Below are 68,863 nucleotides of genomic sequence, written 5' to 3'. Positions count from 1 at the left end.
ATAGGAATAATTTGCAATACTGAGCACTACTTGATCCCAACTTGCTTCTACGGTATAGGTGCACTAGTTGGTGGTTGGCTGTCTTGTGCTATGTGCCGCTGCGTGATGCCTTCGTGGGAGTTTTCGGTGATCTACAGAAGATTAAAGTGATGCTCTTGGCTTCGAAGTGAAGAGCAGTGTCTGGCATATTGACAACTACCCGCAATGAAGCAATCTTTAGCATGGATAGGACATAGACTCGAAATGACAGGGCCTTGTGGGCGAATTACTTACGATGTTAACTGTCAATTTTAACTATCTAACTCACACCTTAGTGTGCCATCTTGGCAACAAGCCCACCCTCCATTGCTTGAACAAGCGATCCTTGACCGGTAGCAACATATTGCTGTCGTCTAAGATTTCAGCGATCTCGTTGAGCGCTTTGGCGGGCATATTTAACTCCTGAGCGTCGCATGTTATGCTCTCAAGTACCTGGTTGGCCTCGCCAAGGCTTACCCTTCGATAAAGGAGCTTGATGGCCGGTTTGCATTGACCAGTTCTGCTAGATGAGTAAAAGATTCCGCTGTTGAGCACCCAGATATGGAGCGCCTTTGGCTTTTCAGAATCCGGTCCATCCTGGTTTTTGGGGATGGTTTCGCGCATTGGCGTAATAAATGACTTGGACGAGCCAGAACGAGCTATGGTCGAAATAATTGTAGCTGCAAGACATTCTGAAATATTAGGGAAAACACCTGAGACGGATTTCAAAGAGACCTGCCACTTGAGCAAGGTGACTGCAGCTGTCCGGAAGTTAAAAAACCCCAGATGCTCTCGACAGGAGGAGCAAAACACATTCAAGTTGTGCAGCTGATTTTGGTGCTCTTCTAAAGGGAGAGAGGACCGTTCCTTGTTTCCTTGGTCAAAATTAGAGATGGAAAACTAGATAACAGGTCAGTTACTGACTGACCGCGATAAAAATAAAAGAATTCATACATGTGCCTCTAACAATCCCGGAGCATTTTGCACTCTAAAATGGTCCGCTGAAAGGTAGAGGGCCAGCAAGCCATGAGGAAATGCCCCGTCCCGAAGGGAGGTTCATAACCTCGATACCTTGATTGAACTGGCGTCCGTTGATCTTGGGCATTTGTATCGGTAACCAAGTCATGAAGGGTCTTTGACCGGCCAGGCTACCTTCTTAATGCCCGAATTGATTCACCGTAATTGTTACCGAGCAGGCGGATGAATCCTTCTGAGAAAATGGGCGAGCAAACTTACAACTAAATTTTGGCAGTCGGTCTCGGAAAAAAGGAAGGTTGTCAGGTCAATTAACCCTATTCCTTCCTGCGCTGAGATGGCTGATGAGGCACCGTAACCCCTTGAAGCAAGAGTCCTCTCATCAGCCTTCCCATCCTTCCCCTTGTGGTGCTCATGATTGTATGGCTTGTGGCAATGCCAAAACTCCATCATCTCTGCCCAATTCTCGCTGGGAAGATCCTTCCATGTTCTAATGATATCGTGAGGAACAACTATGGAGCTGCATTGCCTGCAGGTCACCTCGGAGAGACTCGTGAGATCCAGTGATGACCATGGGAGAGCCTCAGTCTCTCTCGATGTAGGGAGAGATGAAAGATCTGGGGGAATCCTCCACGTAAGCGTTGAGGAGCCTTGCTGTCGCTCCTGAATGGGTAGCACTACGCCGCCGAACGAGGCCTTTGCCGGAAGGATTAGCTGATGAGCGCTGCTGCCATGCCTCAGCTCGACTGTCTTGCAGTCAGCTGATATAGCAATCCTAGTTGATGGATTGCTGGCGGAAGACAATGAGGCAGCAAGAGAGATCTGCCTGATGTTGGGATGTAGTTCTGCGTAAAGAAAACAGTCGCCGGGAGCCATTGTTCCATCCGTCAACATGAACCGTTGAGGGACGAAAACAGAAATTAACTCTTTTTAGTTATGAGTCTTTATCCTTCTCGTTATCTCGCTCTTGACCAAACAATATGGCAACAAGGGCACTCTAGTCATCGGATGTATGAATTACAAAAGAAAGGCAGAAGTTCAGTGAGGAGCAAGATCGCGACTCGCCTGAGGTTTCGAGGTCGCGTCCATGCTTACATAACCATGGTGCAAGCAAGTAGGACCCACTCAGAGTTTGCTGGGCCAAGATCTTGCGTGGGTCTCCCTGCAAGGCCGCGGCCATGTCTGCTCTCGCCAAAATTTCGACAGGTCGATGATCTGAAGCTCCACGTCTCGCGCGCGCCTCCTTTCTTGAAACATCCAACCGTCATCAACCACAGCAACGCACCGGAGGTAGTCGGCCTTCATCATCGATCACGAAGCCAAGCATTTCTCTATTCTCAATTGCGACAGATTCATAGTTCGGTTGTTGTCAGCTCCCTTAGCTGACACCCGACACGACCTCCGCGTGTTATCACCCGCCATCTCTTTGCCCCAAACTCTTCCCGAATGGGATGAGCACAGCGCCGAGCGGGCAGCAGCATAATGTCGGACGCGGAATTTGAGCAGATTCGGAAGCTCCAGGCGGAGCGCAATGCCGCTGCCGCTGCGAAGAAGGGGTCGCGCACGTTTGATCCCTCCACCCAGCGAGCCGACACAACGAAGGCCAAGTTGACCGAGGCTTGGGACACGGACATCTACGACCGCGAGACTGAAGACAAGTATGCTGGCTATCACAGGACTCTGCCCGCCGCAAACGGTGATGAAGATGAAGACATGCTTGATGCCGACAATACGCGACGCCTAGTCGGTCAATACACAGCCACTCGCGCGCAAATTGACGAATTCGCCCACGGCGCTGGAGTTGAAGAAGATGATCGACTCGCTGGACGTGGTGAGCGCAGCACGCGCATCGTGGACCGCGAGACCGACTATCAAAAGCGTCGCTTCAACCGCACCCTGGAGCCAACACGTGCTGATCCTTTTGCTAATTCGCAGGGCGGGGCTCAAGAAGGCGCTACCTATCGAGAGATCATGGAACGTCGTGAACTTGAGCGCGAAGAGGAACGTGTTCGTCAGGCTATCGCCCAGAAGATGAAAGAAGGTCAGACGGAAGAGCATAAGCCGCTCCTGAAAGATTCTACCGAGGCAGAGAAGGACAAGGAGACGGAGAAGGAGAAAGACGAGAACGACAAAAACAAGTCAGAGACATCCGCCGATTCTGCCACTACTGGCCGCAAGCGGAAGAGCAGGTGGGATGTCAGTTCAACCGACACCACTGATCAAACTGCCGCGCCGGCCGAGCCCAAGAAGAAGTCCCGCTGGGATCAAGCTCCTGCTGTCCCTGTGCCCGGCGCAGAGCAACCGAAAAAGAAGTCAAGATGGGATCAGGCACCAGCTGCTACCCCTATCGGAAATGTTGGTCTTGCAACTCCGATGCATCCATCCCAGGGCGCAGCATTTGACCTGTCAGCAAGGAACAGGTATCTGACCGACGAGGAACTTGATGCAATGCTTCCTGGTCCTGAGGAAGGTTACAAAATCGTTGAGCCTCCTCCTGGCTATGTGCCTGTCAGGCCAGCCCATAAGCTTGTCACCGCCCCTCCGGTGGCGACGGGCTTTACAATGCAGGACCCTTCCAGCAGCCGCCTGTCCCAGCCGATGCCTAAAGAGATTCCAGGTGTCGGTGATCTAGCGTTTTTCAAGCCTGAAGACATGGCCTACTTTGGTAAGTTGGCTGACGGAGCCAACGAAGATGAGTTGAGCGTGGAGGAGCTCAAGGAGAGAAAGATTATGCGCCTGCTCCTGAAGGTCAAGAATGGCACTCCTCCTATGAGAAAGACTGCCCTCAGACAGCTTACAGACAATGCCCGTAACTTTGGGGCTGGTCCTCTCTTCAACCAGATCCTCCCGCTTCTCATGGAGAAAAGTTTGGAGGATCAGGAGCGCCATCTGCTTGTGAAGGTCATTGACCGTATCCTTTACAAGCTCGACGATATGGTTCGGCCATATGTTCACAAGATCCTGGTCGTTATTGAGCCTTTGCTCATTGACCAGGACTACTACGCCCGCATGGAAGGTCGCGAGATCATTTCTAACCTCGCCAAGGCTGCCGGGTTGGCAACCATGATCAGTGTCATGCGGCCCGATATCGACCACGTAGACGAGTACGTGAGAAACACCACCGCGAGAGCGTTCGCCGTTGTTGCTTCTGCCCTTGGTATTCCTGCCCTCCTCCCATTTCTGAGGGCTGTCTGCCGGAGCAAGAAGTCCTGGCAAGCCCGCCACACCGGAGTTAAAATTGTGCAACAGATCCCCATTCTGATGGGTTGCGCCGTTCTACCGCATCTTAAGCAACTGGTCGAGTGCATCGCGCCCAATCTGAACGATGAACAGGTCAAGGTACGGACAGTGACCGCTTTGGCCATTGCCGCCTTGGCCGAAGCGTCGAATCCCTATGGTATTGAGAGCTTTGATGAAATCCTCAACCCATTGTGGACTGGCGCCCGGAAGCAGCGAGGCAAAGGCCTGGCTGCCTTCCTGAAAGCTGTCGGCTACATCATTCCTCTGATGGACGAAGACTATGCCAACTACTATACCAGTCAGATTATGGAGATTCTCCTCAGAGAAATGTCTTCTCCGGACGAGGAGATGAAAAGGTTGTGCTTAAGGTGATCTCCCAGTGCGCCCAGACAGACGGCGTTACTGCCGGTTATCTGAAGGAGCATGTCTTGGACGGCTTTTTCAAGAACTTCTGGGTGCGCCGTATGGCCCTCGACAAGCGTAACTACCGTCAGGTTGTCGAGACGACTGTGGACATTGGCCAGAAGGTTGGTGTCAGCGAAATCCTTGAGCGCATCGTTGGTAATTTGAAAGACGAGAGCGAGGCATATCGCAAGATGACTGTTGAGACAGTTGAGAAGTTGGTCGCTTCTCTTGGTGCCGCTGATATCGGCGAGCGGCTCGAAGAGCGTCTGATTGATGGTATCCTGCATGCCTTCCAAGAGCAGACGGTCGAGGATATCGTGATGCTAAATGGCTTTGGCTCCGTTGTTAACGCTCTTGGCACTCGCTGCAAGCCATATCTCCCTCAGATCGTCAGCACTATCCTCTGGCGTTTGAATAACAAGTCGCCTACTGTGCGTCAGCAAGCCGCCGATCTCGTCTCCCGCATTGCCATGGTCATGAAGCAGTGCGGTGAAGACGCCCTGATGGGCAAGCTAGGCGTTGTCCTTTACGAGTACCTGGGTGAGGAGTATCCAGAGGTTCTGGGTTCTATCCTCGGTGCTTTGCGGTCAATCGTCACCGTGGTTGGCATCAACCAGATGCAACCACCAATCAAAGACCTGCTCCCCCGCCTGACTCCCATCCTTCGCAACCGCCACGAGAAGGTTCAGGAAAATACTATCGATCTCGTCGGCCGTATTGCCGACCGTGGGCCAGAGAGCGTCAATGCACGCGAGTGGATGCGTATCTGCTTCGAGTTGCTTGACATGCTCAAGGCCCACAAGAAGGGTATTCGCCGCGCTGCCAACAACACCTTCGGCTTCATTGCCAAGGCTATTGGTCCACAGGATGTCCTCGCAACGCTCCTTAACAATCTGCGTGTTCAGGAACGCCAGTCGCGTGTCAACACCGCCGTCGCTATCGGCATCGTTGCTGAGACCTGTGCTCCCTTCACCGTCCTCCCTGCTCTCATGAACGAGTATCGCGTACCCGAGCTGAATGTCCAAAACGGTGTGCTCAAGTCTCTCTCCTTCCTCTTTGAATACATAGGTGAGATGGCCAAGGATTACGTCTATGCTGTCACCCCGCTGCTCGAAGACGCGCTTATCGACCGCGACCAAGTTCATCGTCAGACCGCCGCGTCGGTCGTCAAGCATATTGCCCTGGGTGTCGTTGGCTTGGGCTGCGAGGACGCCATGATCCATCTCCTTAACTTGCTCTACCCGAACTTGTTTGAGACCAGCCCGCACGTCATCGACCGTATCATTGAGGCTATTGAGGCTATCCGCATGGCGGTCGGCCCTGGCTTGGTACTCAACTACGTCTGGGCTGGCCTTTTTCACCCAGCTAGGAAGGTCCGCACGCCTTACTGGAGGCTGTATAATGATGCCTATGTGCAGTGTGCAGATGCAATGGTGCCATACTACCCTAATTTGGAGGAGGACAAGATCGATAGAACAGAGTTGGCGATCGTGCTATAAGGCATGGCAGATTTCGTTTCATTCGTTGGAGAAAGCTAATGGAGCGATACTTTGGTCGTGGTGTTGGCGTTCGCTCCACCCTTGACCCCTTTTTTGACTTGGCCTTCTCTGGTCCGCAGTCTTCCCGCGACGATTATTTCTAATTTGTTCGTCGTCCAGCTCCTCATCTGCTTCTTCAATGGAGTTGGACCGGCAAGGATGTTTTCAAATGCGAATTGAAGGAAGTATGGCAACCTTCCAATCGGGGAGATTGAGATTTGTGGGTATGCGAAAGGAAGGAAACTAGGAGTAGACCACGGCTGGGATGGCAAGGTAAATGTGAATATTTCTAAGAAAAAAGGGATCTATTCGGTTGCTGTACATGTTAATAGTGAGGAAATTGTGATGCTATGATGCTATCGATGATGTTAAACTTTAGTATGCTGTCGCGCCAGCCTATTCGTGATATTGCTGAAGTCAAGACGGGTGGTTGGAGACGAAGCGAAATCCAGTCTCATATTTGAAAATGACAGCTCACTGGCAAAGCTCCTCCTCACCTTTACAATGCCCATCAGTTTGTTGTTCTCTCAAACATGTGAAGCATCATTTTATAACCCCCTTGGCATAGCGTATCTAGATACGCTTGCCTGGAGTGGAGTTCAGCTAACTCGAAAACCAAACAAGAAAGACCATCAGGCCATTCTTTAAGTCATCACAACATTAATGTCGAGATCGAAGCGGCTGGCATCAAAACCAGGCGTGGGTTGAGTGGTTGCTTAGCAGACACTTCACCGAGGATGACAATACTTAAGGTAGATAACTTCCCATCGAGAAACATGACACTCCACGCAAGCCAGCACGCAATCCGATGCTTGACAACGATAAGGTTTTGAAGTAGGCAGTCTATACTCTATTGTTCCAATGACTTCATAACCACATCATATCCCTCAGTCTGGAAACTTTCTGGAGCGGCATCTCAGATCCTTATTAAGTATTGTCCATACCACACTTGACGTCCCTTCATGAGGAAACCGAAGCAATGAAGCACATACTACCTTGAGCATACCTGGCAGCATGGATCAGCATTTCTTTCACCATATGTACCATTCACCACTGAATCCCACCCCCTTACTTTCTCTCAATGCATTCATCTATATATCGAGTACCGTGTACAGTGTAAGATTAAAAAAAGGCCGGAAAATGTCCACCCAGATATGTAGGTGTCTGCACGTCTGCTTGTCTGTCCGAGAAACACCGCAACCTAAACCGCTTTTTGGCTGCACTGTAAATGCATGTCTGAGAGCCCTGTGTCTGTACTCTCCACGAGTTGGTCTATTGACGATACTACTCAAGCTATTTGGGACGGTGAGAAACTTTGAACTTTACCAGGGGGATTGTACGATTTCCAGAGACTTGCATCCCAGCATTGAGAACATGGTAGACAATTCAACGCGCAAGAGTAGTTGATACAGAAAATTATTTTTGGTTCCCGGCATCTGTGAACCAAGGATTAGGAAGTGGCTACACATTTACTAATCCTATATTGCTTTGGGACGGCTGCTGGTGCTTGGTCGCTATGTGATGAGCAAGTGCCCAGATGTTTACAGTTGGCCTGCCTTGCGCAATTTACCCGCTCTTTCGCAACTCAGCAACAGTGACAGTGAGCCAAACTGCTTGGGTTACAAAATGCATTCAAGTTGATAAGACGCCAACTAAGAAGGGCATAGATTAGAAGAGCGAGGAAGATAAGAAAAATACTCTCTCCCCTCCTGTCCTCTCCTTCCCCAACACACACACACGCACAGTGCGCTGTGCAAGCCGCGTGGTCATGTAACCATCACCAATGTCACACAGTTGGTGTCTTGCCCATATTTCCCCAGCTTATTCCCTGTTCCAAGCAGCAAGGAGCCATCGGAAAGGAGGGGGAGAAGACGAGGTGATGTGAAGGTGGGAACCAGGAGGGAGGGGGGCCAACGACTTGCAGGATTTTCAGCTTGATCGGAAATCAGTAGTCAGGGGACTGCGAAATCCGTAGCAGAGTCATAGCGATGTCGTAGGGTAGCTGGAGTAGGGCATGAAGGTAGAGTACGTACAATTTTTGACTTTTTCCGGGCGGAGAAAAGATCTTGACTTGCATGGTAAGCAGCCTATTTGCTCCGTTGGAGCAGCTCTAGACGCTATCAACCTTGAATGAGCGATAACCAAGCAGCACGGTGGCAAATATTGATGGTACATAGCGTGGTGATGGGGTGAAAGACTAACAGGGTTGAGTATCTGTTCGGCGAGCTCGGCTTGATGTGGAGGGAAGTATCGGAACACTCAATACTGCCCAACACTCATCGAGTGTTGTCATAGTCAGCTTTTTTGAGTCCTTGACAGTCTAGAATCGGAACTTAGGCAACCGGTAACGCATTCACAAGTGCCATGGCACGAGTTGGTGAATGCAATCTGCCCCGATCATAAACGTACAAACTTTGCCTTTGTCGCCCGTTGCAGCGTCATCGCCCTGCTTCTCCCTGCTGTTAGTTGGCGACCCGGCCCCGGCCCAACCGTCGCACCACCCCCGCTTTCCTCCACATCTACTCTTCGGGCTTGGCCTGGAAACTAGCGGGCCTATCGGCGACAGCTTTGCTGGAACTTGGGGTATGGTGCAAGGTACGGCCCTGTGCGGCGATGCCATACAGCTAAGAGTTGTCGGGGGCCCGTTGTATCCGCCTACGGGTGGCCTGGGATTAAAGACATTTTGGCCGGTGTTAGGCACGTTAGGTATACGTATGTCTTTGTTAATCATTCAGTGATGAATGCCGGTATCGATACATACACATTTCCAAAAAGTGCAATGAGCAGAACGGGATATCCTCAGCTTAATTCACCATAGTCTTGACGAGTGACGCCATCAAGTGGATGCGTTGCCAGGACACAACTACCATTGCTTGCTCACTTGCTCGTTGCCCACCATAGGCGCCATATCTCGGTCTAATAGTGCTTCTTTTCCATGTCACCGTCCTCGACTTTACAAATCCAGAGCAACAAAGTCCGTGACAGGGCCTGGAGTGGAGCGATATGGTTGGCGGGATGCAGTGTCTCTCGAGGGGTCACATAAGACCTGCCTTTCTTGTGCCGTGGCGCTATTCGGCAGCCGGCGACACCGCTACTATGCGGACTGAAATGCCCGTGGGGGCCGGTCAAGGCCATGGATCCCATGGGACATTGACGAGACAGCCTGAGGAGCAGCAGTGTGCCAGTGTGGCTGTCGTAGGTAGGAAAGCTACCCATACACAGTGTCCCATAGGCCGCTCAGCCGGGCAGTAACATGCCGCGGCATGTCTCGGAGAATCTCCTAGGCCGTAGGGCAGAAAGGTGCCCAAGTCTGGGGCCATATCGTTGCGCCTTGTATTGCCCTGATCGAGGTGGACGAACGCAGTGAGCCATACCACTCATGGGGAGCGGAAGTCACTCGGCACGCGTCGATCAGTGGCCACAAACGGTGCTTGGGGGATCAGTGGGTATTGGACAATGGCAGGGCAGACTCAATATGTTGGTATTGCGAACTACGCTGTACTCTGTAGGTAGGTAGTGTACTGTACCTGGACCTTTCAGTCTCACACAATAACTCACGGGGGGACCATGGCATTCCCAGGCTCCTTTCCTACCTTACCGGTATGTCAGCTGTACAGGGGAGATGTAGGGCCAGTTGACAAGTCCATCCTGGTGATCGGATACGCCATCCCCGACATGCTCCATCGCTGGTGGAGGAGAAAACTGCACCGATCTGTGTAGAGGCATAGTGGGGTCCCCGATCGCGATTTATGGAGTCTCCATCGGGTTTGGATCTAACGTTCAAGGATGCAGGACCTGGTTGAGGCTCTCAGGCTCGGGAATAATCCGTAGGGCCCGCCCGCCAAGCAGTCGAGGGGATACGCATTCCTCCTGGCCGAAGCGGATGGATGCTCAAGACTCAAGTCGGGCATGGGCCCGGTCCATAACAGCAATGAGACACATCAGACATGTCGCACTGACAGCCTCAAAATTCTTTTCTTTGCGCCGCGCCTATATCGATGCCGGTTACGGCTTCACAAAGGCCGAACGGATGGTCAGCACCCGTCGGTCCCGGACCGGCGCAACCTCCACAGTATCCAGGCTGATGGTCAGTAGGTAATCGACTGCCAGTGACGAAGAATGAGCAATGATAGCCTACGTCCAAATTGGCGACATGAAGGAGGACCTGTTGTGATGTGATGTATAGCAGGCTGGGTATGCAGCGCAAGGCCGATGCTGTTTCCTATCAGAATGTTGCCGTTTTGATGATTTTCGCATCGCTCCCGGCCCAGGGAACACACATTTCCATGCCTGGCACCGAGATGGGCGAAAAAGCAAGCTCATGTCTTTCGTCTCGGTCCGGCTTGTGGCTCGGACGATGTCTCGGCGCCAAAATCAGCAACTAAAACTTTTTTTGCACCCCCAGGACACAGGCAAGTAGAGTTAAAGATGGCTGTCGGAGGATTGGTGTGGCTGAGCCGAAGAGTGTTGTGGCGGAACTTCGGGTGGGAGAGTGGGAGAGCAGAAATCAAGAGCCAGCATGTTAGAGGACGAATCACGAACGGCTGTTGCAAGTGTGGGGTAGATGCCGAAAATGTCGATAGGCTAGCCATTTCTGTCAATGGCATGGTGGGACTCGGTGGGGACAACGCGGAAGACATCTCTTATGCTGCAGGAGAGATCTTGCCCAGACTCGCGCCGCGTCGATCAGGACGCGATGGCAACCCTCCCCCAGCCGCGCTAAAAGATAGCGTCACACCTGCTACAACCACCTGCCTGAAGCTACCACATCAGATTGCAGACATCATTGTGAAAACCGGCCAAAAATTGCAGTCCTTACGGACTGCAATTGTGTGTTCGACTGGATTGCATCAAGGATTATCGCGGCTAGTTTCCGTACAATCCGTCAAGCCGTCGGTAGAGCGATGGGTGATCGAGTACCGAGTGCACGCCTGATCAGCAACAACAAATGATCCAGACCAGATTCTCGGGACTGGTCTCAGCTGCCACCTGAGAGGCTCACTCACTGCCAAGGAGTCTGGACCGCCATCAGATCGATTGTGTCTCCTACATCTCTCTACCTATCTACACTACATCGATAATGGAAGCTGGATCAAGATGTCAGTATCAGCTGAACGATGGTGCAATGCATATCAAGCAGTCGAAAAGCTCCAGACCTTGGCCTAGTTGCCGCTGTTCTGCAAGCTTTACCAACCGCCGCATCTCCGATGATTTGGATGCACATAGCGCTGGGCATACATTACGACTAAGAGAATAGGCATAGTATTGAGCCAAACCACTATCTCGGTCCTGAAGGGCCGAATTCGAGCCGGTTGGATGCATCGTGGCGTTGTCATGGCGTCCGTTCAGGTCGATGTTTGGCAGTTACACTGGCCTTTGACATTGGCCCTACCGCTGGCAGGGCCCACTGAAACAACCGATCTTATCGAAAGCCAAGCTTTTTCCTGCAGCTCACAGGCCTGGTCGACGGGTCCGACCCACTCCGTGATATGCTGTGATCCCTTTCTGTTTACCGACGGTACCAACCAGCCTGCACTATATTTGTATGGTACGAATGACGGAACGTTCATCGATGCCATGCATAGACCTGTGGCTAGGTATCTCCTGTGCATACAGCTCTCCCTGCCTACAGGTTGCTTGGTGACTATGGCTTCGGGAACGTGGGGTACAGTCTGCTTGCGGAAAGAAACGGAGAGACCAAAGGAAGAAAATGATAACAACCGCGAGCAGTCAAGGCTCGTATCGATGCAAGGTCGGAGATGAACTCGGCGCTTCAGAGACCTAGACAAGCGTTTTTGAGAACAACTAAGTCAGCCTTGTTTCAACTACGGTTACCCAGTCGGCTAGCTTCTCAGAGTGCAGTTAAGGACTTGAGACCACTCTAAATGTGAGCTGATCGTCTGACAAGAAAGACTTCTAATCTGCTCCGAGGATTCGGGATGACCTCTAACGGTTTGTGGAGCGACGTTCAAGCAATAGATCATCTGATAAACTAATTCTTTTGTACGAACAAGACCAGGGCATCTCAGGCATGGCGTGGTAAAATTCAGGTATAACCAATTTGGTTGCAAAAAAAGTCTCCCACATGCTGGGCCGCCGAGTGCTAAACCTGCGCCAGAGGTCGCTTGTCGCGTTTGTTCCGTGCACTGCCGGCGGAGTTGGCCGAAAGTCTCCACGCTCAGGAGTTGTGTGGCGGTCAAAGCCGTGAATTGACCTTCTGCAAAGCAAGGATTGGCTTTAAATTCTCCTTAGGTAATTCCAAGTAATCCCGCGCTGACCTAGATGAAAACGTTGTGTCGTTTGCACTTGAGTTGTGTGCAAGTTACTTGCGCATCCAGAGTTGACTGCGCGACAAAGCAAGCCCCAATTGAAGCACAACTCCTGTGGGGAGTAGGATCGATTAACTTCTGATTTCTTTGTATGGACTGCGACCTCTGTCCCTGCATACGCAACGGTTGGATCGATGCCCCCACCGTGCACTATACTCAGATGATATTAGCAGCGTCCTCGGCCTGCAAGCCTACAAGGATGTAGGTCCGCGGAAGTGCTGTTTTTACAGCATATCCCCTTTTAGATTCGAAGCTGGGATATGGTAGCATACGTTAGTCATAGGGCAGAGAGCCCTCTGGGCCGTCACCATTTCCGGAATCATCCATCAAATGCCCAGATTCGTGTTGCTGCCAGTTCTTTTATGGCGTTTTCCCTCTTGTCCGTTTCGGGAAGCTTCGTGGATTTTGTAACAAACCCCTGCGAGAGGGCTGTCAAATCAAAACGCTGGGACGAGACCCACATAACCCCTGCCAATCTCCCATCCGGGGTCCGCTGCTGTTTGGATGAAGCTGCTTAAGGCATCACGATCAATGTGGGTCCCAAGAGATCTTATGAGTCCAAGCAAATCACCAACCCTTGCATGTCCCTGCGTGTTCTCTTTCGCGTCCCAGCCTATCCACATAGAGTATGTGGGCTTAGAGCTGCAGCCATTGATGGGCCACAAAAAGATAAGCCTTTCGATACAGATAATAAAGCTTATAAAAAATCACCGGAACTCCTGATGTATAGATCATTCGCAATACGCTACCTCCAAAAATAAGGTCATGCAAAGTGATTAAGGAAGTTTTAGAAGTTAATACATCGGAAGAGCAAAGCTTGTAATGAAGTAGTTGGCTTGTACATTGCTAGAGTCCCACTATTCTGCCTAGCTGTAGTCCTGGTCCTCGAGAGGGAGGGTGGAAGCTTGCCCCACTAACCAAGCTGAAAGTTACCTGCACAAAGGTATAACTCACCCAACATCAAAAGTTATATAGCCACAAATAGATGTGTTTGTGGCTTATTGTATACTGCTCTACATTGAATGAATTATTCTTATAGTTTACTGGGTTTTTATGGTGATTTTAATGTATGGTGTTGCGTGAGGTGGCTGCTTTATTCATTGTTGGGTCGCGAAAGAACTTACAACCATCGACGACTCTAGCCCGACTCGATCTTGATGCCAGTCTCCACCCTTACGCCACACTGAAGTGGACATGAAGCTCAAGCCAGCAACATCTGCCATGTGACAACGCTTCACACTCAGAAGACTGTCTCATGACCGACATTTGACGCAGAAAGGCTGTCAAGGAACGGGAGATAGGTAAGGATCTATGGATAAGCTGCCTATGCTTATTTCTGGGTCTTATGCTCCTCAAGGTGGTGCTTATGCTTTTAGCTTCACTTGCACATATACGTAACTTACATATACCGGCAGGTTAAAAACTATGGTTCCTGACTAACGTTTGGCTTGTCATATCGTTCAGCTGAGTCATGTGAAATCATCTTGTTTTAAGACAGGCGCCAAGACAAGTTCCGAAACAGCTTTGCAGTTCCGCAAGAGAGTGTTGAACCCGCCAACCTGCTTGCCCAAAGGACATGGACACCCTGGTTAGATTTGGCCTGGAAGAGGGCGGCCCCAACGATCGCTTTGCAGGAGACAGCGGGCTACGGTTCTCGGAACAAGCAACTGCCGTAAGTAACAAGGGGCTCTGCATGTACATTTGTAAATAGGTCCTGGTATGATCGGGGTACTTGGCGCAGAGAAAGGAGGTCGATTCCTCAACTTTTCCGAGGTATCACCTTGCGCTCTATTGTCCCCTTTTCTCCTCGGGGAGCTGTGCTTGAGTGAATGTCACTGCATCGCATCTGAGCCATACCGTGTTGGTGAAGTTCGCAGTTGTCGATACAAACAGAACGCAGAGAAGCAAAGCCCAATTCAGGACTAGCTGCAGGTTATCAAGAGGTTGCCGGTGATGTGACGGATGTCAAAAACTGGCCGGGAGCCAAGACTGAGTCCCCCACCAAACAGAGCCAAAGCCAAGGGACAGATCCACGCTCCATCTGCCATGATTGGACAATAGCTGCAGGGATGACAGAAGTTCAGGTTGCCGTACCCTTGGCCTTGTGAACTGTCACCAAGTCGCCCCGCCGTCGGTGACCGATTTTGACTGGCGTTGATGTCTCGATGATGCTGACTACCAGGCACACTGCAGAGGCTTGCGGTTGTTGTCCTCCATCTCCCGAAAAGTATGGATACAGCCTTGAAATACACGAGGCTTCGGTATTTCGAGCGGTGTCGTTTAAAATACTATGAGCTACTCAATACATATTGAATTTGAATCTCGATGACATCCCTTTGTCAAATTTAGTGATCGGACATTGGAAGAACTTTCTTTGCCTTGTCCACACTAAGGACGTTTTTTACGTATCTCAAAAAGACACTAAAATCGACATGAGTTATATTCAAGTACAAACGCGGCGGTGGTCAGGGCGCCCTTCATTTGGGAAGTAATGACAGCTGGCTTGCCCGATCCTGATGTACACTCTCTGGGAGTTGATCAAGAGGCAAATGCTGTGCGACAAGCTTGGCGAAGAATTATACAATATCATGGCGAGCAGTATCGCGTTCCTCCGACTGCCGTTAGATCATGAGACCGAGTTCTGCACCTTCTGTATTGTCTTTTATGTAAATGCAAGATGTCGTAATGCTCAGCAAAAGGTCACTCCCTCACTTTTTAATGAGGACTACGAGATAGACGCAGTACGATATTAGAGCCTTGAGCCTCTAGGGTGTTCAAGCAACAGATCGGGTGTAAGTGAGGGCGGGAACCATAGATTCCTCGTTTCTTCCGTTACAGGTACGTAAGGTCCTCTCGATCAAAACGGCGGGTGGCAGAAGACCCACTCTGCTGCACAGACCCGTTGGTACGCCCCGCTCAACAAAGTGCGGAATGATTCCTTGCCATTTGACTCCACCGGGATTAGCGGTTATGTATGGAGTAATTTACGGGTTACGGAGAGTAAACTTACAATACGAATTACGCATCCGTACACCATGCTATTCGGTGACCGGAAGTTAGGAAAACGTTATGACATTGTTCGCACTCGCCGAAGTACGCTGTTGATTTTGCAACGCTTTGCTCTCACTGACCAAGTTCGCGTAGACCTGGAGATTGCAATGTCAATTTCAATGTTCTCATGGATTTTTTGACCGATTAAAACCACATGAAAGCTAGCCATCGATGAAGCAGCGCCAACGGCAGGACGTGCAAGCCTCCTTTCTTGGCTCCTGTCGATTCCGGCTCTTCCTGCTGGATGCGATTCCGATGAAATTCGATGTGGATGTGTTTCTGTGCTCGCTGATTCCCTGCACGATGCAATTCAAAAGGGGGAGCTTATTTTGACATCCCACTTCCCCGACACGCCATCAACATACCCGACAGTGAGGAAAACGACGGGGCTTGTGACAGATGTCTTGTTGTACGCAGGACGATGAATCTGAAATCTTTAAACTGATGCTAGTTTCCCAGCAGATAAAAGAACAAAAACCAGCCCAGGCCAAGAAGTTGTGCGATAGTACCTACATGTACACAAGGTTGAGGTGGCAAACGGCAGGCGTTGGGGTTGACCTGAGAGACTCTATCCCATAGATCCCTGAACCGTTCGCTTGAATGTTGACAGACTCACGCCGGCGAAGCCATTCACAATCTTCAGACTAATTACCTGTCGCTTACGTTCTAGCAAGTTCAAGTTGCGGTCCAGTCAAGTTTACTGCTCTAACAACACAAAAGCTCTGAAATTCCAGGTCGTTTCCGCCATTTCGGAGACATCAACACACGGTAGAACTGTAGCAAGGTTAATTAGCCAATACCTGAGCAAGCGTGCACACTCTGCAGCCCCTACATCATACATAGTCTTTCCGTTATCCAAATAGTACTGTGATGTGTGTAAGTAGGCAGGGAGGTATGTAGTGTAGTGAACAGAGTATTCCGTATAGATCCACCGCAGCGATACGTACTTCTTCCGGATTGGAGCGGGACCGTGGCAACCTTGGCGGTCCCAGTTTCTCCTGCTCCCATCTTCCGCCCCTTCTGGGGCCCCATCAATCCCCGGCAGTGGCGGAGACAGCCTCATCCTTGCATCTTGGTTCCGACTACGTCCCGGGCACCCTGGACTGAATAACCAGACCTCCACTGCTCACGCTTGTACATGTGCAAGATGCAGACACAGCTCCTGTTCTGCTCGTTTTACTCGAGGGCTGTCAGTTGACCGGCTGCTGGCCTCGTGGCGGCGTGCTGGTTCAAGTCAAGCCCATGTAAAGAAAGCGAGTATAAGATAGTGTAGACGATAGAGAAACCAGATAGGCTCCGTCTCTCCTTTCTCTTTTCCTCATACTATCTTCCAGGTCCCAGTTTTTATTTCTGCCCTCTTCAGGGATGTACGAGACGAGAAAGAAAAATAATAACTAAATTTTTCATCGTCGATACGATACATGAGTGTGTCGTCCCAGAAATTTGGCCGTCATTTCTCCGGATCGCCCTGGACACAACCCGTTTCGGACTTGCTTGGGACCAGGTACGCCGTGCCGCGTACCGATAGTCAGGCGCGCTGCTATCGCAGCAGCCCTTTTGTTAGGTTCCCAAGCCTCCTCCCGGGCCTTGGGTCGCTGGTATGCTTGCTGTGAGCCTGGTCTGGTCCCTGGTGTAGTTCCTGGCTGTTCCTGGGCTCCTGGCTGCTCGCAGGACCAAGCATCACCGGATCTCAAAGGAGTCCACAGTGGCTGCTGATCGTGGAGACTACCCGCACGCCCGGCCTGCCGCCTGCGCCTTTGCCTATGCTTGGTGCCCAGTGCCCAGTGCCTAGCAGTACGCGACGTTCAGACGGCCATCCCGTTCAGAGTCCACTTGGCCAAGCATTTTCTCTACTCCGCTGCCGGGACCCTTGGGGCCCTTGGGAAAGGTTTTTTTTTTTTTTTTCACTCGTCGATCCCTTCTACCGAGCATCCACTCTCCTCCAGGTACTGAACTTGAGGGCTCTCGAGAAAGAGGATACGAAGCATAAGGTACGGAGCATACGGGGGATACTCTGGACTCGACGCTTACTCCACACCATCCCGCTGCCCCAAAAAGAGGCCTAAGAGAGCCTTCACGTTCGGACGACGCTGTTGTGGTTGGACAAGCTCATTGGTTCCATCCCGCACAGTCTGCGACTTGCATGCTCAAGCGCAAAGCGCATGCCATCCGTGTCCTGTCGCACCCTCAAAGACACTTAAGAACGCTGATCCGTCCTTTCTGCCCTGTGATCCGATCTCCCGCTTCTCAGACTCACGTCTTACCCGACAAAGGGGTTCTTGCTACCACACACTTACAACACGTACATACATCTACACCTACACCTACACCTACACATACACACACATTCCTCTTCGTACACACTTCTCCTGAGCCACAACCACTGCGTTGGTAGTTGTCATTGACTTGTCCGGCATCTGCTCCTCCTCAGCTTGACCTTGGAGACGAAGTCTTACTTCGACCACCTACTCCCGTTGAGCTCTCTAGATCTTTCACCATGACGACGATGACGATCGACCACAGTCAACCGCGCTTCGGCCCTTTAAACTTCGACCTGCCTTATTCAGGGCCGCACTTCACAGATCCTTGGGCCTCGTCGACGACAGGATCAGGGCATCAGGCCGGAAGCCAACATCATAACCTCTACGTCAACAATCAGAACAGTACCGGCCTTCCTCATCTCAACCTCAGTGCTATCCCCAAGCACCCACAAGACACCCCACAGCAGTCTCCGCATCATCCGCCCCAGCATCACGGCAGCCGGGCAAACAGCACGGCGTCGATGGCCCCTTACTCACCCCTTAGTGTCGCGGCTCCTCCGGCAGGCAGCCCTCCCATGCATGGAGTGTACAGGCATCATAGCTTGGTTCCCATGTCCCAAGATCTCCTCAGCCTGAACAGGTTACAACACCCGACCACGTCGGCTGGATACGAGACACCGGCATACGCAACCGCTCCTTCTCCTGTCAGCCCGACCTACACAACATCATCGGCATATGACCACATGAGCTACGGGCCGGCTCAGATAAGGGGGTCGTTTTCTTTGGGTCCGGAAGACACGGCGAGGAGGTATTCTCAACAGTCAGTAGCCTCCAGCTTGATGGACTTGCACTCTCCCTCCGGCGATGGCACGGGGAGGGGTCCCAGAATCTCTTTGTCTGACTATGATCGCAGAAACCTGCAGCCCGACGACCGGCGAAGCTTCCAGGAGGCTCTGGGTGCCAGCCAGGGGATGCTCTCGATGAGCCATGACAACACCCCCAGGAATATCTACGATATCCGCCACAGACACCGAGGCTCGACAGATTCGTACGGCTTCCCGTCGGCACACTCTGCGACTTCGAGCATATCTTCGACTGGGTTTAGCACCTATTACGGGGGTTCGGTAGATGGTTCCATCAGCGACTACTCTGCGACTGGGTCAGACTTTGAGCCCCTAGCTGTCCGGACACTTCCCAGGCCCTCGGGTCTCATGTCCAGCCAGCCGCCCGCGCCTCAGTCAATGATGGGCTCCTTCAGCTCCAAGGTTTCGTCGAGCACGCAGAAGAAGCATAAGTGCAGAGTATGCGACAAGCGCTTCACGCGGCCAAGCTCCTTGCAAACACACATGTACAGCCACACTGGAGAGAAGCGTAAGTTTCTGGTCCCCTCACTGGTCGGCCATCGGATGAGTTGCTAACCGATGCACGACAACAGCCTTCAAGTGTGAGGTCGAGGGATGTGGACGGCAGTTTTCGGTTGTTTCCAACCTGCGGCGGCATAAGAAGGTGCATCGGAACCAGGCCCAAGCCGAGACCCCCTCAGAAACGGGATCCGAGGATCACCAGTCAGAATGAGTTCGCGTGCCGTCTCGGAGGATGGACACGGTGATTGCTCAATGAAGACGGAAAACACAACATACTACATCAACAGACATTCCTGAATGACCGGTTTGAACGCAACCTCCACTGGGGGTCGCAGGTATAAAAAAACCCGAGCTAAGCATGGAGGGCGTGCGGCGCTACCTTCTCTTCATCTATTTTTTTTGTTTGCCTTCTCCAACTTGCCGTAAGCCCTCTTCACATTACTCCTGTTAACATGCCTACCGCGTTGTGGTATCTATTTCTCATGAGGTCTCATTTAGTTGAGGATGGATGATGGACGGGTCGGTATGGAGGGATGGAGGATAAGGTGGTTCCAGATGATGGGGATGGGATACCCTCATGGATCGGCGTTATGGGTTGGCAAAGGTGCTCGGTTTCTACTCTTTTAAAGCTGGAGACATTGTATTAATGTCTTGGGAGGAAGGGGATTAGGTTTTCTGTGTATTTCTCTCCGTCTCTTCCCTTATTTGTATCATGTGGTATATATACATTCCCATTTTGCTCATGGACTTGGGGTCTGCGAAAGGAGGGGCTGAAGTGGTTTCGGCTTTTCTTATAGTATTTATTGTGGATAAGCATATGCTTTGTAATTCATGGATCGACAGGGGAAGCAAAGACTATAAAGGGATGGAAGTAATCACTGAGGTAAATAATAATTCAATCAAGCTCCTTAAAAGCTAATTGACATTCAATGCACGATGCTAGTCAAGACATATCTAGGTAGCTAGTTGAATCTGAAAAGTTTGATAACCACAAATTGATGTGCGACTAAGTGAAGTCTCATTTATGTATTTTGAACCTTCAGGAGTCAGGAGCCATGCTGTTGAAACCAAGGATGATGATGCCTTAACTAAGACAATGCTGTTCTCTTTCGTCGCTTTGCCACTTGTGTCTTGTATGTTCCCACTCTGCATTGTTCGGTGAGAGCAATGCAACATGAAGCTTCTGGCAGACTACACTGTAGTTCAGCCCCATATCTCATACATACTTTGTCTCATGGCTTTGTGCCACCGAGCTGTGCTTTGGATGGCCTACCCAATGGGTACGTAGCTTTTCTGTTTTTGGGGCTTCTAACAGAGGGCATTGCCATTCTCCTATCGCCCTCTACCCCGTCAGTTCTGGGGGTTTGCTTACTCGAATAAGCCAACTCCGATTATTCGCCGTTCACCGCCTATTGTTCAACTAGCTCAAGTATCCAAGTAGTATCGGTCGTCGACATCAATTACCGGCCGGGCTTCAATAACTCACGCGACACTAGCCCCACGAACCTGGATCCAAAGTCTGCGGGGGATGAGTAGGGAGAAAACAAGCTTTCTGCAAGATAAACCACAAGGCCAAGCTGAAGCAGGTTTCAAGGCAGCTTTCTGCTGCGGAGGACGAGCTGCTGGAGTAGTCTCGCGTTTTGTCCAAGCCGACCTGCCTTACTAGGGAAGACAGACGTTGGGGCGCGAACCTCAATGGGCAGCTAACGTGGCGGGCGCGCGATTCCATTTTTGTTCTCGGTATTGTGGGCCTAGGCACAACTTCTGCGGAAGTCAGTCCTCATTAGTCCTCAATCTTACCTTTCATTAAGGAGGCGACGGCGACAAAGTCCAGCGTTGTGTAGAGTACACGACAAGTGTAATTAAGATAATCATGCCCAAGCATCTCCACGATCCCTACTTACTGAGTATGTCATCAAATGATATCAACGGAGCATGTGGGATGTGAAAGTCCGCTCATCGCCAGCGCAAAAATAGAATGGTCTATGGGTTTGCCTCCGCAACGCCGGCACTTGTGTCCGCCAACTTTACGTGGTCGTCAACGTGAGCCCCACACTGTGCCTGTAAATGTCACGTAAAATGACGTCATTAATTACTGGACACTAAAAGCGCCCTACGGTCATTACGGCAGGGCAATTGCAGGGATACCGGGTGCTGCTCTAGCATTTATACCCCCAATTTTTTCTTCGCTGGGCTATCCAGCATTCCAAAACCGAACACAATGAACACTAACACAGTTTTGGATATCCATACACTACATAAGCATTAAAGAGTTTTGTCCAAGAGAAGATACGGGAAGTGTTTCGAGGTTGCACTTAGACGCTGCAAGGACGTTACGGATTTGCACACACCGCGTACTTCACCCGTTACCTGTGCAAGACCGTATCAATACACACTGGTTTATCTCGTTGCGGCTCTCATCCCTTGTCGGTTCTGAAACGCGCGCCGATCTCCTCGAGGGAATCATTTTAGGACAAATTGGTGGGGGTGCCAATACGGCCATTACGGCCACAATCGGGTTCACATGCAACGTCAGGTGACATCCATCTTTTAGCTTCCAAGTTCTGCCGAGTCGACGTGCCTAGACGAGTGACGGAGCATGCGCACTTTTTGGCTTATGTTGTCTCCTAATTTGTACTGAAAGGACTTGTACCTCCTGTCAAGGCTCGCCAGTGCAGATAATCAAGTGTTGACTTGGTGGATCACCACGTGGCCATGAGCAAAGATTTTTGTTGACTCTGAAAACCTTGTGCAGATCTTTAGGGCGCAAGAGCTTGGGCAAAATGTTTAGAATTGGACCCTTTGGATCTCGAAAATTGTGCGCACACCAACCCTCAAAAGATATGGAGCCCGGTCTCCTCTGTCCAACGCTCCCGTTCTCCCGTCATCTTGACCCGTTTCCATCCGGCCCGCCTATCCAACTGACAAGTTCCCCTATGTTTGGGTGTTATCTTCTCACTGGTGGGTGCAACAACAGCACATCCACCATCCAGTCCGCCGGGTCGGTTGCGGTGGTTTCGTTTTCGCTGTTTTCGTCTTGGAGCCCCGACATTACGGCCAAATTCCAGTGACAATGTTTAGCTCCATGGCAATCGTGCCACTCTCTACACACACCGCTTGTTTACTTTTGGTCATTGGGCCACTACACTGCTTGGGACCTTTCCCGACTCTGAGGAACAATGCGCCACATGTGGATCGTGCCTACAAGTAGGGTAGTCAGGGCGAGAAGGGTTAACGGAAAAGAGGAAAGAAAAAAAAGCCCTGCAGAGGCTCAGGGTGTCATGCCACTTTTTCCGTCAACAGCCGGCACTTGCCATAGGAACTCGGGGCTCTGTGCTGCACAAATCGGAACTCGAGCTCAGATCGCGACCATCTAATAAAGTACACTGAACGCTGGTTGAGCGATAAGTGTTCTGTATGCGTGCTGGTATCATAATCAAAGGACATGAGCATGAACAACATACCGTTGAGGTGTGTTAGGGAGTTGAGACATACCTAAGAGATACACCCGATATGCTATATGCCTATGTGACCGTGCTACCAATACTATTCACTCCAATTGTGGCACAACAGCCGAGACTCGAAACATATGCACAGTTGAACGAAGATCCAGTATCCAACATCCCTGACTTGGGAACCATGGGATGAGCTATTCAGGTAGATCTGCCATTCCACCCTCACAGATTGCGCGTTCAAAAACGAGATATCAACGCCGTGATTGAGAGACTTGATCGAAGCCACAGTTAAGCTTCATTTCAGCCACTCAAGTTCCGGCTTTTGTGACAATCTGGTTGTGTTTCGACGGAACTCCGTATGAGATTTGTCTCTCTGTTGTGCAACGAATAAAATCTCCGGTGTGACACAGTGGTTGAGCATCAAAATATTTTCCGGATGTGGTCTTGAGGCCCGGCCATGATACAAATCTGAGATATGGCATGCTCCTAGCTTCTAGGTTGTGGTACCAATCAAAAAGGCTGTGCCTCTCGGGAGGATACCGGAACTTTCCGTCAAGGGGTTTTCAAGAACCACACACTGTCTTAGTCCGTACATCTACTCAAGCGTTCAATATCGGAACATTTTCCCTCTGTGAGACAGGAAGAGGGCATTGAGAAACACGCCTCTCCGGTTATATTGAAGGTCTACTGACCTCATGGATCCAATTATTAAAAGGTTAGACACTACGTAATTATCCTGAGCATTGAGATGAATGCCTATATTTGAACGTGGAAGAGCCGCCAGAGCCAAGTCATTCCAGAATCATGCCAGAAAAGTGCTGTGCTTCTTGTTGCAAGCACTCTAGCCCCTGGTACCGCATGGCACAAAGTAATGGCCCAGACGCTCCCGGAAATGTTAGGCCTATGACCTGAGCCTTTCCATTGGAATGAACTTCTCGTGGACGCACTAAGAATCTATCTTTACCGGTGCCTGACTCTGAAAACAACTAGCCTCACCCCAGAAAAGTGCTCTCTGCAAGACGTAGGCAGGAAATTTGCAATTTGTTGCTATCACTCGCCAAATAACTCGAATGGTATCGCAATGCCACACGGGAACGCCAATGCGAGACGTCATATTGGACCAATCTTGAGGTGTGGTAGATTGTAGCGATACTATCCGTTATTTACAAGCAGGCCAACCTCCTCAGAGGCAGTCAAGCTAGACATTGGCAAAGATAGGCACAACAACCTCTCTCAATTCCACACTGGCCCTTCTCGTGACAGCGTCGCCTCGGCGAGTTCACGAGGTTATCCCCTTGCTGCCATAATTCTGTGTTGAATGGTAGGGCATGGATGAGAAAAGAGATGATAAACATTAACACGTTGGCGCCCAGCAGAGAACAACAACGCCGCCGCTAAAATAGCCTTGGAATCATATGAGAAAATCGTATCGTCGTGAAGGAGTGTAAGAACAGAAAAAAAGGATAACATCGGAACCCCTCCGAACATCTAGCCCCTTCATTTGGACAGCTCCGGAGAATAGAACAAGAAGGAAGGTAACGAACAAGTAGAGGATGAAACATGGCTGGGTGCTGGGCCGATCGCAAATAGCAATCGCAATTGCGAACCATCCGCGAGGGGCGGACGGATGAAAGCATAAAACAATTGAAGGGCACCACCTAAAAACAAACTCCCATGGGTATAAACACAAACATGACCACGCCTCCATGTGCAGCAAGCAGTAGAAGAAAGGAAGAAACGCCGAAACGAATTAGTACAAGAAGCATCATCGTCATCACGCACACAACAACTGACACCAGAAACGCCAGCCGCCGAAAAGAACCAACACCTGTAAATGTACCGACCAACCGACCCAACCAGCCTATTTTGTCCTGCCCGGTTTCGTGTAAGGAAAGTGATGCAACCATCCATTCAATGCATTTCCCTCTTTTTCTTTTTAGTTTTCCCCTCATTCTAGAAGCTCTTGAAAAACCATCAAGAAGATTCCCCAGAGATAATGTTCATTTCCTCCTTTTCCTCGCATCACGAAAAAATCAGCTAGACCTTCGGCGCAGCTGCTGCTTTACCTCTTCCAAGCCCCTCAAGCAACTCAGCGGGCGGGATACGTTGGATGCCGCTACCACGATCATACATGCTCGTGGGCGCAGGGACATAGCCCTCGCGCTTCTTGCGGATACGGTCGAGTACCAAGCCCGCAACGACGATGAGGAGCACCAGGCCAAGCGAGATGGCCAGCGAAATAAGCACCACAAACACCAGTGGCATGCGGCCACGGCCCTTGGCGAAGAAATCGGAGCGTTCCGAGAAGATGCGGGAGATGCTGCCGGGCTGGTTGCCGACGTTGGTGGTGAGGGCGTAAGGGGTAAAAGAGGTGCCGTCAAAGAGAACGGCCGAAGCAGTAGAGCCGGTGAAGTTGGAAAGAAGGATGGAGCCGGTAAGAAGGAGGGCTTCATCGCGATGAAGAAGAGGGGAATCCGGGTGGGACTTGGCGAGGGAGAGAATTTGCAGGCCACGGATGGTTGTGCCCGGCATGAGAATGGACTGACCAGCGCGCTGCCAGGTACCGGACCCGTCGGTCTTCATGAGATACGGTGTGCCATCCGATGAGACACCCGAGACCCAGACCTGGCCGCCGTCGCTAGTGCCGGCAGTAATAACTGTAACTGGGCCTGGGAGCTGATCAGCGCCGGGGTAGGTATCCCAAGCTTGCTGTGTCGCATCATAGTGGGCGAGGAAGGACGGGGTAGTGCCGTTGATAAGAAGGTTACCGCCAGCTAGTAGGATGTTGTTAGTAGCCCACATCAGAGAGCTGACGGATCCTTCGAGGTTCTGGCCAGCTTGGTTCCACTGTGAAGCAGACGTGCTGTAGAAGCAGACACCGGGGCACTCGAGGGATCCGGCCAACTGGAACGTGCCGCCAACATAGACATCACCGGTGCTGTCACGTACAGCGATCGATGTGACGGTGCCATTGCCACCAGTGAGAGCAGGGGGCTGGGTGTTAAACGCCCTAGTTGCAAGGTTATAAGTGACGAGACCGTTGACTTCAACACCGTTCACATTGCCTGTCACCCTGCCACCGGCAAAGAGCACATCACCGTGAATTGCAAGAGCCTCAAAAGTAGAATTGGATGCGATTTGGCCGCCAATACCAATAACCTCGTCTTCCTTCGAACCATCCAGGATGAGCAGGTTGTGAATCGTTGAGCCGTTAGTTGCTGTCGCGGTAAAGTGGCCTGCAAGGATGGTAAGGTTCCTGCCGTTTCTGGTATCAAAGACCCCAGCAACGACGCCGTTAATAACATCGGTCGTTGAGTCACCATCCTGCTTCTTCGAGATTATTGAGTCCATAGACCGGCGGATGTCCACAGCCACTCGGCCGAGAGTCTCGCCTTGCAAAATCGCAGCGCCCTTGGTAGCCAGGCTAAACGACGAGACCGAGCCCGCATAAAGTGACGGCCCACCAGTGAAGTTGAGGATTGAAGCTGACAGAATGCCCTGGATATACTCGACAGGCAGGTCCAAGTTCTGCAACCAGTTGTTTTGGGAAGGAACCCAGACAGCAAGCCCATCCACTTCAACAGCCGGGTTGTTGCTGAACGGAAGGGTCTGGTTAAAAACGCCACTAACACTGACGACGACCTCGGGAGTTGAGCCAGTAATATTCATCGTCATGCCCACCACGCGCCGTACATGGCCGTTGACTCCAGCTCCGAGAGGGCTCCACGTGTCCTTGACGGTGTCGTAGACAGCGACGTTGTTCAGTCCCTTAGTCGAATTGTCCATGGTGCTGGTGAAGGACCCGCCGACAAATAAACTGGTACCATCAAGGAACATGGAGTCGACCTTGCCGTTTAGACCACCATCCAGAGATTGGATACTGGCATCGCTTGCCCTCAAAGCAACAATATTGCGAGCACTAGAAGAGCTGAAATTTCCTGCGATATAAGTGGCATCGCTGGAAGCGGCCAGAGCGCTGACGGCTGAACCGGATGTGAAGCTGGACCCTAGGCGGTTGAAAGCGGACTTGACAAACTCATTGGCATTCACGCGCTTGCCTGGCTCGTACTCGTATAGCCCATTAAGGCCACCAGTGCTATTAATTAGAGTGAAGCCAACGCGCTGGGCCACAAACGTCATAACATTTAGGGGCTGGCCAGCCAGAGGGGTCATGGTAACGGCGGGCCGGAAACTGTCTGAGCTGGCGTCAATGTAGCCGAGATAGATTTGGTCGTACTTGTCGAAGTTGTTAGTTTGATAGAGGTCAACCTCGATCGGCTGGCTCTTTGTCGGGTCTGCCGTCATTTTACCAGTAATTCTAATCTGCCCACGAGTTGTGCAGCTGTTGTCCTGAAGACAGCCAGGAGTGTAGAGGTTGACTGCGTAATAACCCGACTCCTTGATATCCGGTTCGAAAACAACCGAGGCAGAAGACTCGGTGATTGGGGCCATGAGCTGCGCAGACAGATACTCGGTGTTACTCTCACGAGATGGCGATACATACCACGGGCCGGTGGCAGTGGCTTGCGAAGGGAACTTGATACCGGCACAAGTTGGTTCGTTAAAGTCGTTGATAGCATAGGCGAAGATATCGTCGCCGAATAACTCGATGCCATTCAGACCACCGCCAGCGCCATACCACTCCGAGATGTCAATGCGGAACTCGTTCATACCAATCTCATTGACGAAGTGGAAGTCCTGGAAGAGCACAGACTTGTTGTGGCTCAATGGGCATTGGTTCGTGCAGCTCGCGTTCTGGCCGGTCTCAGGGTCGATGTAGGTGAAGTTCATGATGCCGTTGATAGGGAGCGCCGTAAATCGCCACGTCTTCGTGCCTCGGCCGTCTTGGTGAGCGTTGTACAGACGCAACTTCGTCGGCCGGAACCCAAATCGGAACCTTGCCTGCCACGCTCCTGGGGTGTTATCGTGCAACAGCCACGTATTGCCGGGGCCATCCTCGCCGGCTCTCTTGCAGATGATGGCGCGCGGGTCGCTGAAACCGCCAACGGTGGTCGAGGAAACGCCAGTAATATGTGCGGATCCGAGGTTGATGACTTGGCTGTCGGGAGTGCTTGGAGTGCTCGTGTTTCCTAGACCTGTGAAGCTACCCCCAAAAATAACGTTGCCATTGGGGGCCTTGGTGATGGACGTCACAGGGCCGTTAAAACCTGCAAACGGCAGATTGATCCAGCCCTTACCTGGCTGCCAGGCAACGGCATTGGTCGAGTTAGCGTTGACGAAGGTTCCTCCCACGTACACAGTCTTGCTCTTCTGGTCGCAGTAGAGGGCGTTAACTTGGCCAGTCAACCCAGGGAGTGGTGTGACAGTGGCGGTGGCCGGGTCGAACAAGGCCATGCCAGTCGACTCGAGAGCCCTGCCGTCATGGTCAGAGCGTCGGATACTGGTGAAGTTGCCGCCTAGAACGACCACGGTGCCGTTGTTCGTGTCGAGAGTGCACATAGCGCGTATTGTCGCGTCGGTGTCGATGATGGGCGCTAACACGCCATTGGGCATTCGCGCAAGGAGCTGCTCGCTGCCATTGGTGCGATAGGGATGCTCGCTCTGTCCCTCGAATTGGTACAAGGAGATACCCGTAAAGTCGCCAGCGAAAGCTACCCGGCCGAGTCTCGAAAGGTCGAGGTTTGCGGATGGAACGGGGTTGAAAGTGATGGCGGTTGCCGGGGACACAGCGACAGAGGAAAGAAGAGAGATGGTGAAAGGAATCAGGGAAGCGGTCGCATAGCTGGGAGCGGCCTGGCGCCGCGCGAAAGATAACCGCATTGCGACTTGATCGGAGGTCTGGGAGCTATTACTGAATCAATACTGCGCGCGCGCTTGGCTTGACCGACGAGCAATCCGGGTCGAGGAGTTGAAAGGTCGGGATCAGGATTGCTCAGTTTAGGTGTGGTCGGGTCCAAGCTGCTAGTAATAAGCTGCCATAGCCGGTCGGCAAAGTCCAGTCGGTCGGCAATGACGTTTTGCGCGTTGGTGAGATGATTGATGAGTGGGTGGTACAAGCTTGCTGTTGGTAGGTGGCGGAAGAATCGTGTTGTTGGACGCGAAACGGTCTTCTGGTTTTGTGGTGCGATGGGCTCGTCGTACCAAAGGCTCAGCCGAAACAGACGGAAGTCGCGAAAGACGAAGAGACACACACACACACAAAAAAAAAAAAAGGTAAAACCAAAGGAAGGTAGGTACGGCGTCAATCGGGCTTGCGCATAAACGAATGTGAGGAAGAAAAAAAATAGTGGTAAGTAAACTGGGCAGGGTCTCGCTGCTGGCCGCGATGGCTGGAAACAACGAGAACGAAGGCCACGGTCGGGCAGGGAGCCTTTTCTTTTTGGTTGAGAATTCAGTTCCCTGATGCCCGGATCCGATCGAATGTGCTGTGAGAGCAGGCTGCCAGATAAGTCAGCTGCTGCGAGGAATGGAAGACGATGCAGCAATAGTTTCCTTGCACGCGGGCGCCCAGCTGTTCTTCATCCACTCACATCTACTCAGGTTGCCGGGTCGCTTGGCAGCAATCTTTCCGCAGCTAGCGAACGGCGGAGATTGGCGGCGGGGTGTACGAACCTAACCGTGGCTGCAGGGCTCGCTGTGAATGGTCAGTTTTATTGGGGCTAAACCGTAACAGGCTAGGCAGCGTTCCAGAAACATTGGGCAGACGACCAGAGCAACACCAAGCACCAAACAAAGCTGCCTCGTACCTGGCAATTTCAAGGACTCTTTGGCAATGCGCACCTCGCTGATCGTGCGTGCCGATTGACCAACGCTTGCCGATTTGATTCCTGTCCGATCGATCCAGTCGACGTCAGCCTCTGCGATCCTGCGCTCGGAAACAATACTGCCCACAGCAGCACCATTGGCGATCCGAGGTGTATGGCTCAAGGCCCCGGCAACCCAAAAAGCATAGACCTTTGAGTCTGAGACCGCTGGTGGGGCGGAGGACAGCCAGCTCACACGGTTCTAATTGGCGCGTGCGTCGTTGCTGCTGCTGCTGGATGCCACGCACCTCTGGCTGTTCTGGGCGTTCGGTCCCGGAGCCAAGCTGGGCAATGGATGGGTTGAATGGAGCAAAGGTGCAACGAACCTAGTGGTCACACACGTCCACAGTGTGATATCGAACTGAGAGCTGGCGATGGTGGAGAGAGAACGCCGTGTCAGACTCGGAGCTTCACTTCAGCAAGATCACCAGCAATGCAGCCCGCCGTCGCAATGGCCCTCGAAATTCGATGACAGCGCTTCCGCGAAGCGGATGTGGTGGCTGGCAATGGGAAATTTGGCAGTCGCAGTGAGCGGGTGGCCGCAGAACAGGTTGCGAGTCCTGTTGCACTGTTTGCTGGCCGGTCAGGCTGGTGAGATCGAGATATCGAGAGTCTCGGCTGTTTCTAGCCCCCTTCTGTCAGAGATCCTGTGTCTTGACAGTCTGGGGAGGGGGATCAGGGGCTGCATACCTCCGAAGTCTCGAACGAAGCCGGGTTGCGCGACTCTGGGCAAGTGCCAAACGCAACCGTCGAACCACGAGGAGCAGCCAAACGATCCGATATTTGAGGAAAGGAGTGTCTGGACGGGGTATCCCTTTGTCCTGGAGACCTGATTATTATTCTGGCTTTTGTTTGCCAGATAGGTAATTCGCTACGTCGAAAAAAAAAATGAGTGTATTAAGTTGGCAGTTATTGCGATGTATAATGAGTGTCGATGGTCCCCGTCCCTCCAGGAAAGTTGTCCTTTTGGAACCTCACTGATGATATCCAGCTGGTTACCGGGAAGAGAGAGAAAAGGAGAAAATGAAGAGAACGCTCTGTGGGGATTACCGTCTTGGTCGGGATCACCTGCTGGAGAGGTTGGATCCGATGGGTTTTTGGCTTTCAGGGGTCCACGGCGCCAGAGGGGAGTAGAAGGATTATGATTGGACAAGCTGCGTCTTACCAGGGGGAACGCTGTGCCCTTGCAGCTTTCTCCTCCACCGCAAGTTTGACAATTCCATGTGGAGGTTCTCATGAACAAAGCCTTCATGCCCAGTCGCAGTTTTAGTTCCTCGAGTTCGACCGTGAACTTCTGTTTGATTTGGTTCGCGGGTTTCGGGTATATACACAGCACTTGCTTACAGCGCCGCTAACCTCTACTTACCCATACTTTTCTGCCAGGCTCAAGCTGTGGGTACGGCCATTTCCGCTCGATGTCGCGGTGTTGAAGCCGCTGCTGTGACTCTGACAGCCCATATACCACCATTCCCCAGAAGTCGATAATACGACTCTTTGATCCTCAGAACATTCTGCTGCATCAGAAGACATTCTCTTCAAAAGATTAACTTCGTAATTCTGCCGCTGCCAGTCGTTCTTTTAGTGTTTATAGTATGTACTTCTGATCGCTACCTACATCTTGTTCTGCTGTGCGTGTTGCAGACGGGATGGAGGTCCCTAGTGCGGATCAGATATCAACGACGGGAAACTCGCCCGATACCAGGATTGAAAGCATATGGTCCCGATTATGCGAAACATCCTTCGAGAAACAATACCAATAACGACTCTCAGTACGGTGGCATAGGGCTGTCGGCAGACAATATAGGTAAAGTCTGCGTAGTTGTCCATGCCTACCCCCTTAGATGCGGACATCAGAGCGGAATATCAACTCTGCAAACTTAGTACCATTCTTTAACCTTCGGACGACAACGCCATATAAAGATCATGAAGTGCAAACACACACGCTGCCGATCAGGTCACCGTCCTGGCATCTGCTCCATCATAGATGTGTCGAATTCGCAGATTGGTCCCTCTGCGATTAAAATGGAATAACAGACTCACTCATCTCAGCATGGGTATCAAATTCATCCGTTCCTCAATACGGCGCGAACTCTCACTCAGTCAGTCACACTCATCCAAGACCCAGGCTTAACGAGCATTCCCTTTCTTCTCTTCGGCTCTCATGCGTTTCTTATACTCCATTGGCGTCTCGACAACACCACGAGCCGGCCCGTTCTTTCGCCCCAGCGCATTGTTGAAAAATCCTTTCGAAAGCCGTGGTTTCTCAATCGACCACATTCCTTTTCCCTGCCGCCTGGCCTCTGCCTCGGTTTCCTTGTATAACCGCTCCAGCTTGGCGCCCCCGAATTCGGCCCCAAACTTGCCTTCGTATGTGGTTGCCAAACCACGCTTCAGCATCTCGAGGGAGACATCCTTGCGCGGGAAAAAGAAGGGAGGTGTTCGCACGTACACAGTGGCGACGACGCGGTCGTACTGGTCGCGACGGTAGATATAAGCGCGAACGCGGCGGTTGAGGATCAAAGATTCGAGGTATGCGAGCGCTTCGGCGGCGTAGGGTTGCGCAGGTCGGCCAAAGTATGCGCCTTCAGGGGCGTCGATGCCTGCAAGACGGACCGAGATCTGTTTTGCTCAAAGAGTAAGGGAACAGGGGAGTCGCGTTGGCAAATGGATACGACAATGATCCAACACTAAAGCGGGAGACAAGAAACGGGTAATAGACTCACGGTTCGACCTTTCAACACCTTCCTGTCTGTTGGCACATGGCGCAGCCAGCCCCAACCGGCCAGGCGGCCACCGGGCGTGTGAAAGAGATGGAAGCCGTCGCCGTCGCCAACGCTCGTGACCTTGCCGAGCAAACTACGGCGACGAAAGAAGCTCGGGGCGATGTGTTCGCTCCCGGGGAAGCGGCGTAGGTAGTTCTGGTAGAAAGACCAAAGGCCAATGCCGACACCTGCTGCTAGGATCGGTGCGATCCAGTTCTGTGGTTGGTAAAGGTAGGCTCGGATGGAGTCTTTCAGCGAAGTGGTTTGAGTCGGTGATGTTGCATTGGCTTTGGCGTTGGCGGCTGTCACACCCGAGCACCTCTGCCGGTCTCTGTCTGCTGCCATCTGCAGCATTGTTCGTCTGGGGTGCTGTGTGAAATTCCACTCATTGTTGTTGCTTTCATTCAAATCAGGCCATGGCATGTTTGATCCCACAGAACAGTCAGTTGACAGCGCCCGCGGGACTTGGCGGTTTAGCGGGTAGTTCATACCATCCACCAGAGTCAGGAGGGCTTGGAGGCTGGTGGCGGGGCACTGACCGCTGCGGCTGGCGGCCGGTCACCAACTCACTGCAGTCACCAGAACCCGTGGCCAGAAAGGTTGGGTCCCGCTTTGGTGGATCAGCCACCGCGGCCCGCTGGGCAATGCGGGGACCGAATCCACCAAATGATGCACAGACCACATTCCTCGCCAGGGCTGTGAACTGCGCTCGATCTCATTTCCTCAAGAGTCAAAGCCCTTAGTTGGGCAGGTTGGGCTTGCTGGACACAGAGCCACACGAAAGGGGCTCACCATCTGTCCCAGATAAGTTGTCATGGCCAAGATAGCTTTCATACATCCAAAAATCGATTGCAAGGTGTGCTACTCATTCAAAATCCATACGGGTCATCAGGTAAAAAAAAACAAAAAAAACAAGCTGATATAGGACTCAGGTCGCAACATGCAGTTCAACACCCAACACCTGTGAGCCTCACTCGCCCCCTGTCATAATCGTAGGCCTCTGTTTGGTCCCCTCCCATCAGTATACCGAGTAGCAGCTTCAACTAGCCAGTCATATTTTCAAAAGGTAATAGTCAGGTTGCCATAGCTAGTGCCTATTTGGAAGCCTTTTCCGTTCAGGTCGCCGAAGGTGTTACTGATGCTCGGCGACTTGGACGTATTTGATGCAGTTGCCTTTATGCCTTCGGCTTTTTCAAGAAGCTCCTGAAGAAGTTTGATAGATGTGTTCAGGGTTTCCTGTTGCAGCTGATTCTGATCGATTGCGCTCTCTTTGCTGTCCTCCGAATCCACATCATCACTTTGGGACTGACGAAGCTGTTGAAACTGTTCATTCAACTTGGGCAGCTGATTATTTGCTGTCGCGATTGCATTGCGAACCTGAGTTGTGGCGAAAATCATGTCTCTAGCGACGTCTTCCATTGCTCTTCCCTGCCGACTTGTGCTATAACTGTCATCGAGTAAATGGTTTAGCATGTCTGCCGCCTCGCCGAATATATGTTGGGCGCTTACAGTGTCATGATGCTCACCATGGATGTTAACGTGAGCTTGCAGTTTCTTATTTGCGCTGACATAGTCGCAATCTGATTCTGCCCGAAAATGCCAATCTTCAAACGGTCTCGAAACGATGTCTGCCCCTCTTTGCTGTGTCGGGTCCAACGTGCAAGATCTTCCTGGAACTTTTGACACGCCTTCGAACATAGCTGCATGATATGTTTGGCCTGGTTCGCAAACTCCGGACCAAAAAAGTTCCAATCCTCCTCTGGAATGCCCTTGACAGTGTTAAGTTGCTGTTCAATGATGATTAGATCGTCCCTAAGTTGGATAATCAAGTCGTGGGCATCTCGGATATTTTGGATATCGTTGATCAGGTCCCGGACTCCTTGGACTGCAGCAGCGGCAATCCCTATAACTGCACTCACAGGTTCCATTGGGATGAGCAGCACAGTGAGGTCAATGTGAGATGACTCCAGAGCAAACCCGCTGTAGGTGAGGTCGGATGATAACAGTGCAAGGATGCCAAGTCTGGAGGCATGAAGATCAGCCTACTTTTATACCAACCATGGGAGCCTGATATGCTGCATTCAACACTGGTTGGCTGCTACATTGCCGATGGCAGTGCTATCCGAAAAGGGAAACGGGCTTAGCACACCCTACATATCCAGCTAGTGTACAATGTCCAGGGTTGGGAGTAGATGCGGATGAAGCTGGAGGGGACGACACAGTAGGCGAGGAGGGGAAGGATCGATGGTTCAAGAAGGAGTAAGCTGAGCAAGGGTCTTATACCTCGAGGGCAAAGGTGATTATGGGATAAACGATAACTGCATATCCTGCTGCGCATTGGTTATGATCACGCGAATCGTTCAACGAGTTCTTCGATGGTATAGGAGGTCTGGACTAAGCTAGAAGATGGATGATGCTATACAGACGGTGTATTGGTGACTAGCATGAGGACTGCTGACAAGTTTGGGTGTACCTGCTACTAGGTACAACCTTGGTTGCTGTGTCATGTGCTGGTTGATAACCTGCAGTACTCGTTCTGGGCAAGTCCCCGCTCGGAACGACGCGGCTACGAAGTATATCTGAAGAACATAGTTGTGCCTTTCTCTTGGTGGCCCCAGGATAGACATTTCGATAATACTTTACACCAGAACAAATGATTTGTAATCCAGCAGCAAGCATCCGAGAAGGTTAATACCAATGTTTTCCGTATACATATTACTTCCCCTGGAAAGACTCGAGACTCGAGAGCTCTACTATCTTCCTTTGACATGGCTTGACGACTAGTTGCTGCATGCCTCAGCTGAGGTATTTGAGCAAGTCAATTGAAAGACGGGCAACTGCAGAGCCAGATAGCCTTCAGCTCTAAACTTCGTTCATAAGCAGTACCATATACCTGACGTGTTTCCTATGCCCGAACTGCAATGACTTGTCAAATCAAAACAAAAGGGAGCGATAGGCAAGTTGCATATGTAACTGCGGGCTAACCAGCAAGCTCTTATATAGTCTCATGGTTGGTTACAAAAAGCAGTGGTAGCGCTATACAGGTTGCCTTGATGATCACATTGGCGAGGGTTATGTCGGTGGGACACTGAGGAAGGGCGGGGTCACGGAGGGGTTAAGGCACGGATGCAGTCACTCAAACAGCGGAGAACATACGAGATGTGAGTCATATTATCCTTGATAATATATGCATCAGATCAATCGATCATTTTCTCCGTTCTCGACTTCCCAAGCTGCCATAGATCTCTGTATCCAGGCAGCCCTTGTCCATCGAGGCGACAAATCTATGTCCACGTCGAGAACAGCAAACGATGATGTCGAAAGCATCGCAAACGCCACAAGGTTCAAATCGTCAAGAAATATTGATCTGTTCAAGGACTGGATCGGTCCACAGCACGTTATTTTGAGCCGACATCAAGCCAGGAACAACAAGGACCGAGCTAACCTAATGGACACGGGGAACTTAGGTCTGACTCAAACATATCAATCACTTTTGGAATATCGGGAGAGGTATCCCAGTTGACCAAAACGATGGGTAAATCACTGCAACCTTCGATGCGTATGCCATGTATATTGAATGACATGTTCGGGAATGTCAAAACTGACTGATGGTTCTCGTCACAGGGTTGTCTTCCCAAGCTATGACTCGTCGTTGATCATGATCGGGATCCCGCCATCGCCGACAGAGGTATTATTCTCTCGCGGATACTTGCTAGGTGCTTTAATCTAAGCGAACGTTTAGCTCTTGTCGGATTGCTTGGCGTTGGGTGAGTGCACATGCTCCAGTTCCTGCTCAATGCCCGAGTACCCATTCCTCGGTGCTGGCATTAGCGTGCTTCGGGCGAAACAATACGTATCGATCTGGATATACCTCTACATCTCCGATAGAACCAGCTGACAGATATGGTGGATATTTGTATATTAAAACACAGGTGGCGATTGAGGCGGTGTTTCGAATCGCAGAGGCGTCACGTACCATCTAGGTCTTCTGGGTAGACGCTTTCGAGGGGGCAAGCCATACTATAGCTTTCGGAAGATTGCCAATGCAGTGGAATTGAGAATAGCAATTCGGTCTCCTTGATAAGAAGTCTGTCGGCGTGTTTGCAACTAGCTTTCCGATGACAAGAACGGGAAATGGGTCCTATTTGTCAAACGAGCCGACGATCCCAGCTTGTTTGGTCTCGCATCAGGATGCTCCAATAAGCGGATCGAGCTTGAGAAGTACCTTCTCCGAAGAATAACTCTGTCACAATCACATCTTGGAGTTCTCGTTTTGCCTTTGAGCTTGGAGTTTGGAACTAGCAGGACGACGTGTTCAACATTGGTCCGATGACCGAGCCAGAGGCCCTTTTGCTCCTTGAAAGATTAGGGACTTTGGATGATCCCACAGTCGCAGTTTGGCTTGTGCAAGAAATTGGTTATGTCCCTCTTGCGATTAGTCAGGCTGCATCCATCATACAAACAGGAAGGCCGCTGAAATCACCGTCTCACTGCTTATGAAGGCTTCGTGAAAGTCATGACACCAAAATCAAATACTTGAACACAGTCTATGTTGACTCTTACTGCGTTGCCTTCGGCAACATACATAGCATGATACTGTCCTTCGATCGGTTGTTCTAGGAAATTGTCCTCATTCGGCGTTCTACCCTAGAGCTTCTTTCAGCTGTTGCCTACTTTGCGCCACATTCCGATATACCAGATGAACTTCTCCGGATTCGGATCAGGATGGCTCAGATGAGAATGACTCGGATCAAGATGGTCAGAATCAGTCCAGGTCGGGTCAAAAGGGGTATCAAGACAACTAATAAATTTGAGGAGCACAACAGGATTTCCTAAGGGTGGCCCTTCATCAGATATCTTATTGTTTACCCTCAGCGTTGAAGATCTCCTAGGCGGCGTGGCGGCCATGACTGTGACATCCAATCTAACTAAGCTTAAAAGCAGTAATATTTGGGAAACATCGTCTACAAACCATGAGACTCTGCTTCTAAGCTATGATATTATCTTTTTTAAAAAGAGCTTGAATAGACAGAACACCTTCAAGACTCCAAGTACCCTTATACAACTGTCTCTCGACGAATTGGAATTGAAAAAGACTTGGGGGATGGAGCCATGATATGACCGCGTTCCGAGCCCTGAAGCGCATCGTCGATCTAGCCATGATGATCTTTGAGGATTTTCCGGGAACGAGGTATTTCCAGCTGTTTACCTGGGTCAACACAGAGGCATCCGATGAACTTGCGCTAGTAGTTGATCTTTATCGTGAGATCTAAAGTCTTTAGCAAACTGTCGAAAACCAGGTCCTCATATTCATGCGATTGTATAGCAGGGCCACTTTGTCCAGGATCTTAGTATCAGGTGCTTTTGGGCAAAGATGGAGTTCGCCATCACATGTTTTCTCAAACGTATGAAGTATTATGACCTGGCACTGAGTATTAGAATGAAAACAGCGGAGGTATTCCGTCATTTGTGCAGAGACATATACTCATACATTGGAGGACATGGTACTGCTTTTTGAATCTACAATGTCAAAGGAGACATGAAACAAGCTGCACAATTGCGAGCATGGGTGATTAACGCGGTGCCAAATTCCGTCTGCTTAGCATGTAGTTTGTTGCATGCCATCCGATGCGGAGTCATCGAGTCAAGAAACATAATACTCGATATGTGAGCGCGAGATGGCTTTGTTGCACAAAGAAAAGGCCCTTTTTAGCTTGCTCACTGCAACGGGTATAAACATCCACTCACGCTCCTCCAAGAAGGTTTTGATCTTACCACATGACTCGATATTAACTACATCGATGTAAAACATCAGAGGATATGGGTGACAGTGTTGATTGACGTAATCACTCTGTGTGCTAAAGTTGCGTCAGGTATCTCAAGTCTGAGCCCTGCCAGGGGAAACAGGTCAACACTTGATACTGGATTCGACTTCTTCAGACCTCAAATACATGATATTTGACCTTCGATTGTGGTGCCTAGGCCGGTTTGGAAACGAGGGCGAATGCACAATGCGCGGTTATGATGCCAAGATGGCCGTTGCTATCACACGGGAACGGTATTCTCTATCTCGAGGTTAATTACTTATAGCTCAAGCTGTATTGCACATGCTGTTGTGGAATAACCAGAAACAGTATGGTTATTGAACGTTCAGAGACACTCTTGACTAGGAATACCTTGGCCATGATTTGGCGATGGCAGGGTCACCATCAAGATGCTCTTATGGATGTGAGGAACCATGTAACTGCTTGGAAAAATATTGAAATATCATATAATTCTTAGACTCTATACATATTACTTTTATTGGAAAAATGGGGGGAGTAGAGGATGGGGGATGAAACGGGGTAAAGAGCTAGGAGGGAGGTGCAAGTAAACATGTGATAGCTGCCCATACTACAAAGGCAGACTTAACCCCGAGATCATCCGGAAGTCGAGGGAGCGATATCTGACTAGGTATATAGGTAGTTACTATTTGAATGTATTACTTGAATGATGCAAGGAATGATGCGTTGCTGATTTTACAACGAGCTGTCATGTGTCGTTTACCCTTAACATTATGTACATGGAGCAGGAAGTCTGAGCATATTGTCAACCAAGCCAGGTAAGCTTATCAAATCCTGCTTTCAGCACTGCGGTTGGGCCTAGCCTCTGGACAATCTGATTTATTTTGCCCCTTGTTCTGGTGAAGTGATAACATCAGCCAAGCTCATTTCATTTCCCCCTTTCCTTGTCGAAGGAGATGCATGGCTTCTTGCTCTCCTCTCAAGAATCAGAAGTGCGCATCAATCTCTCTTTTGCGACACGAAGTCCCTCTTTTATTACTTCCAGTTTTTTGGTCTCCAGATAGCAGCGCGGACACACTCGTTCGCGCAACCGAATGGTGACAAAGGAGTGAGGGCGGAGCTCACCACAGCTGCGGACCATAATGGTATTCCCGCTGGATTTGTTGAGTAGGGTTGGAGAAGGAAGAAAACGGATACAGGCATGTTTGCAAGGCTGTGCTGGAGTTACTGGATCAAGAAACGCGGAGTGGAAGCAGGCATAAAGAACTCGCTTATGATAGCACATCTTATATTCTGCGCCGTTATAGGCAAGGGGATAGCGGAATTGAGGTGCAAGTGCTGTTAATTCTGTTTAGATCAACACAGAACTGGTGTTCCGGACTTCCTGGATAGACTGAGGAGTGGGGAGATTGCGTGATGCTTCTGCTCCTCTATCCATGAGGGAATAACGAGAAGAGCTGGAAGACCAATTTCTGTTATATAGGAGCTCTTTGGGAAACTGTTTTATGGTCAAGCAACACTATGGAATACACTTGACATTTCTACAGAATGTCGTTGTTCCAATGGTGACCAAACGCGTAGATCTAAGGATGATGTTAGCGGTTTCCTTTGTTATCCCACAGGACGCGACCACATTGTCCTTGTCTTTGTTCACCTCCTTGAGTGTTTGCAGAACTGCATGGCTGGGATTGGTGACATCAAATAAGATCAATAGGTTATAGGATGAAAACTACCTTGAACTTTTTCCAGCTTCAGGAAAACAGATTGCCAGTTGTTCATTTAGGGCAAGATGGAAAGGCAGATGAGGATACTAAACGAGCTGTCGGCGCTGCTCGTCAGAAACACGATCTATTCAATGTTGGCTGCCTAGGAAGAAGCACCATCTGAACCATGAGGGCTTCCTTGTAATACTCCGGTCCTTTCAAGAATCTTGCTTTCAATCACTTCACTAAAGTCTCTCGCCCAGAAGAGCTTGCCTCGATCAGCACGCTCTCCTACATGTGGCACTTTGAATCGCATCCTCCGCAGGGTCTTCATCAATTTAGTCTCCGTGTTATCTGCAACCACCACGCCCAGATCGGCCGCCAGCAGGCATGCCAGATCTGTTGTTGAGTCCCCAAAATAAACCACCCGTTCCTTTCCGTCGAGCTTCATCACAGACTTCATGGCCCGTAACTTGTCCTTAACGCTCACCAGGACATCTCCTCCTAGTTCAGCTGGGCCCTTCACCTCGCCTGATGGAAGAGAAACCTCATTGGCGATCACCCTATTTTTTGAACGCCCCTCTTTCCAGTCCTATGCTGCCTTCCACAACACCTCTGATGAACTCTGCGGACCAGTTGACACTAACAACAGCAACTTCCCAATCGTCCGTATTTGTCCCACCAAATCGCTTCATGAACTCGCCAAAACCCTTCCGCACTTCCACACAAAGTTCCCCACCACCATCGGGAGGGACATTGGTATCCTTGCTATGCAAAACAGCCGACCTTCCCAGATCCCTCAAACCCCATTTCCGGGTTTCAACGTCCTCAACACTCTCATACTTAGCCTCTTCCCAGCTCACCAGCCCTGCAAAGAACCCTGCAGCTCCGACGCGTGCAACGCTGGCTTTCTCAATAGGTTTGACGCTCTCAAGGTAGTCAAACTCATCGTCTATCTCCCGACGGTCTTCTTCACGCGGACGGTATTGTGCCGAGTGGGCAGTATGGGCGGCGACATACTCCCGGACGATGTCATCCCACAGAGAGAAGAGAGCAGCTGTGTTTGGACGCTTTTGTGATGTTGTCTTAAGCTCTGACATGCATTCTGGGAGGAGAGGGGATGTTGTTTGTTGACATTGGTCGCTATGCGGAGACGCACTGGTGGTGCGGGCGATGGAGAGGGAGATGAGTGCGTGAAGAGTATCGGTGCACGTTATAGTGCCATCAAAGTCGAGGAGGAGTAGCGGCATTTTTGGTTTTTTTTTGCTGGGCTCTAAACTGTTTGGTCTGTTAAAAAGTGTTCTTCGCAAGATACAGAGTGGAAGTGAGAAGGCTCGTGGTTTTATGCTACGAGAAGTGATGCGTGCCGCTTGTGTAAGACATGTGAATGAATTCATCTAACCCTCTGTGTCAATGTGGTCAGAAGAGTTGGCTGCTGGGAAGGAAAACGACGTTGGAATGACCCCACAATTTTGTTTCGTGTGTCTACGGTAAGATCCTCACCCTGGGAGATGGGATGAGACCTGTTGCATGAAGACGCAACCTCACGGACCTGACGGACAACAAAGAAAAAGCCCGACGCGGCAAAGAGTGACCATTCTTAGGTTCGGGTATCTTCTATATCGACTATGACCTATAAACGCTCTTACGCAAATTACGACGTGTTCCCGTTATCCTTACCGACAACGCCAATGCGAAAATAGGTATACAGATAGCGCCCAGGAAGGTTGTTATAAAGTCACTGGTGACGCCTTGATTTCATCAAGCGAGCTGGTTGTCCAACCTAAATGACGTCCTCCATCCTGATGTCCTCATCATCCTCATCTTCCGACGGCACATCTGCCCTGGGCACAGCAGCGTCATCGGCAGGCTTGGGCAGCTCGGCCAGCAAGTTCTGGAACTCAGGTTTGAGTGACCAGTTGTTGGCAAACTTGCCAGAGCGCTGCAACACGGCAACCTTCTCGAGACATTCGCGGATATAGGCCTCGGGCTGCGGGATCCGTTGGCGGAAGGCCTTGATCGACCAGTATTTGTGCTGTGAGAAGCACTTGGCGATCTCGTCCATGAGCTGGTTTTCGGGCCAGCGAGTCGCTTTGTTCTCCATCTTCTTTTGCTTCGTCGGCTTGGTGCTTGTTTTCTGTATGGGGTCAGAAAGGCTGTCACATGTCCACAAACCAACGTTGCCTGAAGACCTACGAGATAGTTCTCCCAATCATCGCGATTCGTAATCCCATTGGGCGGCAGCTTGTCGACGATCTGGACCTGCTCCCTCACCTTCTGTGCCTCCTGGGCACGCAGGTAAAGGAAGCGGTCCGTCTCGGCATTTTGCGCGGGAGTGCAAACGACTTCATGCTTGATCCTGCCGGCGATCCGAGTTTTTTCTGGATCATGTATCAGTAATGGCACCGCCGTGTATACGTAAAGAAGTGAGACGCGCTGGGGCAAACTGACTTGGAATCGGCTTGCGAGCGTATGGTGCCCCCCTCTTCGTGCCGCGCTGCTCTACAGGCTGTTCTGTTTGCCTCTGCTGCTTACGTAGCAGATGAGCTGGAATACCCTGGGCCAGGGCATTGGCTCGCTCCTTGTTCTTTGCGGCATAGCTAGGGAGATCCTGCTCGGTGAAGATAAACGTATTGTGCACATCGTGGTTTACAACATCCATGTTATACTCTTTCGGCAGTGGCTGGTGAACCGCCAAGTCGGGCTTGAGGCGTAATCTCAACTTCTAGATACAGACGCAGTGTTAGCAACAATCCAGATTGGCTGCGAACACTGCTTGCGGCTGGCGAGGCTAACCAAGTTGCCATCCTTATCAAACCATTGACGAATTGACCCAATCTCGATTTCAGCATCGTCATCCAGCTGAGACCAGACCTGCCAGAGGTAGCTGGGCAGACGGGCCAGATACATGCGAGCGCATTCGTTGGCGTTTGGGAATTTATCGTAGAACTCCAAATCAGGCGTCTCATCGAGCGCTTCATCGACATAGGGACTGCCCGCGTCGGGCTCTGGCTTGATTTGTGTTTGCTCGGCCATCTTCTGGGATGCTTCGGCAGATGCGACTTGGGCACGGTGCAGTCACAATTTAAATGGGGTGATGGGCAGTTGTTGGGAAAACTTTGGAGGACGGCGCTGGGTTTGGGAAGAAAAGGAGGGTTAAAGCGTCAGAACTCGAAATTGGTTGATGATGGGAGTTTGGAATGAAGGCAAAAGGATGGACAGGTGATTGTTAAGCACCCTTTCTGCGCTCTGAGTACCTGCTGCCTGCTGCAGGACGGCGGGCGCAGCTGGTGGAACACGACAAAGACGCTGGGCAGCGGGCCAAGCAGCGTTGGATGTCAAAAAGCTGTGGGGCTGGTACGTACCTACCTGCCCACAGGGAGATGTGGGGCATTTCTTGGCAACACAGGTTACCTCATGCTTTGCGCTTTGGACTGCTTCCCTGTTCTTTCGTGCACACAAGGGCAAATTATCGGCACAAGAAAGAGTATAATGCCAAAATCATTTTGTGTTATTTACCAGGACACAACTGGTAGCGCTGCTACTGCTGCTGCAGTTCGGCAGCCAGTACATGAGTAGTCCAGATTTGGGATTAGAGAAGTATGTACATACATGCCGTACATACCGATGAAGGTTGACGCGATACCTTTGATGACGCACGTCCTGTGCTTCTCAGCCTTGCGCTGTGATTGGCCGGTTTAGGGCATTGGACACCCCGTGCCTGCCCACGCTTTCCACTACAAGGCATCTCCTTCAGTCGAAAAGACCGCTTTCCTCTTCCTGCTCCTGCTCTCACACCTCCTCGCTTTAATTCTTTGTTCTTTCCACCGACCCCCATTATCCCATTCAGCTTTCGAGTCATCTGTCGCACTACAACCACAGCAGATTTTCGACTGCGAAGCATCCTCTACTTACCATAATCTTCCTTGCAGTAGCATAAACACGGCAAAAGCAGCAAAAGCACCGAAAATTCGAAAATGGCAACGGAAGAGGAGCGCGAGATGATGGAGCGCATCAAGCGCCTGACTGACCAGATCCAGCTTCATAAAAGTCAGCAGCAGGCGGCGGCAGCGGCGGGACAAAACCCCCCGCCGTATTATCGATCGCATCATCGTATGTCGCAATGGCTTCCAAAACTTTTGCGCTATCCTACCTCCTGAACTAACAGACTTCTCAGACCCGGGCTATCCGTCCTCATGGCGTCGAGGTGGTTTTCCCCATCGCGGTGGCCACTCGGGGGCTCGAATGCCACTTTACCGCAACAAGACACTCATCTTAAACCGTGGACCCCAGCAAAATCAGCAAACAGCGACGGCAGAGGCGGATTCTGGAGCTACCTCGGATGCATCCACAACCTCGTGGATTACCAAAACTGATCGCCACCTACAATTGATTAACGCCTCGGTTTATAAAAACAGCATTCAGGCCCGAACAGCTGCTCTCGAACAGACCCGGCGTCAGAAAGCTGCGTTCAGAGATAAACAAGAGCGCGCCAAGCTCATCAGCCACCTCAACCGAATGGCAAACAGCGGAGGTTTTGGTCAGACTAATTCACAGGCCCCCGCCGAACAAAAGTACGAGGTCACCGTCCAGGGCATCCGATTTGTTGTAGCAAAGAACGGCAGCAAGTTAGTCAGGGTTCCCGGTGCGTGGTGACCTGATTCGTTGGCATATCTTTGCGTTGCGCTCACACAACAATAGGCGATGTCAACTCGCCCAAGGCCACTCCCAAGATGGCCGTTATCGGTGGAGTCAAGTTCTACAGAAGCAAAAACGGGAATCTGTATCGTCACGGCGTTGTGAAAGCCCAACGGTATGTTCCCCGGCTCTCTGGGAGTGGGCAGCTGACTCCAGCGTTGCGCGGCAGGCAATCCGGTGCCGTCAAGAAGGTCAATGTGCCTTGCAAACAGTTTTCCATGACGGGTAACTTTATATCCTCGACCGACGCCCCCGGGGCCACATCCTCGAATCTGACCGGGCTTCGGTAAGTCTACCGAGTCGTGTTACTAACCGGATTTTCCCAGGTGTTTGCAACCAAGGCCCACGCTGCCGCTATATCCACGACCCCCACAAAGTTGCCATTTGCAAGGACTTCTTGCTTCAGGGTGACTGCCCAAACGGCGAGCATTGCGACCTCTCCCATGACCCTACCCCCGAGCGCATGCCGACTTGCTTGCATTTTGCCCGAGACAGTTGCACCAAGTCAGATTGCAAGTATGTCCATGTTAAGTTGTCCCCAACTGCCAAGGTGTGCCACGATTTCGGCTTTTACGGCTATTGCGTAAAGGGTGCTAGCTGCCCTGACCGTCACGCCTTTGAATGTCCTGACTTCAGCAACACGGGTGTCTGTAAGAATAAGGGCTGTAAGCTGCCACATCGGGAGCGGGCCAGTATGCTTCGCACCAGAGGACTCGGCAGTGGCAGCGGAGGAGGGGCAGAGGACGACGAGAAAATGGAAGATGTCTCGAGCGATGACGAGTCGATTGACAGCGATGATGTCGACTCGGATGAGGTGGACGAGTTCATTGGCCAAGATGAGACAGGCGGTCTCGATTTCGTGGAGCAGAGGGACTTCATCGAGCTATGATGATGCTCGCCTCTGACCATGCCCTCCACACCTTAATTGTGCTTCTCTTCCATCACCTCTGCTGCATTGCCTTTTGGCATTGATACCCTTACCCTTTCTGATTTTACGCTACTTGTTAGTCTGCATCATTCCGGGGGGGGAAGAGGAGGAACAAAAAAAGGAGAAGATGAGTAAAGAAAAAAAATCAGGGAAAAAAATGACTTTAGACCACGAGAGGGAAAGACATATCTCGCCCCTGGAATTGCTGGTGCAAGGGGGCCTTACAGTGTGTTGGTTTATTCTGGCCGTCCAAAGAGTACCTACCTATATTTATAGCACCCTCTGTAGAGGATAAAAGAATGTAATGAAGACGAAAGCCGCTTATTGTCTGCTGAGCAACCTAGGGAGAGCTTGACCGTCGCATTAGCGACGTAGTTACTTTGCAAGATGACTTTGATCTCAAAGGAGGTATACAATGTTGGTGCATAGCAACCAAATTCGTCCCCAGCCGGCAAGTGCAGAAAGCCCCATTCGAGGTAGATGTCACGCGCATCAGCCTGGTCATTATCTGGATTTATTGAGTAATACCAAAATGCTAAGACAGACATTGTCTTTAGCCCCGAGTATAAACTTCTCTTCAATCGAATAGCTCTCTGAAACCGCAAACGCTCCAGTAAACGCCTAGCTTCCAACCTTGAAGGTCCTCCCGCTGGCTGTCTTGCGCTCCTTCTCCTCGTTGTCAGGCCTCGCTCTGCGCAGAACTGGCAATATGTTAGCATCTGATAGTTTTCGAGTTGGGAAATGAGGATACTCACCTTGGAGGAAGTCTGCTGTCCGCCGCCGCATACGCGAGTGGATATAAGCCTAAGTTGATGAATTTTTAGCTTCATGCGTGTATACAAAGCCGAATAAGTCTCACGAACTTTGGAGGCTTTGATGTGGTAGTGGAAGTAGTCGCGGAAAGTTTGGAGGTGGGAGATGACCTCAGGCATTCTCTGGGGAGTAAGATGACGGGGAAAGAGGACTGTCACAGCGTTAGTATTGTCTAGAGAGCTCCTCGACATAAAGTCGGAGGACAGGGGCGTACCAAAGGTGACGTAGCCAATTTCTCCCGTTCCAGTATTCCTAACCCCTGGGACACCTTGCAGCTCAAGCGGCGGGTCATTGCGGAAGAGCACCTGGGGTGCGTTCTGGATGGCCCGCCGGCGGGCATCGACGAACTCCTGGATGAAAACTTTACCAAAAATACGGTCCGTCTCCTCACGGAAGACGGTGCTGAAGATGACGGTAACACGGTCGTGGCTAGCCTTGATGTAGATCGCCTCCTCCTCGCGGTAGTGGATCGCCTTTACCTCACCGCCTTCGCGTACACCCTGCGGTGCCTCCTCAGAGCTGAACTTGGCAGCTTCGGCCTTTAGCTGATAGTGTTCTTCGTAGGCCTGCTCAAACGGCGCAGCCATGATATTGCGCTTTAGCAGTGCAATCTTGTTGACCAGCGCCTCGCGCTCCTCCTGAGACTCGGGAAGCGCAGTGAGGTCAACAACGATGGAGAAGTCAAAGCCCGGCTCTGGCGGTACCACGTACGGCCCATATTCGCGGTTGAGGACCTTGTCGGCGCCGTAGCGCAGCAGGTCCTGGAAGCAGCGGATCTGGATGGAGACCATGATCTTGGTCTTGGTTTCGGGGGTTGAGATGTGGAAGGTGACACCATCGAAGTCGGACGCGGTCTGGTCGATCGACACGGGGTTCGCTCTGGACGACAACGCGAGGAGTCAGCGGCCCTGAACCAGCAAGAACACCAGGAGCGAGATTTCAAGAACATCTCCAGGGAGTCCAGGCCGCCTGTTACTTACCCAGGAGCAAAGCGCTCCGTGAGGATCGACTGGATCAGCACGTTCTGGTAGTCGAGCAACAGCATCTTGGCGGCGGGCTGGGACTTGTTCGTGCGGCTGTTGCTCACGGCAGTGTTGTTGATACGAGGGAAAGCCGGGCTAAGTCAAGTCCCTGAATCCGCCAGAAGCACAGCAGGCAACTGTCAGGAGTCGTTGATAGCGGGGCCGCGTGCCCATGGGAGAGCTGACGTTGCGGCGGCAAGGAAGAGCAGTTAAGCCAAGTCTCCACTAAGACCCTGGTCCCCTCCCCTGAAGCTTGCCATAAGTGGGCTGGACGGAATCCCAGCCCGCCCCGCCGCCCCACCAGCTTGGGAGCGCGCGGGCAGCCACATCTGCTGGCCGGTCTGTGTGGCTAGTGTGCAGAAGGGAGCTGGCCTTTGCTCCGCCAGCCCTCTTATCTTATCAGGGCCAAAAAAAGTTCAGAATGAACATCCCACTGCGTGCCTTGCGAACAAGAACGCCTGAACTCATTGGGGCGATTGGAGACGGTTTCCAAGTTTAAGAGCGAGTTGACAGCCGCGCGCCGCCAACATGGTCAAGTCATACCTGTAAGCGATCCCATCTAAGTCGACAACTTTAAGTTTCATCCTACAACCAGCGGCTCACTCACGCGTACACTAGGAAGTTTGAACCCTCCAAGTCCTTCGGCGTCGTCGTATCCAGCAACTCCAACCTCGTCTGGTCGTCCCGGGGAAAGGCAGGCGCCGGCGCCGGCCAGGCCATTGTCGCCGCAAACGAAGAGGTTCTCGTCTGGGACATTAAGAAGGGCGAGCTTCTAAGCAGATGGAGGGATGAAAATTGCAAGTTCAGAGTTACGGCCATTGCGCAAAGCCGAACTGACCCCGATGTGTTCGCTGTCGGCTACGAAGATGGCAGCATCCGTCTATGGGATAGTAAAATCGCGACGTCCGTCGTAAGCTTCAATGGGCACAAGTCCGCCATCACCGTTCTCGCCTTTGACAAAACTGGTGTGCGCCTCGCCAGCGGCTCCAAAGACACCGACATCATCGTCTGGGATCTCGTCGCCGAAGTCGGACAGTATAAGTTGCGCGGTCACAAGGACCAAGTCACCGGCTTGTACTTCATTGAGCCGGACCCGGTTGTGCGGACTGAGGGTGAGGATGACCATGCAGTCATGGCCGTCGACAGCGAGCCAAGTGATGGCTTCCTCCTTACAACAGGCAAGGACTCCCTGATCAAGCTCTGGGACCTGTCATCGAGGCATTGCATCGAGACGCATGTTGCCCAGGCCAACGGCGAGTGCTGGGCTCTCGGTGTATCGCCTGACTTTACCGGCTGCATTACGGCTGGCAACGATGGTGAAATTACGGTTTGGGCTCTTGATGCGGATGCGCTAGCCTCGTCGGCACAGAAAGTTGACCTCTCACAATCCGTCAACTTCCTACAAAACAGGGGAACTCTACACCGGTCAAGCAAGGAGCGGGCCGCGGAAGTGGTGTTCCATCCGCTTAGGGACTATTTCGCCGTACACGGTGTTGAAAAGTCGGTCGAGATCTGGAGGATACGAAACGAAGCTGAGATCAAGAAGACGCTCGCTAGGAAGAAGAAGAGGAGAAGAGAAAAACTAAAGGAGAAGAAAGCGGAGGGAGCTGATGCCGATATGGACGAAACTGACGATACTGATATCGCCAAGGCCGAGGTATCTGATGTCTTCGTTCAGCACGTTATCGTCAGGACGACAGGGAAAGTCCGATCAGTTGATTGGGCCTTGAACCCCGGGGTAAAGGATCTACAACTACTTGTTGGAGGGACAAACAACTTACTCGAGCTTTATAACATTGTCGGGAAGGAAAGGCTAAAGTCTAAGGGTGAAGAGCCCGACTACAACAAGGCGCTGGCCGTCGAGCTCCCGGGTCACCGGACTGATATTCGGTCTGTAGCCATCAGCTCCGATGACAAGATGTTGGCATCAGCAGCGAATGGCTCGCTAAAAATCTGGAATATCAAGACGCAGCAGTGTATCCGCACCTTTGACTGCGGTTACGCGCTCTGCTGTGCCTTCCTTCCCGGCGACAAAGTAGTGATCGTAGGCACGAAGGAGGGTGAACTACAACTCTACGATGTTGCCTCAGCATCACTGCTGGAGACGGTCAATGCACATGACGGGCATGCTGTCTGGGCCCTGCAGGTGCACCCTGATGGCAGATCAGTGGTGTCTGGCGGTGCTGACAAGACGGCCAAGTTCTGGGACTTCAAGATTGTCCAGGAGCCGGTGTTGGGCACGACACGCACAACGCACAGGCTCAAGCTGGTGCAGTCCAGGATACTCAAGGTTTCGGACGACATTTTGAGCTTGCGCTTCTCGCCTGACGCGAGGCTCCTGGCCGTCGCGCTTCTCGATAGCACCGTCAAGGTTTTCTTCAACGACACGCTGAAGCTGTATCTCAATCTCTATGGTCACAAGCTACCCGTGCTGAGCATGGATATCTCCTATGACAGCAAGCTCATCGTGACAAGCTCTGCCGACAAGAACATCAGGATATGGGGTCTCGACTTTGGTGACTGCCACAAGGCGCTCTTCGGCCACCAAGACAGTATTCTGCAGGTGGCCTTTATCCCGCATAATTCGGACGGCAACGGCCACTACTTCTTCAGCGCCAGTAAGGACCGCACCATCAAGTACTGGGATGCCGACAAGTTCGAGCAAATCCAGCGCATCGACGGCCACCACGGCGAGATCTGGGCACTCGCGGTCAGCCACAGCGGCCGCTTTCTGGTTAGCGCCAGCCACGACAAGTCGATCCGCGTGTGGGAGGAGACCGACGAGCAAATCTTTCTCGAGGAAGAGCGCGAGAAGGAGCTTGAAGAACTCTACGAGCAGACACTCACAACCTCTCTTGAGCAAGACCCAGACGAGCAGGACGCCAACCGCGAGATTGCCGCAGCCACCAAGCAGACGGTCGAAACGCTGATGGCCGGCGAGCGCATCGCCGAGGCGCTCGAGCTGGGAATGACTGATCTCAACACTATCCGCGAGTGGGAAGAGGCACGCCAGATCAACCCTAACATTGCGCCGCCGCAACGCAACCCCATCTTCGTCGCGCTCGGCAACATCCCTGCTGAGACGTACGTATTGAACACGCTGCAGAAGATCAAGCCAGCGTCGCTGCACGACGCGCTGCTCGTCCTGCCCTTCTCAACCATCCCCTCGCTGCTGACGTTCCTGAATCTGTTTGCGCAACGCGAACTCAACGTGCCACTGACCTGCCGCATTCTGTTCTTTGTGCTCAAGACGCACCATAAGCAAATTGTCGCTAGTCGAACGATGCGCGCCACGCTGGAGAAGGTGCGAGCTAATCTGAGGGCGGCACTGCGCCGGCAGAAGGATGAGATGGGCTTCAATATCGCGGCACTCAAGGTTGTCAGTATGCAGCTGAGAGATAAGAGTGTCAGGGAGTATGTGGATGAGACGTGGGAGGAGAAGGAAAAGGAAAAAGGGGTGAGGAAGAGGGCTTTCGCGAGCTTGTCATAGGGGCTGTAGTACTAAGAGGACTAAGCGTTATCATGATCTGAACTTGGTTTGATACCTGCCTTACCCTGTTGCTGGTGTTTTGGGGGTTTGTGGTTGGTGTTAGAAAAGGAAGAATCAATGCTACAACTTAGATCTAGAATTGAATCTGTTGAGTCCATACCAACGAAATCTTCACCTGCAGGGGGTGTTGTGTCTTGAAGCCTGCACTGGAAGCTTGTTTTTAGGGGCAACGGGACCCGACCCTGTCTGCGGGAGGGAAACCTAACCCTACCCTTGAAGGGAGTATATAAGCCCTCCAACCAAATATTATTCAGGCTGTAAGATCCTCAACATATTTATTACTTCAAGTCGCTCTTGATATCCATTGCTTTCTACCATTATATGACCTGTTTTAAAACATTCCAAGATCTGCCTCTATCCCATGTTGTTGTCATTCGGCTCACTATGCCAAAATCACTATATGCTATGCATGCCAAAAGGGTATCTCACCCGAACACCTGCTCAACATGCAACTTGAATAACGCCAATAATGCTTCGAACCCATCATGCTAATTCCTGATTATAACACCGAATTGTCACTCCATTACTCCACACTATCCGCCGGACTGCCAGGCTCCGAGCCGAAAACGTCTTCCGCGGCGGTATGCATTTCGTCCTCATTCTCGGTCACATTCGCTTGCTGCACCCCTCCGCCAAACTTCTCCGTAGGCGTTTGGACCGCCGCCGCCGCCGCCGTCGTCACAGGGGATGCCTCAGAAGGTGACGAGGACGACATGGACGAGGGAAGTGCCACCGTGGTGTCGGCCTGAAGCTGCAGTTGGGCATTATTACTCGCGTCTACAATCGTTGCTGGTTGTGCTACCGCGCCTGAAACAGAAGGAGCTGTTGTTGTTGCTATCTGCTCTTGCTGTGTTTGGTTGGGAGCTGATGGACCAGGAGCAGGGAAAGTAGTAGCACTAATGTGAGTCTGAGATTGAGCATGTTTCTCTTGCTGCTGCGGCAGATGAGCCAATGGAGACACCTGCTGCTGCTGCTGGGGTGGCTGTTGTTGTTGTAGTCTCTGTTGCAGATGCTGCTGCTCTTGATGCACCTGACGCGTCTCATTCACAACAACAAGCGGAGCAGCACATCCCTGAGGGGCTTGAAGATGGCCAGTTTGGCCTGATGGCGTTGCAGATCTGGGGGGTGGGTAAAAATCTGCAGGCCATGGTGTTGCTAGCGCTGTTGATGGTTGCGGTGAAAGTGCCTGGGCATAAGGTCCAGCCGGATGAGGATGTGGCATGCTCGGCTGCATTCCCGGTGCAGCAGAGTGTGGATGCGGGCTAGGACCAGGTTGAGTCGTTGCCACAGGTGGAGTTGGTCCTTGATCTGGACCTGCTGGGTGTGCGCCTGCTGCTGGCAGATGATAGGCTGGGTGAACTTGGTAGTTCGCGTGCTGGTGAGGTGGCTGACTGGCTGGGTTAGGTGTTGAACGAGCTAGATGCCCCTGATGAGGAGGGGGAGGGGCATGCCCAGCTGGCCCGGCATAAGCAGCGGGGTCCGCAGCTGGAGGGGCATAATGTGGAGGATGGCCGATTGCCGAGACAGAAGCTTGCTGTTGAGGGGGATGTGGCCCCGAATTGAGAGGATTAGGGTGCTGTTGTTGCCCCATAATCGATCCCGGAGCGTGCGGGCTTGGTGGTGCTGCTCCGTGAGGATGTTGATGAAAGTGAAAATGAGTCGGCTGTTGAGCTGGAGCATATGGAGGATCAGGCACTCCGTATAGAGCTTGAGGTTGAGCACATGGACATGGGAGCGGAGGGGGAACCCCGGTCGGAACCGGAGGAGGACTAGGATAGACGGAGAGGTAGCTCAGGGGAGGAACGTTCAATGGTTGACCGGCGTAAACAACAGGGAGCACCGCGCCGGGAGGTAAAGGATAGTGACCAGGCAGTGGGCCTGGCGGTGGTCCCGTATAGACAACAACATAGTTGGCTGTGTTGCTTTCTGGGGGTATGTGCGGTGGGGGAAGATGTTGAGGAGGGACATAGGCAGCTGGTTGCTGGCTAGGCCGTGGTGCCGGCGATGCTGACGCGGCTGGCGGTCTAGTGGACCCGGCAGAACCAGCAGCCCCTTGCTTAGACGGCCGTGTCGTTCGCTGCTGCTGATGTTGACGTTGCTGAGCGGACTGAGGGACAAGGGCAGGGGTCGGACAGGGGCCAACCGGAGCTGACGTCGACCGGGCCGAAGTTGGACTCGGGTCCGCAGGTGAAGGTCGAAGACCGGGACCGGGCTGCTGCTCAGTGACACTCGGAGCCGGTTGGATTCCGGGTTGGGCTCTCTGTTGTTGAACCTGGCTCCTGGTTGGGCCGCTGGCTGGGTCACGGATGGTGCCACTGGCTGAGTTGGCACAGCAGCCTGCGAATGGGACTGCGCTGGGTTGTCAGCAGGTAGCGAAGCGGAGCCTGCTGGTGCTGGTACGGTCTCGGGGGCCCTTGGGCTTGGCGTCGGAGCCGAACCCGAGGGAGCGGGGGGTCTTGGCGCGGGCGTGGGAGCAGATGGTCCGGTCGGGCCTGGGTTGTTGGCCGGCGCGGACCCAGATCCGGGAGCCGACGCCGACGTGGCCGACGACGTGGACGCTGGCGATGGTCTATTTGGCTGATGATCGTGTCCAGCGTTCTTGGATGCCGTGCCTGCTACTGATGGAGTCGCCGGAGCGGGCAGTGGAGGTCGAGGTCGAGGAGAGGAGCGCGGGGGAACAGGTAGGGGGTCGGGACACTTGGGCAGTTCGATACCGGTGCCCTCGAGCAGCTTCTTGCGCGACTCCCACCAGCCACAGATGGTGGGCATAGGAATCTTCCAAAAGGCCGACGCCTCGGCGTAGGTGGGCGGGCGATACCACACCCACTCGCCGTCTTCGGTCTGCACCAAGTCTTTGTTGCGATCAAAGCCATGAGGCTGGCCTAGGCGCGCGCGCGGCACATGCTTGAGATCGCGCTTGTCGGGCACGCGGTGGTTGAGCAGGTACATCAGCACTTCGATCTTGCGCTCGCGCGTGTAGGTGCGCTCGACGCGCTTGATCTCCTTCAGCGGCTTGGGCTGTGGGCCGGACTTCTTGCGCGGCAGCCCCGTTGCCGACAGCAGCTGAGCCGACGCTGGCGGCGTCGGGGCCATCGTGTACTGGATCGCGTCTTGTCGCAACTGCGATCCGTACGCTGCTGTCGACGTCGAGCTGGGACCCAACAAAGATCGGCGGGCCGTTGCGTTACGGTGATGGAATACGTTGTAAATATATTGTATAACTCTGCAGTTCCGTACAGTACTGATACGAAGTTAGGCCAGCGGCTAGCACCAAGCCGCACGCAATGATGTAACAGTTGTAAGATACAATCATGCCAAGACAGCGAGGTTTTGGGCTGGACCCACAAATTATCATCTCACTTCCATTCTCCATCCAATTCTTTGGTCAGAATTCAGTCGTTCAGTCGTTGGGATGAAAACATTCAAGATTGATCAATAAAACAGCAAAACTCCAACTTCAAAAGGTGAGACAAAACGAAATCCCCGGGTTGCTGTGTTAACTCTGCCAAGTCCCGCAAAACGAAGGGGATAAAAAAATCAGATGCCCAGTAACAGGATTGAACTGTTGACCTTCGCATACCATATACAGGTATGAACCAGTATTAGTACGACGCTCTAACCAGCTGAGCTAACCGGGCTTGCTGATTCACGGGTGAAAGTCCTGCTACCTTCCTTTCCATGCTTGGAAGATCGGCGGAAACTCAATCGCACAAGTGCACCTTAACTTCCATCAATTTCCAACGTGCTTGCCCTTTAATCTGAGACTTACTCCGCTGAAGAAAATCTCCGGTTCAATGGTTCTCCGATTCTGCATCCATTTTTGAATCGATCTTCCAGGCCTCTCTCATCCATTATCTTCCTCAACCCGGGCGCTTAGGGACTCAGCCTGTCAGCCGCGCGAGACGGGCGGGGAGCTATACTGTGTAGCCCACTAGCGCTTGTGCCCTTTGCCTGGGCCCGGGCCCTGGCTGCCTGTCCCGCCGACACTGCCTCACTGCTCCAGAGGCCAACGGCCACTCAGCCGACTCCCAATCTCCCACTCTCGATGCCGCGCCGCGAACGCGCTGGCCTGACCCCTTCAAATGGACTGGATTGCGGCGGAACCCTCGGACATGTTCATAGCCTATTTCACCATCGACTGCCCTCCTCCCGGGTAATCTCCTAATACTAATACATAGCATCATATTTTTTTCTAGATCTTAATATTCCACATTGCTGTTTGTTGCGCGCGCGGGAACAAGTTGGCGCCGTGACTAGTGAGTTCGTGCAAAAAACTCCCCAGCATCCTTCTACCGAACCATTCCAGCCCCAGTTTTCAATTCTCCCCTGCCGAGTGCGTAATCTTCTCATAAACTCGGTTCACCTAGCACACCTACTGCATACAGGCTCGAGGCTCGGCCGTACAATATAACATCAGCAAGCACCATGGGCCTCCGCGACAAACTCCGCAAAAAGGCCGACGATGAGCCCGCCCCAGCCGTTCAGAGCCGTCCAGCACCCGAGGTCACTTTCATCCGCTCTGACACATTCACACAAGAGATCATCGAACCCCCGAGCGCCGGCGGCTACAGCCAGCAGGACTCCTCCTGCCTAAGCCCCAACTCCAAGCCAGACTCGGGCAGCAAACCCCGCCGCAGCTTCGATGTCTTCCGAAGTAGCCGAAGCCGCAGCAGCAGCGTCTCGGACTCCAGCCATAGCCATCGGAGCAGCAGCGCCGGCGCCCCCAGGAAGCGCTTGTCGCAGCGCCTGGGTCTGAAGCGCTCTCCCTCTACCTCGGAGAACCTGCCGCCGGACCTGCCCGAGATCGTCGTGCCAGAGGGCGCCGAACACGACAAGGAGACGGCCGAGTCGCAGTGGGAGCAGCGCGCGACTATCCTGGCCCTCGAGAATGATAAGCGCCGGAGCAGTCCTGGAACACCAGTTCACGGCGCCGCCCCTCCAATCCTGCCGCAGCTCCGGCTCGACGGCGAGGCCTCCGCGCATGAAATTCCCGGAACAAAGACCAAGGCTGTCTCGTCCAAGGAGATTGACGAGGATATCCAGGAGGCGATCCGGCTCCATGAAGCGGGAAAGTTGGAGGAGTCCACGGCTTTGTTCGCTCGGCTAGCCGATCCGAAGGGAGCAAACAACCCCCTGAGTCAGGTCCTCTATGGGCTGGCGTTGAGGTACGCGATTATCACATGCTGAGTCATCATATTCACCATCAGCGCCAGCACTGCCAGATCCCTCGATCACGACCCGGTCTAGATGCGTCGTTTCAAATTGTAGAAGACGCATTTGTATGGACCTCACACAAGCCACGCAAACCATGCAATTGTCCAATAATGGCAGGCATTATGCACACGGAACTAGTACTAACTAGAGCTTTCCCAGGCACGGTTGGGGATGCAAACCCGACGCGGAGAAGGCCGTGAGCTTCCTCTCGGCCGCTGCATCCAATGCCGCCGAGATCGAGCAGATGGCCCTGGCAGCCGGTTTGAAGAGAGGAGGAGCAGCGAAAGGCGAGCTAGTCCTGGCTATCTTCGAATTGGCTAATTGCTTCCGGCATGGCTGGGGCGTTCCCAAAGATCCGATTGCTGCCAAACAGGTGGGTTCAAACCACTTCGCACCTCTTGCGATCCTCTTGCCCGGGACTGGCATATGTCAGGAGCTATTGCAGATTTCTAACCTCTGAATGTTACAGTATTACGAGACGGCGGCAAATCTCGGAGACACTGGTATGCGCTGCGAGCTTCCTTCTATCCTCTGCTCCCTGCCTATCTCCGCCTTCGTTTTCGTTTTCCTTACTAACGGCTGTACGCTGCTGTAGATGCCATGAACGAGGTGGCATGGTGTTATCTCGAGGGCTTCGGTACCAAAAAGGACAAGGTGAGTTTCAGCAATCCGCCAGTCACTCTCCATATATGTCTACTTGTATCCTTCAGAAACACACGCCGGAGTCATTGCTTTCCGGCACCGGGTCAATCGGCGAGCCAGCCGCCCAGCCATGTGATTTCACGAGTGCTCTTTGGCCAGTTGTCCGCCGTGTGCGGGATCCGGGCCGTTGGGCATCAACTGGGTCAATGGAAAAACAGGACGCTGTAACTGGCGACCCACACTAGGACTTGCATCAACATGGCTTCAAATTTTTCCGATTTCGCAGTTCTCTATATCGTATTGACAGCGGGCTGACAGTTAGGAATGACTGCAGTATCAAGCTGCGAAGTATTATCGCATGGCTGAGAAGGCCGGAAACAAGATCGTCGGAAATTCTTGGTAAGTCCCTATCTCTTGTTCTTGTTCAAGTTCTCTCCCTTCTCTTGTGGATTCTTGGGTGCTTGGCTAGGCCGACCAAGTGACCGTGGCTCCATCATGAACTGCACCTCACCTGGCACCGGGCATGCATTACAGGGGAAAACCACTTGAGCGTGCATATTTTGTTTTCCCTGCTCTCTTCTCATGATAGGCTGATTAGTGCTTCGCCCTATTTTTTTTCCCCCTCTGTCTCGAATGTTGTGCTGGTTTGTTTACACTCCCTGTCCTACTGCCCCGCCCCTTCTTACTGCTTCCTTACTTCTTTTGGCCTTGCCCTCGCCAACCCACAAACCACAGATTCTGCAAAACTTGCCGAGGTTTTGTTTATACTCTGCCCGGGCGTTTACATCTCTTCTTTTCCCTTAATCAGCCGTGGCATATGTTGTCATGACATCGGACCACCTTTGGCTGTCACCCCCTCCCCCGATTGGATTACCATGGGCTTAACTTCCAGATATGCTTGTTTTGATGCACGTGTCATGACATTTTGACCTCGACTGGTTGGATCGCACATATTTTTTTGTCTGTTTGTTTGTTTGTTGCTATTTTTTGCCAGTCTTTTTTTGGCCATGTTGCTGATCAGCCTTGTTTCCCCGTGTACTCTCGAGTAGGATCTGGAAGGAGAAGTACGATCCTCCGAACAGCAAGAGCGGCAAAAAGTGAATGTGGATCTCTTGAGCGTTATTTTTTGCTTTTTTTTTCATGACCTGGATAGACTCGATTTGAGGGCTCAGATCTTGGACACGATCTTGATTACTTGATGATTTTTAAAGTATGACCGTTACTCTTGGGCTCAAAGCATTGATACCGCAATGGCGCTGGTGGTTGTCTTGTATATCAGACGTGATATTTAGTTCGGACGGCTTCAGGAGAGTATACCTAGGTAAAGGTATCGATGTCTCCAATTGGACTAATGGACTTCTATGTCAATGCCATATCTTCGCGTCGGGTACCCGAATACTACTCCCAGCCTCTTGAATTTCAGATGAAAGAGTTGGGCAGCTTTGCCACTGTGGTTCCTGATTATCCACATATGAGATCCTGTCTGTTTGGTTTTCATCTTGCAGATTTGTTTACGTCCCTGCAGATGCTTCTGCCGGTCATGGGTTAGGTGTTTTGCCCCCTTTTGATGGCCATGGCATTGTTTACGTGAAGGCCGCTTCTGATAGGTCTAATCGACTGTCGAGCATCTGCTTTTGACTGGTAAATTCGATCATGAACACGACACTTCGCTGATCTAGTGGGACTCGAGGAAATTGTCATGATCCATTGGGCATTGGGCTCTGAGCCGATGGGGTGATGGGGGTCAGGGAACCGGTCCGCGGATGTTGCGATGCCATGCCGTCTGCTGTGTCCCTGTGTCATTGCATGTACATCTTGCATCGCAGTAGTATGTGGGTTGTACGATGGGTGTCGGTCGAGGAGAAGAGGAGGATAGTAAGAGAGCATGGGGTTTGGATATTCTGTAGGATGTACACCGGGGTTGAAGATAGGTATCGTCAGGTCTTTTGCAGGACAGCTCCGTTATCCTACCGTTAATTTGGGGTGAAACGGAGAAAGGTGAATTTACGGCTTTTGTGCACCCCCATTACGACCTCTCGGCTATCTACTTCTTTTCTTTAGTTTTTTGCTCTGATAATTCTCTCTCTTACTATTTGGTATTCTATCTCCTCTCACCCGTACTCTATCCTTTGATATCCGTTCTTGAGCTGTCCGTGTATCGTCAAAAACTGGACGTTCATTCACGTGAAGTTGTCCCTAGCTTTCCCCTTCACAGACTTTTCTGACATCACCTATACGACCACTGTGTCTCAGAGAAATTATGTCCTATTACCAAGATAGGAAGGGAAAACTCTCCAGAAAGTAAACTGTCCATGATCTCGACAACTCTTCCTTCTTCCTCCTTGCCCTTGTGTCCTCTACGACTGCCACCCAAAGCGTTGCTCAGCCTCGGTATCCGTCAACCCGAAGTGGCACATATCGACTGTTTCCTGTTACACAGAGCAGAGGTTGCGATCTTGTTGTTTCACGAGGTATCATCAGGTAGTTCAAGCAGTCTTGTTGGGTTCTTCTTTGGGCTTTTTTTTGAGCCCAATTCTTCTATCTCTTGTGGGTATTGTTTGGTAAACATGAGGATTCGGAGATGTCTTAGTTGGGTATTGGCTAAGTGCTCGTTGAGATGATCTATCTATTACGCTCACGGAATGCTTTTGCAGTGGTTCAATTTGAAGCCGTCTGGAACTTCTGTTAGCAATGATAGGTGTTTCAGATGACTCGAGCTACCTGTGCCAGACCATCGTGGTCAGTCCCAGAGGCCTCTTCTTGTTGAATTAGGCTTTAAGTGGATTGTGTATGCCGTTGTGGAACAACGGCAGGCTTTGTCAAAGCTCTGGCGTAAGGCAAAATAGCAGCGGATGTCTCTACAGACTCAACAAATATCCAGTAGTGTTCCATACTTTTCAAGAAAGACTAAAGCTCCTCGGCTGTTTGCTTCGGAATGCTCCCAGGCTCACGTCTTACAACAGGGGGGTGGTTTCATGCGTGCGACCGGCGAATATATCAGGAACACAAATGTCAATGTCCCTGTTGCTCTTTGTTGCTCGGGCCAGAATCAACGGGGCAAGGCTAGCCCGAGGTTTGTGTCTGATGGTGGTGGAAGTCAGCGAAGGGGGCAACAATCAGGCAGCAGGCGGGAAAGCGACACACGGGATCGTCGAGATATGGTTCGTAAATCCGTGTCGGAGGTGTGCTGTATCTGAGTCACGACAATCTAGACTCGTTTCCTTGCTTCCAGAAGTGTTTGAAGGCGGGTGTCATCAAGCAGTGAAGATTTGAGTTCTCATATTTTATCTTTTTGTTGACAATCCGGTGACCCTTAGGAGAGTCCTTGTAGTATGAGGTTTGGTGTAACCATGTCAACTACCAAGGCGACCAATCACTGACGATCTTGCCGCTTGTTTGAGCCTTAACGTCTTTGGCAAAATCCATGGATGCCCGACTGTCTGCTACGCATTCCTGCACTTTTGGAGAAACTCAACACAACTGGCTGCTTGGACTTGTCCAAGTCCAAGCAGGTGAGCCTCCGGGGCGCTGCAAATCGCTCACCGGTCTTTCTCCTGTTTAATATTTCCGCTCTCTTAACCACTTGAAGTGTTAAGTTATGGAAGCGCCACCAAGTAGCACACACCGCTGAGAATTGGCGTATTGGTCTGTAAAACAATGAAGACTGTGTGGCAGAGAACTCGCTGCTCCCTATTACGTTTCATGTCTTCTGTTCATCCACTGCGTACCTTATTCAATTCCCGCGTGGTTAGTCCCTTCGAGCCACTGATTCAGCTCGACCTCGAGTTCGTAGTCCTCATCTAGCATAATATTCGGGCCAAAAGCTTTAGATATGGGAATTAGTGATGCTGTGTGCTTGAAAGAGTTGGTTAAGGAAATAGGTCTTATCTTAAGAGTTAGATATTCTAAAAACCAATTGGCGACCATAACCGTTGATAGCAGGCCGTTATGCTATGTACCTGTCTCGTTGTGGCCGGTATCTACGTATCCAAGTGACAGGTCTTTGAACCAACAAGACCGAATAGGCAACTAGTAAAGTCGTCTTCCAGACCTACCGTTAACGTCCTATCTATCAAGTATTCATAATCCTAGGCAGGATTCAATGCTGTACCTATCTAGGTATTCATTGCAATGTCTCAGAAACATGGGGAGCATCCAGCTGCACCACATTAACCGGTCAGAGGCAGTGAACAATAAGCAACTCTCCTTATCTCAAGTTGGTAGCTGTTAGCCCACCCACAATTCACTAGCGCAAAGCCTTCCTCCTCGTGATGATCTCATCCATGCATACCGGTCTACCTCTCAACTCTTCGCCCCCATGATCATCCTTCCAAGCTTATCCCAAACAGGGAGAAAGTGAGGGGCAGGACAGAAGTCAGCCCAAACCCCGAAGCCGACCAACCATGACGCAGTTCGTCACGGCAGTTACATCATTGGAGTGATTCACGTGGGGGAGGGGCAGAAAATGGCCCCGATGTTTGACACGTTGTCCGCCCACCCATCCCAACCCATCTATTGACAAATCATCGCCAAGCTTGCCCTCTCTTGTTGGTCACTTTCACCTCGCCTCGTTCTCCGGAATCTTCGGCGCGTGGGCGAAGCGGCCAGTCAGCAATGAATCCGGCCAGCCGGTCAGCCAGTGTCTAAGTCGGCAGGCAAAAGCAGTCAGTCAGTCATCTGCATCCCCATGCGAGTGAAAGTTTGGTGGGAGGCTCGGGGAAGACCCTCCCCCGCACTCTCTTCGGACTTACAGGACCTGTCAGCTTTCGTCGATGTGCTATGCTTCCACGCATATCTGAGGCAAATGTGCAAAATACCCTGTCGACATGCATGAGATGGCATGGCCACCTGCAGTTGCAGTGCCGATGCAGTTGCAGATAGGCACGCTTGTGGCGGCGGACATGGAGTGGGGGCAGATGTTCCCGGGGAAGATCCGGGGAAGCCGGTAAATCCACGCAATTAATGATCTCAACTCAGCGCACGAATCAGGGGAGCATCATAGGCACCGAGCTTTTGAGGAGCTATCCAAAAAATTTTTGTTTTCAATTTCATCCAAGAAAGCTATCATCATATCCATCATGTCAAGGTTCTTTGCTGTCTAGCCAAGCTACAAGATCGTCAGGTGTGTCCAATGTACATGATTGTTGGCTGTCTAGGAACATCCAAGTTCCAAAAAAGATGCGCCGAGTAGACGAGTCAAACAAGTTGGGTACTTCCTTCAGCGAAGGACGGTGGGGCCTATCACCGAAATCGCTCTCCGCGGCGGCGATTCGCGTGTGCCTCATCGATATCTTCGCATTCGGGAAGTTCGTTTACCATCTGTCATGGTGGCTTCTCAATCCCCGTTTCTGTTACAGGGAAAGGGAGCCCCGTATCGAAGACAAAAGAGTGTCGGAGGTCGGTCGTCGTAAGAGAAACAAAAAAAAAAACGGAAAACACGTCGTAGAGACTGTGGTGATGCGTGTTGTTGTTTCGACAATGGTGTGCCGTCGCTAACTGGTCTCCGTGGTGCCGGGCGCTTCCTCCCCGCCGGGATCGCAGTGTTGCAATGACCGCTGAGTTTTAAAAAATAACCCCCATTCCAAAGCCGATGCCTGTCTGACTGGGTCTGGTCACTGTGGCTGTATGAGGGATCTTTCACCTCTCGTCAACACACTTGGACTCTGCCTGTCAGGCTAGACATCAGAAGTGGAGGGAGAGCAGAGGCGATGCCCAAATCGCCTGCAGAGAAAGAGGAATTCAAACCGTCATCAATAGATCCATACCGCCGAACCGAATTCCCAATCAACCGATTCGCCACATGTCCGACAGGCGACCCCGTAGCAAGGCTTTGCGCAGAACCCATTCCCATTCCCAGCGCCAAGCGAACCCAATAAAGACATTAGAGATGTGCCGCCAGAGAAAAAAACAGACCATCCAAACAGGAAACCGAGATAACACGAATGCAAAGCCCAAAGACCCAAAAGCAAACTCTCATGACGAAAATCACTGCAAAAAAGGAAAACCTGTCTCCCGGGTCTGACAGGTGTCACCGAAGAAACGAAAATCAAATGAAGTGCGTGAGCTGCAATGTCTGTCGTTGCGAGGTGATCATGTCGCGGGAGCAGTAAAGTAGACCGTCGCATCCAAAACCACCGAAGTTGAATAGAAAAAGCCGAAAAGACGGAAGAATTGCTTGCTCCCGATATCATGAGTACTGTTCATGCCTCATCAAGTGTTATCATGACCGAGCTGTGTAATCCAAGATCATTCACCGAGGGTAACAGAAAGGAGTCGCTAAAGAGGGGAATGCAGTAGTCGTCGTGGTCGCTGCGGCAGTCGTAGTAAGCCGTGGTTTTAAAAAAAAGGTCACAGAGCTAAAAAAGAAGCTGCTGAAGTCCCTGATCATGACTGGTGTTCCTCGCCTTCGTTGGTAGCGGCATTGTTACTCTCCGCTACCATCTTGGCAAAGGCCCGAACGACGTCACGCGGGATCTGATCCCAGAGCAGCGAACGAGTGTAGACCTCGGCAGCAGATTCCTTGTTGGGCGGGGCACGCATGCTGGCCAGAGCCTCAGCAAGATTGCGTCTGCGCTGGCTCGTGGACCTTTCGGCCGCTTGAGCGTTAGGCAGGAAATCTTGGGAGGTCAGGTCATTGTACTGCTCAGCCGACAAGGAGAAGATCTGCTCGTTGGTCTGTTGCTCGCTCGGTCTCGTAAGGGAGTCTGCCAGCTCGCCAAGCGTCGATGGAGGAACGCGGTTGTCCACCATCGGCGAGGCGATGGGCATGTTTGATCCCGAGGACTGGGTCCAGCCGCCATTGGCAGTGCTGGAGCCCGACGGCTGCGGTGCCATGGCCTCGATGCCCGAGGAGCCGACCTGCGAAACGCCAGCATCCTTGAGGACGTTCTCCAGGAGGGTCGCGGACGCAGCGCGGACGTCCTCGGAGACACGCGGGATGCTGGGCGTCGACCGCCTCGAGAGGACAAAAGCGCCCACAAGGAAGAGCATGAAAAGCAGCCCACCTTGAGGAGCAGATTTCTCGGAGACGGTTGGCAGGGGAACCTCGGGCTTCTTGACGGGCACAATCTGCATCTCCTGGTTAGCATCGGCAGGCTGCTGCTCCATGGAGAAGTCGCCAAACATAGGCGTGTTCTCCCATGGGCCATCCACGTTGATGCCGTCCATCTGGTCAAAAGCACCGGTGTAACCGGACGCGTGCTGGGCGGCACCTTCGAGGCGCTGCACGGTGCTGGTCAGGACGCTGATCTTCTTCCGCAGTTCGCCTGTCTCAAGGGTGTGCCTGCTGATCATGTCCTCCTGCTTCTTCTCCAACTCATGTATGTACGACTCGGCCTGCTGCTTCTCCATCGACAGTTTCTGAATCTCACCCTCCAGTTTGCGAATCGTCTCCTCCATGTTGGCGACAATCTCGGTGTAGCGTTTCTTCTCCTCCTCGAGACGCTCAGTATGCAGCTTCTTGCGCTGCCGGGAATCGAGTCTGCATCGTTGTGTCAGTCACTCTAGTGTAACACGCATACTGTTGTTAGATTGGGGTTGAACTCACGCAGCCTGTCTATTGCGAAGCAAGCGCTTCTGTTGCTTCAACTCCTTGATTTCCTGCTCATCAGTGGACTGAGCAATCAACATGTCGATGTTGCTCAGGTTGCGATCTGGGGGGATCTCGAAGCGCGCGTTCTTCTTGCGGATGCCGTCACCCCTCCGGAGCTCGTTATGAGAGCGGATCAGGGGGCTGGGCGGACGAGAACGCTTCGCCATAGCCTGAGCCTTGAGATCCTGTGCCATCTGGGTAGCGGGAATTGGCTGAGGAGCGGGCTGTCCCAGCTGCTGGAACATGGGGACAGGAGTCGGGTTGGTGAAAGGACTCGGCGCAACTGGCATCGGCCGGAACATGTCCATGCCGTTCGAGCTGAATTCGACGGGGAGACCGTCGAAGGCAGGCAGCTGAGGAGTGGCAGTAGCCGAGGTGGTCATGCTCCAGACGTGGTTCTGGTAGGCTGGCTGCTGGTTCTGATCCATCCGCAGGAATGGGTTATTGCTCTGCGGAGCAGGCGCAGGCTGGGGTTCGAAGAAAGGATTGTTCGACGGCAGCGACTGCATCTCGACTGACTGCCAGTCCTCGGTCTTGGGCGAGAAGATGGAAGGGGATACGCCGAATGAATCCCTCCTGCTGTCTGCCATCGCGGGGGACATCTCAAGGCCGGAGTCGATCCCACTCTGGTCGAGGATGTTGTCGTCCAGGATGTTCTGGTCGTCCTCCTCGAAGAAGTTCTTGGCTTGGGCACGCGCGGTGTCGACGGTTAATTGTGTTGGGTAGAACCCAGACATGAATGCTGAGACCATAGTGCCGGTTGTTGTGTTTCCGTGATGTGGATATATCAATCTGTGCCGGAAGTAACGCTGTGAACGTCAACAAGTGGTGCTGACGCAATTCTAAGAAGCCAGGCGTGTTAGTGATTGAGCGGTGAGGGCCTTTAATTCCTAGGCAGCACCCGAAGTGAGGGGGGAGCGTTTTGGGAGGGGCTAGAGAACAGGGGGGGGGGCTTTTTATAGTGGGGAGGGGGAAAGGAGGTAGTACAGCTGCCGGGAAGCCTCAAGGAAGCCGTACCCTTCAAACTTCCTGAAACTTGTGTGATGGAATTTTGATTGTGACGTGTTGAAGATAGGAGCCTGGGGGGGAATGAGACAATGCTCAATAAGAAAGATGAAGGTCAAATGAGGTCTTCGTTGCTCATAAAGATGGGCGATGCGAGACGGAAGATGGGAGATGGGAGACAAGCGTGGGTAGCGGATCTGTGAGCGAGCCGGCCGTGGGGGATGTGGGAGGGGAAGCGAAGGTCGGGGCTGAGGGTTTTAAGGGCCGGAGGATTGACGGCTCCGGGCAGGCAAGATAGGATGAGGTCACTTACACTACCAAGGTCGCACAGAGCGGCCGTCCTTTGGAAAGAGGGGCAGAGGGAGGGGCAAGCCAAAGGGCAGCTTCAACAACGCAATGTGAAGCGGCTCTTTGAGGAATATATCAATATTAGGACGAAGGTCAGGTTCAGACTTTTTCTCTGACCCAGCAGTCACAAGCTGCTTTTCAAAGCAATCCGTTGCAATGGGTTTGTGGTCGGTGTTGGGTGAGGGGACTGCGCAGCAGGTGGGTGCGCTCGGCAGCTTCTTATGAGATCAGGGCTCTCTGGTTTTATTCATGAGACTCGCCCAGACTCCAGACTAGCACCGAGGGGGATGGTACGTACTGGCTCAGCAATCACGCTTCACACCATGGTACATTCTGAGCGCATGTCGCGCTAGGCGTGCTTGGGACTTGGAACTCTGTGCCCAGGAGGTGTGATGCTCCCTAAGAGAAGAGAGGAGGGGTCTACCATCGTGCCAGCCAGGGGGGTGTGGAGAGTGAGATAGGCTTGGCTTTAAGCGTCTGGGACTAGGGCGTGAAGCTCCCGTTGCCAAGCGGACGCTTCCGATCTGACGGAGCAGACGACCAGGACCCTGGTCCTTCCAGGGTCCAAGGCTTCAAGTCCCAAAAAAACATGTTCCCAGAAGGGAAAACCAGGTGAGCGAGTAGCGACCTACGCGGCGAAACAGACGCCGCGGCTGTTTACACAGGTACGGATGTATGTGCTCTAGGTAAACAGATCGATTCGAAATCCAGCGGCGTCTCGTTGCCAGCACTGCTATGCGTTGCTCGTTAACGGAGGAATGGATGGACCCAGTGATCCAGCTGTGCAGGCTGCATAGCGCAAACGGACCAGCGACTGGGCCCAAACGCTTGCCGAGCAGCAAAGCGTCTACCGCACAGCGTCTGATAGCCTCCGTTATGCAAAGAGACTTCCTGTTACTAAGCCGTAACATCCTGGGGGCAAAGCTCTGCCCGCCTGTCGCTCCGGTCGAACCACCACGGTACGTCCCAAAGGCGTATTTATGGTGAGGCCCGAGAGGCGCTCGTTGGCGAATCAGAGGTATGCCAAGGGCCCCGGGTGAGGGTTTCTTGCTGCCGGTAGGCTCCAGCTGGTGATGGATCGACGGAGGGGAGAGGGTATTGTCCGGGCTGGATCCGATAACGGACAGGCCACAAGAAAAACTTGGGACGTGGACGGTCGAGCCGACGGCTGGGGCACGAGGAATAAGCAGCACGCATACCAACCGGGGGAGGGTATGGCTCGCTGAGAACGAGAAAATCCAGGCCTGGGCTGCTGAACAATCATGACTGGGCTATGCCGAACGACTGGCCGTGGATGAACGCCCAGAGTCCATGGTGCAGCAGTTGGGCACAAATGAATTTCCAGGTTTGGGAGTCATCAATGCCCAACGCCCAGATTCGGCCAGTGATCTCCCGTCAACAGGCAGTAGTGTCCACACGCCATGCAATCGGCCTCCATGCCCTGGGAGAGCCTCGTGAGTAGTCGTTCACGATTCGATCGTCCGCGAGCGCACTCACTAAACTTAGCAGTGCATCCCGGAGGGGAATCATCAACCAGTCCTGGTCAACCTCCGGCCAGATGGGGCAAGCGTTGGCCCATTGGCAGGCCGGCTCACGCGGCCTACACCTACCCTCTCTGGGAATATGCCATCCATGCCATGACGGTGACGGTCAAGGGCTCGGTTGCGAGACGCCGACAGTGCCGAGAATGAAAACCCGTTGTGTCTACTCCTGGTTTAAACGCGGGGCAGAGGGCTGAGGCACGACACTGGTGCCTTTTAACCGTCGGTGATGAGGAACAGTTGAAGGATCTCGGTGTGGTAGTCAAGGACGATGATGACAAGGTATGATGTATGATGGGCTCGAGTAGGCTGCCTGGAAGCTCTCCAGTCCCATTGCTTAGTCAAGGGCTATTAGGTCGATAGAAGGTGAGCATAGCCCCTCTCTTCGTGACTTCGTAGGAAACCTCCTAGCTCATGGAGGGGTTGTGGGTGGCCTGGCCTGGCGACTTGGCCGTCACGGTTTCGTCACCGTCACAGTTACATGAATGCGTTCTTTTCCAAGTGTTGGTAACGACACCGACTAGCTGACGGCTGGCGCACCGTTGAATCAGGGCGCACCGTTTGCGCATGAAGCCAACCGGCGCTGTGTTGCGGGATGCCGTCTTTCGCCGGCCTCAACACCCTGAGCCTAGGATGAACGTTGACTTGCCCCTGTGTCCCATATGCCCCACAGTCACGGAAGCCTCATCAAGGCTGACAGCCCTGGTCACATGACTTGGTTCTAGCGCTCCGTTTTTCCTATGGGTCAGAGCTTCGATCGGTTCGAGAAGCCGACGCTCACCTCCCTTTAACCAGGATCCCTTTCCCCCACAAAGTGTTCACTTCCAGCTTCTGCCATTTGTCTCGTGCACCTCGCCGCATCACCATCGTCGTGTTTTCCACTCGCTCTTATCCCAGCCCATTGTTGTGTGATCGCACGCGGTTCTATTGTTCGCATCGCCCCAGTCCATCAAAAGCGGGTTTGTCAATCGCAACGCAAACAAAAACAAAAACACACAAAAATGCGGTGGCTGGGAGCAGGGAGCGCGTCCTTGGTTCAACCCCACTGGGCACGTCTCTGCATCTCCGTTGGTTGTTAATTGAGCGGCACGTCTGCATGTCTCTGGAGAACGTGCTGACCAGTCGCTGTTGCTGCCCAGACGCGATGTGCTGCTGGCCGCATATTCCGAGGCCTGCGCCAATGTCGACCCAAAACACTCGTCCCTACCCAACCACTCAGTCATCTGTGTTCCCTGTTTCTCCCCTCTCTGACACGCGAAGAGACGCGTCCGCCGAACCTCGAGGCTCGAGCCAGTTGGATGCACGGCCAATACCGCACGTCACGAACTTCCCATACCTATGTAGCATGCGCCAGGGGGCAAGATGCTACCCCACTCCTTCGTGCGTCCGACGTTCTCGCCCTCGATCTGGTCTGCCTGACCTATGGTCAGCTGGCAGGAACCGCAGGCCGATCTTGGAAGAACACCACTGGGCTTGTCTGGAGAACCACACCCAATGATACCAACGACACCTCACCTCGCCTTTCCCGGGCCAGATGCGCTTGGGGCGATGACACTCTAGTCAGCCGGCTGATTGTGTGATCAGCCTGTACATGTACAGGAGAGCGGCGGATTACGACCTAGGGCTAATCTGTATGCTTTCCGGGCATCCCAGATGTTGCTCTTCTTCCACCGCACTACCAGGCGCCATGAAAAGCCGCACCATTAACGGACCACTCCTATCGATTGCGCAAATCGCTTCGATTCTGGCATCGGTTTGCCTGCGAACTTTGAATCCGTCCAACTCCGGATTAGTTGCTAAACGTGCTAGACCACGCCGGTTTTGTGGATCCCCTGTCCCGTTCCTCTGGGACGTCTCGGCCAC

General features: G+C 52.1%; 12 protein-coding genes and 1 non-coding gene across 13 annotated transcripts; 5 read left to right on the top strand and 8 right to left on the bottom strand.

Moving 5' to 3' along the window:
* Window positions 1-2,475: 2,475 nt before the first annotated feature.
* Window positions 2,476-6,137, top strand: CTHT_0003510 (uncharacterized protein; the record flags this gene model as incomplete). Its single annotated transcript, XM_006690834.1, has 2 exons — window positions 2,476-4,531; window positions 4,579-6,137. The coding sequence occupies 2 exons, from the start codon at window positions 2,476-2,478 to the stop codon at window positions 6,135-6,137; spliced, it is 3,615 nt and encodes a 1,204-aa protein (XP_006690897.1).
* Window positions 6,138-18,053: 11,916 nt separating this feature from the next.
* CTHT_0003500 (uncharacterized protein) lies at window positions 18,054-19,392 on the top strand (the record flags this gene model as incomplete). The annotated part of the gene is made up of 2 exons (XM_006690833.1): window positions 18,054-19,188; window positions 19,253-19,392. 2 exons carry the CDS (start codon window positions 18,054-18,056, stop codon window positions 19,390-19,392), a joined length of 1,275 nt encoding a protein of 424 aa, XP_006690896.1.
* A 5,281-nt stretch (window positions 19,393-24,673) lies between these two features.
* CTHT_0003490 (uncharacterized protein) lies at window positions 24,674-28,417 on the bottom strand (the record flags this gene model as incomplete). Its single annotated transcript, XM_006690832.1, has 1 exon — window positions 24,674-28,417. The coding sequence occupies one exon, from the start codon at window positions 28,415-28,417 to the stop codon at window positions 24,674-24,676; it is 3,744 nt and encodes a 1,247-aa protein (XP_006690895.1).
* Window positions 28,418-31,527: 3,110 nt separating this feature from the next.
* CTHT_0003480 (nuclease-like protein) lies at window positions 31,528-32,516 on the bottom strand (the record flags this gene model as incomplete). Its single annotated transcript, XM_006690831.1, has 2 exons — window positions 31,528-32,019; window positions 32,124-32,516. The coding sequence occupies 2 exons, from the start codon at window positions 32,514-32,516 to the stop codon at window positions 31,528-31,530; spliced, it is 885 nt and encodes a 294-aa protein (XP_006690894.1).
* Window positions 32,517-39,486: 6,970 nt separating this feature from the next.
* CTHT_0003470 (nuclease-like protein) lies at window positions 39,487-40,898 on the bottom strand (the record flags this gene model as incomplete). Its single annotated transcript, XM_006690830.1, has 4 exons — window positions 39,487-39,528; window positions 39,953-40,179; window positions 40,262-40,753; window positions 40,808-40,898. 4 exons carry the CDS (start codon window positions 40,896-40,898, stop codon window positions 39,487-39,489), a joined length of 852 nt encoding a protein of 283 aa, XP_006690893.1.
* A 533-nt stretch (window positions 40,899-41,431) lies between these two features.
* Window positions 41,432-42,684, bottom strand: CTHT_0003460 (putative transcription initiation factor; the record flags this gene model as incomplete). The annotated part of the gene is made up of 4 exons (XM_006690829.1): window positions 41,432-41,785; window positions 41,845-42,029; window positions 42,100-42,373; window positions 42,445-42,684. The coding sequence occupies 4 exons, from the start codon at window positions 42,682-42,684 to the stop codon at window positions 41,432-41,434; spliced, it is 1,053 nt and encodes a 350-aa protein (XP_006690892.1).
* A 941-nt stretch (window positions 42,685-43,625) lies between these two features.
* Window positions 43,626-45,235, top strand: CTHT_0003450 (zinc finger domain-containing protein; the record flags this gene model as incomplete). The annotated part of the gene is made up of 5 exons (XM_006690828.1): window positions 43,626-43,761; window positions 43,826-44,293; window positions 44,350-44,461; window positions 44,516-44,571; window positions 44,673-45,235. 5 exons carry the CDS (start codon window positions 43,626-43,628, stop codon window positions 45,233-45,235), a joined length of 1,335 nt encoding a protein of 444 aa, XP_006690891.1.
* A 660-nt stretch (window positions 45,236-45,895) lies between these two features.
* CTHT_0003440 (arp2/3 complex 34 kda subunit-like protein) lies at window positions 45,896-47,132 on the bottom strand (the record flags this gene model as incomplete). The annotated part of the gene is made up of 5 exons (XM_006690827.1): window positions 45,896-45,975; window positions 46,030-46,078; window positions 46,138-46,238; window positions 46,302-46,966; window positions 47,068-47,132. The coding sequence occupies 5 exons, from the start codon at window positions 47,130-47,132 to the stop codon at window positions 45,896-45,898; spliced, it is 960 nt and encodes a 319-aa protein (XP_006690890.1).
* Window positions 47,133-47,637: 505 nt separating this feature from the next.
* Window positions 47,638-50,599, top strand: CTHT_0003430 (uncharacterized protein; the record flags this gene model as incomplete). Its single annotated transcript, XM_006690826.1, has 2 exons — window positions 47,638-47,654; window positions 47,728-50,599. The coding sequence occupies 2 exons, from the start codon at window positions 47,638-47,640 to the stop codon at window positions 50,597-50,599; spliced, it is 2,889 nt and encodes a 962-aa protein (XP_006690889.1).
* Window positions 50,600-51,182: 583 nt separating this feature from the next.
* Window positions 51,183-53,752, bottom strand: CTHT_0003420 (uncharacterized protein; the record flags this gene model as incomplete). Its single annotated transcript, XM_006690825.1, has 3 exons — window positions 51,183-52,978; window positions 53,060-53,228; window positions 53,279-53,752. 3 exons carry the CDS (start codon window positions 53,750-53,752, stop codon window positions 51,183-51,185), a joined length of 2,439 nt encoding a protein of 812 aa, XP_006690888.1.
* Window positions 53,753-54,201: 449 nt separating this feature from the next.
* CTHT_0003410 lies at window positions 54,202-54,297 on the bottom strand. Its single transcript has 2 exons — window positions 54,260-54,297; window positions 54,202-54,237 (listed from the first exon to the last, which is right to left on the bottom strand). It is a non-coding gene; the product is annotated as a tRNA-Ile (tRNA).
* Window positions 54,298-55,084: 787 nt separating this feature from the next.
* On the top strand, window positions 55,085-56,997 carry CTHT_0003400 (uncharacterized protein; the record flags this gene model as incomplete). The annotated part of the gene is made up of 6 exons (XM_006690824.1): window positions 55,085-55,824; window positions 56,033-56,246; window positions 56,343-56,376; window positions 56,469-56,527; window positions 56,850-56,914; window positions 56,985-56,997. 6 exons carry the CDS (start codon window positions 55,085-55,087, stop codon window positions 56,995-56,997), a joined length of 1,125 nt encoding a protein of 374 aa, XP_006690887.1.
* Window positions 56,998-62,899: 5,902 nt separating this feature from the next.
* Window positions 62,900-64,858, bottom strand: CTHT_0003390 (uncharacterized protein; the record flags this gene model as incomplete). Its single annotated transcript, XM_006690823.1, has 2 exons — window positions 62,900-63,995; window positions 64,062-64,858. 2 exons carry the CDS (start codon window positions 64,856-64,858, stop codon window positions 62,900-62,902), a joined length of 1,893 nt encoding a protein of 630 aa, XP_006690886.1.
* Between the last annotated feature and the right edge of the window lie 4,005 nt (window positions 64,859-68,863).

Source organism: Thermochaetoides thermophila (genome assembly GCF_000221225.1).
Source record: "Thermochaetoides thermophila DSM 1495 unplaced genomic scaffold scf7180000011806, whole genome shotgun sequence".
In the NCBI taxonomy this organism is placed as follows: Eukaryota; Fungi; Ascomycota; class Sordariomycetes; order Sordariales; family Chaetomiaceae; genus Thermochaetoides; species Thermochaetoides thermophila.
The sequence above is the reverse complement of the archived record's forward strand: the minus strand, read 5'-3'. Positions and strand labels throughout refer to the sequence as shown.